The 51,673-nt window shown below is 55.3% G+C and overlaps 26 protein-coding genes across 26 annotated transcripts; 13 read left to right on the forward strand and 13 right to left on the reverse strand.

Moving 5' to 3' along the window:
- DL89DRAFT_101214 (uncharacterized protein) lies at positions 1-539 on the reverse strand. The gene has a single exon (XM_040882990.1). It carries the CDS (start codon positions 430-432, stop codon positions 34-36), a length of 399 nt encoding a protein of 132 aa, XP_040745188.1. The 5' UTR covers positions 433-539; the 3' UTR covers positions 1-33.
- Positions 540-1,095: 556 nt separating this feature from the next.
- DL89DRAFT_255504 (uncharacterized protein) lies at positions 1,096-2,544 on the reverse strand (the record flags this gene model as incomplete). The annotated part of the gene is made up of 2 exons (XM_040885356.1): positions 1,096-1,886; positions 1,929-2,544. The coding sequence occupies 2 exons, from the start codon at positions 2,542-2,544 to the stop codon at positions 1,096-1,098; spliced, it is 1,407 nt and encodes a 468-aa protein (XP_040745189.1).
- Positions 2,545-2,912: 368 nt separating this feature from the next.
- Positions 2,913-6,011, reverse strand: DL89DRAFT_265481 (uncharacterized protein). Its single transcript, XM_040886687.1, is given in 18 exon segments — positions 2,913-3,034; positions 3,078-3,133; positions 3,165-3,248; positions 3,286-3,288; positions 3,319-3,430; positions 3,458-3,499; positions 3,554-3,588; positions 3,622-3,793; positions 3,827-3,895; positions 3,917-3,928; positions 3,968-4,077; positions 4,100-4,319; positions 4,342-4,643; positions 4,718-5,013; positions 5,033-5,196; positions 5,222-5,433; positions 5,471-5,549; positions 5,675-6,011. 18 exon segments carry the CDS (start codon positions 5,683-5,685, stop codon positions 2,977-2,979), a joined length of 2,037 nt encoding a protein of 678 aa, XP_040745190.1. The 5' UTR covers positions 5,686-6,011; the 3' UTR covers positions 2,913-2,976.
- Positions 5,993-6,999, reverse strand: DL89DRAFT_274168 (L domain-like protein; the record flags this gene model as incomplete). The annotated part of the gene is made up of 4 exons (XM_040889149.1): positions 5,993-6,235; positions 6,258-6,292; positions 6,320-6,408; positions 6,461-6,999. 4 exons carry the CDS (start codon positions 6,997-6,999, stop codon positions 5,993-5,995), a joined length of 906 nt encoding a protein of 301 aa, XP_040745191.1.
- Positions 7,000-7,212: 213 nt separating this feature from the next.
- Positions 7,213-7,762, reverse strand: DL89DRAFT_274169 (snoRNA-binding rRNA-processing protein IMP3; the record flags this gene model as incomplete). The annotated part of the gene is made up of 2 exons (XM_040889150.1): positions 7,213-7,485; positions 7,517-7,762. The coding sequence occupies 2 exons, from the start codon at positions 7,760-7,762 to the stop codon at positions 7,213-7,215; spliced, it is 519 nt and encodes a 172-aa protein (XP_040745192.1).
- A 247-nt stretch (positions 7,763-8,009) lies between these two features.
- On the forward strand, positions 8,010-8,432 carry DL89DRAFT_265485 (uncharacterized protein; the record flags this gene model as incomplete). The annotated part of the gene is made up of 2 exons (XM_040886688.1): positions 8,010-8,143; positions 8,214-8,432. Exons 1-2 carry the CDS (start codon positions 8,030-8,032, stop codon positions 8,430-8,432), a joined length of 333 nt encoding a protein of 110 aa, XP_040745193.1. The 5' UTR covers positions 8,010-8,029.
- A 142-nt stretch (positions 8,433-8,574) lies between these two features.
- On the forward strand, positions 8,575-12,541 carry DL89DRAFT_291089 (Cullin-domain-containing protein; the record flags this gene model as incomplete). Its single annotated transcript, XM_040890160.1, has 7 exons — positions 8,575-8,952; positions 8,990-9,144; positions 9,179-10,324; positions 10,390-10,851; positions 11,181-11,394; positions 11,423-11,734; positions 12,164-12,541. The coding sequence occupies 7 exons, from the start codon at positions 8,575-8,577 to the stop codon at positions 12,539-12,541; spliced, it is 3,045 nt and encodes a 1,014-aa protein (XP_040745194.1).
- A 375-nt stretch (positions 12,542-12,916) lies between these two features.
- Positions 12,917-14,784, forward strand: DL89DRAFT_265487 (cytochrome P450). Its single transcript, XM_040886689.1, has 2 exons — positions 12,917-13,305; positions 13,331-14,784. Exons 1-2 carry the CDS (start codon positions 12,959-12,961, stop codon positions 14,544-14,546), a joined length of 1,563 nt encoding a protein of 520 aa, XP_040745195.1. The 5' UTR covers positions 12,917-12,958; the 3' UTR covers positions 14,547-14,784.
- A 615-nt stretch (positions 14,785-15,399) lies between these two features.
- On the forward strand, positions 15,400-16,337 carry DL89DRAFT_101284 (uncharacterized protein). Its single transcript, XM_040882991.1, has one exon. The coding sequence runs from the start codon at positions 15,593-15,595 to the stop codon at positions 16,091-16,093; it is 501 nt and encodes a 166-aa protein (XP_040745196.1). The 5' UTR covers positions 15,400-15,592; the 3' UTR covers positions 16,094-16,337.
- A 79-nt stretch (positions 16,338-16,416) lies between these two features.
- On the forward strand, positions 16,417-17,686 carry DL89DRAFT_277562 (kinase-like protein; the record flags this gene model as incomplete). The annotated part of the gene is made up of 4 exons (XM_040889451.1): positions 16,417-16,535; positions 16,561-17,041; positions 17,293-17,627; positions 17,650-17,686. The coding sequence occupies exons 1-4, from the start codon at positions 16,516-16,518 to the stop codon at positions 17,684-17,686; spliced, it is 873 nt and encodes a 290-aa protein (XP_040745197.1). The 5' UTR covers positions 16,417-16,515.
- Positions 17,687-19,435: 1,749 nt separating this feature from the next.
- DL89DRAFT_320985 (uncharacterized protein) lies at positions 19,436-19,757 on the reverse strand (the record flags this gene model as incomplete). The annotated part of the gene is made up of 3 exons (XM_040891248.1): positions 19,436-19,599; positions 19,640-19,672; positions 19,704-19,757. The coding sequence occupies 3 exons, from the start codon at positions 19,755-19,757 to the stop codon at positions 19,480-19,482; spliced, it is 207 nt and encodes a 68-aa protein (XP_040745198.1). The 3' UTR covers positions 19,436-19,479.
- Positions 19,758-19,814: 57 nt separating this feature from the next.
- Positions 19,815-20,862, reverse strand: DL89DRAFT_291093 (Six-hairpin glycosidase; the record flags this gene model as incomplete). The annotated part of the gene is made up of 4 exons (XM_040890161.1): positions 19,815-19,979; positions 20,026-20,098; positions 20,275-20,573; positions 20,623-20,862. 4 exons carry the CDS (start codon positions 20,860-20,862, stop codon positions 19,815-19,817), a joined length of 777 nt encoding a protein of 258 aa, XP_040745199.1.
- Positions 20,863-23,846: 2,984 nt separating this feature from the next.
- Positions 23,847-25,891, reverse strand: DL89DRAFT_101293 (uncharacterized protein). Its single transcript, XM_040882992.1, has one exon. It carries the CDS (start codon positions 25,755-25,757, stop codon positions 24,051-24,053), a length of 1,707 nt encoding a protein of 568 aa, XP_040745200.1. The 5' UTR covers positions 25,758-25,891; the 3' UTR covers positions 23,847-24,050.
- Positions 25,892-26,187: 296 nt separating this feature from the next.
- On the forward strand, positions 26,188-27,888 carry DL89DRAFT_265489 (uncharacterized protein). The gene is made up of 3 exons (XM_040886690.1): positions 26,188-27,271; positions 27,300-27,572; positions 27,601-27,888. Exons 1-3 carry the CDS (start codon positions 26,463-26,465, stop codon positions 27,692-27,694), a joined length of 1,176 nt encoding a protein of 391 aa, XP_040745201.1. The 5' UTR covers positions 26,188-26,462; the 3' UTR covers positions 27,695-27,888.
- Positions 27,889-27,926: 38 nt separating this feature from the next.
- On the reverse strand, positions 27,927-29,902 carry DL89DRAFT_277563 (amino acid transporter; the record flags this gene model as incomplete). Its single annotated transcript, XM_040889452.1, is given in 5 exon segments — positions 27,927-28,324; positions 28,371-28,614; positions 28,654-28,893; positions 28,929-29,210; positions 29,230-29,902. 5 exon segments carry the CDS (start codon positions 29,548-29,550, stop codon positions 27,927-27,929), a joined length of 1,485 nt encoding a protein of 494 aa, XP_040745202.1. The 5' UTR covers positions 29,551-29,902.
- A 1,362-nt stretch (positions 29,903-31,264) lies between these two features.
- DL89DRAFT_101374 (uncharacterized protein) lies at positions 31,265-31,913 on the forward strand. The gene has a single exon (XM_040882994.1). The coding sequence runs from the start codon at positions 31,351-31,353 to the stop codon at positions 31,804-31,806; it is 456 nt and encodes a 151-aa protein (XP_040745203.1). The 5' UTR covers positions 31,265-31,350; the 3' UTR covers positions 31,807-31,913.
- DL89DRAFT_101369 (uncharacterized protein) lies at positions 31,867-32,485 on the forward strand. The gene has a single exon (XM_040882993.1). It carries the CDS (start codon positions 32,020-32,022, stop codon positions 32,368-32,370), a length of 351 nt encoding a protein of 116 aa, XP_040745204.1. The 5' UTR covers positions 31,867-32,019; the 3' UTR covers positions 32,371-32,485.
- A 702-nt stretch (positions 32,486-33,187) lies between these two features.
- DL89DRAFT_255517 (uncharacterized protein) lies at positions 33,188-33,658 on the forward strand (the record flags this gene model as incomplete). Its single annotated transcript, XM_040885357.1, has 1 exon — positions 33,188-33,658. One exon carries the CDS (start codon positions 33,188-33,190, stop codon positions 33,656-33,658), a length of 471 nt encoding a protein of 156 aa, XP_040745205.1.
- Positions 33,659-35,242: 1,584 nt separating this feature from the next.
- On the forward strand, positions 35,243-35,831 carry DL89DRAFT_265492 (uncharacterized protein). Its single transcript, XM_040886691.1, has 2 exons — positions 35,243-35,396; positions 35,513-35,831. Exons 1-2 carry the CDS (start codon positions 35,288-35,290, stop codon positions 35,770-35,772), a joined length of 369 nt encoding a protein of 122 aa, XP_040745206.1. The 5' UTR covers positions 35,243-35,287; the 3' UTR covers positions 35,773-35,831.
- A 20-nt stretch (positions 35,832-35,851) lies between these two features.
- On the reverse strand, positions 35,852-36,662 carry DL89DRAFT_255518 (uncharacterized protein; the record flags this gene model as incomplete). The annotated part of the gene is made up of 3 exons (XM_040885358.1): positions 35,852-36,300; positions 36,342-36,431; positions 36,491-36,662. The coding sequence occupies 3 exons, from the start codon at positions 36,660-36,662 to the stop codon at positions 35,852-35,854; spliced, it is 711 nt and encodes a 236-aa protein (XP_040745207.1).
- A 2,078-nt stretch (positions 36,663-38,740) lies between these two features.
- DL89DRAFT_311034 (uncharacterized protein) lies at positions 38,741-39,920 on the reverse strand (the record flags this gene model as incomplete). The annotated part of the gene is made up of 1 exon (XM_040890974.1): positions 38,741-39,920. Exon 1 carries the CDS (start codon positions 39,554-39,556, stop codon positions 38,741-38,743), a length of 816 nt encoding a protein of 271 aa, XP_040745208.1. The 5' UTR covers positions 39,557-39,920.
- A 3,168-nt stretch (positions 39,921-43,088) lies between these two features.
- DL89DRAFT_265497 (guanine-7 methyltransferase) lies at positions 43,089-44,892 on the forward strand. Its single transcript, XM_040886692.1, has 3 exons — positions 43,089-43,568; positions 43,707-43,804; positions 44,293-44,892. The coding sequence occupies exons 1-3, from the start codon at positions 43,220-43,222 to the stop codon at positions 44,836-44,838; spliced, it is 993 nt and encodes a 330-aa protein (XP_040745209.1). The 5' UTR covers positions 43,089-43,219; the 3' UTR covers positions 44,839-44,892.
- An 890-nt stretch (positions 44,893-45,782) lies between these two features.
- Positions 45,783-46,298, reverse strand: DL89DRAFT_255521 (uncharacterized protein; the record flags this gene model as incomplete). Its single annotated transcript, XM_040885359.1, has 1 exon — positions 45,783-46,298. The coding sequence occupies one exon, from the start codon at positions 46,296-46,298 to the stop codon at positions 45,783-45,785; it is 516 nt and encodes a 171-aa protein (XP_040745210.1).
- A 1,177-nt stretch (positions 46,299-47,475) lies between these two features.
- Positions 47,476-47,939, reverse strand: DL89DRAFT_265499 (uncharacterized protein; the record flags this gene model as incomplete). Its single annotated transcript, XM_040886693.1, has 1 exon — positions 47,476-47,939. A coding segment is annotated over one exon (195 nt), but the record flags the coding sequence as incomplete, so codon positions are not given.
- Positions 47,940-48,512: 573 nt separating this feature from the next.
- DL89DRAFT_265500 (uncharacterized protein) lies at positions 48,513-50,319 on the forward strand. The gene is given in 7 exon segments (XM_040886695.1): positions 48,513-48,805; positions 48,835-49,296; positions 49,317-49,394; positions 49,457-49,765; positions 49,788-49,883; positions 49,903-49,920; positions 49,944-50,319. The coding sequence occupies 7 exon segments, from the start codon at positions 48,584-48,586 to the stop codon at positions 50,268-50,270; spliced, it is 1,512 nt and encodes a 503-aa protein (XP_040745212.1). The 5' UTR covers positions 48,513-48,583; the 3' UTR covers positions 50,271-50,319.
- Positions 50,320-50,767: 448 nt separating this feature from the next.
- Positions 50,768-51,298, forward strand: DL89DRAFT_101471 (uncharacterized protein). Its single transcript, XM_040882995.1, has one exon. The coding sequence runs from the start codon at positions 50,876-50,878 to the stop codon at positions 51,233-51,235; it is 360 nt and encodes a 119-aa protein (XP_040745213.1). The 5' UTR covers positions 50,768-50,875; the 3' UTR covers positions 51,236-51,298.
- The last annotated feature ends 375 nt before the right edge of the window (positions 51,299-51,673 follow it).

Consider the following 51,673-nt stretch of genomic DNA (forward strand, 5'->3'; position numbering starts at 1 on the left):
CCACGCTGCACCGAGTCAAACTCCTGTCTGAACTTACCACATCGTAGGCTCCCACGAATCCTCAGCTGCGGCCACAGGGCCACTGTCTGATGTGTTGTCGTCAACTACTTTCTTTGAATCCTGTGTGAGTCTCAGTGACCAGGCAGCCGGCTCATACTCGATGCCAGACTTGAGTGTCGCGGTGTGCTTCGTGTAGCGCGGGTCGCTGTGGCCGCTGGCAATGAGATCCGGGTTTGGCGACGGCATTGCCTCCTGGCGCGGCACAAACTTGCCAATGGCGGTCATAAATTCAGAATGCAGATGGTTTGCACGCTCGCAGAATGCCCACTGCGACAGCGATGAGAACCGGGTGACAATGGGGCTGCGCTCGCCGTGGCGGAAGAACACCTGCGCCTGGATCAGCTCCAGGTAAGAGGGGTAGTGCCTCCCCATGTACTCGGGGGTCAGCTCCGGGAGCGTGGCCGCCTCCGAAAACGAGGGCCTTGTGGGACAGCAGTATCCATGCTTGGGTTCTAGATTCTAAATAGGTGCGGAAAATGTGCTGGTCAGAAAAGCACGAGCGGGCCAGCACGCCCTTTTATCACGCAGGCACTGTCTGTGCGTCGCTCGCACTGTTGAAAATCTGTGATTCGGGAAGTGGGCCAGCTTAGCATGGTAGCAGGATATGCAACTTCACATTCAGCAGCAATGTCTTTGTGCACAGATACGCCTTTTTTTCTCTTCCGGCGCTCAGCTGGTTGAATAGCTTTCTTGTGGCACAAGAAGGACAGAAATATATTTTGCAGATATTTCTTGTTCCGCTAGACATAAAATTGACATCTTGAGAAGGCAAATGTGGTATGCTGACATTCGGGCAACCCCGTGCCCTTCGCCCCATGCGCAGATCCAAATCTTCACCTGTATAGACACTGTAGGCCGGAACAGCCCTATCCTCCCTTTTTCTTCTCAGAAATTTCCAGTCATACTCATTCCATAAAGCTCATAACTACTGGACTCTCTGAAGGTTAACACGGTATAAAGTTGCAATTCCCTATTTGATGAAGATAATATTTACACAGGCAGTCGATGCTGATATCATGCATCCTTGTTTATTGCTCAGTAGACCAGAGTTGTAATGTCTCTCCAAAATGCGTTTTTGAGAATATGGTCCATTTCTTTTGCGGCCGCTGTAAAGTTGATTAGGATGTCTGTGCTAGGCGGCGGAGACGCTAAAAAGATAGCATTTGCCCCTGGGTAGTTGGGAGCCACTGTAGAGAACGCCTGAACGCCGTTGCCAAAATCAGCACCATACAACTTTCTGTGCATCATATTCGTTGTCAATGTGTAGAGACCGTACTTCATTTTGGCTGCAATGAGCGCTCCAGTATTGAATGACTCTGACTCAAGAAAGTCAACATACGAGCCAATATATGGAGATGACAGATTAGATACGACGCTATGGATCTGAGCAGCTATGTCTGCAAGGATCTGAGGCGTGATAGTATCTTTGCCATGTTTCATCGGGTTCAGAATAACCCCTGACAGCTGCGCGTTGCCAATAAAGTTTATACCCTCCATACCAAGCCGGCCGCGGAGGTCACAGGCGATTACCAATGCATGCTCGCTGTTAGCTTCCACGTCACCCTTTGAGCCCCATGCAGACCACCTTCGAGTGGTTGCTGCCACACCAAATTTCGCCTGGCCGTGGACTTTGTACACAAGTGCAGTTAAAACATCGTTAGTAGTTAGGCGTGCACCAGCTGGCATGCACTCCAGTACCTGGTTGCGGAGTCTGCTGAGCTGCTCGCGCGAAATGCGGAACAAGTGGCCGCATGTTGGAGCCATGCTTCCCAAGTAACTCAAGAGCCTGCCTCGCGTGCTGGGGCTGAGCCAGACAAGCCAGTCTGCTATACGGGACTTGTTGGATCAAGCTGCTAGCATTGACGCACAAAGTGGCTCACGCTCGCTAGGCAGATACTGAAGAATCGCTGATCTGTCAAGACATATACTGAGGGGCTCAGCCTGACGGTGGGACACCAGTGCCCGCGTTTGATCAGCCCAGCGGTTGAAGAACAGAAGAAAGCTATATCCATCTACTATGCCGTGGTTAATGTTCAGGGAGATAATGACTCCACTGTTATCCTTGAGTCGGACAACGTGGGCACTAACCAACTTTATTGTGCCAGTGGCCGCGCCCGGACAAGCAAACGCTCCAAAAGGAATCAAGTTGTCGGGCCATGTCGCCGGGTTGTACTTTGCTGATTTGATATCACGGAAGTGAATGTCCGACTGGGATTCACGGTAGTCGGGAACATTCAAGCACGTCTTGTCTACGACAGCTTCTATCCACCCACCACTCACTTGGTTAAGGTGCCCGGTCAGCAACGGGAACTCCACAACCGTTTGGTAAAAGGCCTCTTCAAGTGTCTGGGATGGCATAAAGTCGTCGGTAAGCCCGGCATTGGCATAAAAACTGATAGTGCGAATGTTGTAAGACGACAGGACGGAGTCGATCCTCTGAAGCTTGTAGACTTTGGAGTCGATGGCACTGAGTATATTGCTCATGATAAGCTCCTCTGATAATGTTCCAATAAAAGAATGGGGTGGCTATCCACGAAAAAGCTAGAGATGCGTTAATAATAGGATTCGCTTGGCTAGAGAGAAGAGATATAGTCTAGTAGCAGACCCTGAACTGGGGGCATGGTGAACTGATAGTGGCACGGCTGGGATTGTTTGTGACCTGCTACTAGCGCCATAGACAGAAATACGCTAGTCATTTGAATTATTGTTTACTACTTATTTTCTGAAATTGGACATTCGGCATAAACATAACCTCATACATAAAGCATGCGCGGGCTGGCATCTATCATAATGCAGGATTTGAGGGCCCAACATTATGCTACAAGCGATATCCATGGTGATTCCCTCGGTGGCACGTCACGGCGAGTGGTTACAGATATAATGGCAATTGAAACTAGAAAATAATTCAAAGGAAGCCTAGCTGGCAGTCAAGTTGGAGATGGGATCAACAAAGTTGGAAGGAAACACGCCGCGCCTACATTGGCCCAGTATTCGAGTCAGTGAGTTCGCCCTCCCACCAGCCGTCCGGATTGACCTGGAGCACAGAGATGATGTCACCTTCACGAATCGTCAGCTCTCTAGAGTTTTCAGCGTCGTAGTCATACATTGCCTTTCACGTATGAGATGATCTCGCGCTGGTCCTTGGTGAAGTTTGGCTCTCCATGAGCTGGCTGCTGCTGTTGCTGTTGCTGTGGTGTTGGACTGTTGTTGCTGGTGCATTGGAACCTGCTGGTGGGCAACCGAGTACGTGCTCATGACGCTAGGTCGTCCGTTGGTGGAGCTGGTGTGGCTGATATTGCTGATGGGGCGAATGCGACATTTGCGTAGGCGGGCGTGACACCATGTTCGCTGGGATAAACTGTGGCGACTGCTGAACAGGCGTCGCCGCTCGATAGACGTACTGCGGATTCTGCATGACAGAAACCGGGCGCGACCCTGGCTGTGGTGACGTCATGTTCGCCATATGGCCATTAGTAGCCATTGGCTGAGGCACCAAACGAGTTTGGCGCGCCATTCTGCTGGTACGGGCTGCTTGGTGCAGAGTTCGGGTGCTGGAACGACATCGCATATGCTGCCTGCTGCGGCTGCTGCTGCTGCTGTTGCTGAGGAGTCGGTATCTGTGTATTGACAGTGAGCGCGCCAAATTGCCCGGTTTGAGCAGTCATCGTGCCATTGAATGTGCTTGCACGCGATCGCGGTGAGCCTATGCGTGGGGGCTGGTTGCTGGCCTGCACTGGGTAGTACTGCGGCTGCGTAGCCAACAGACGAATACGAGCCGCTAATGTCGCCCATCTGGCCCGGTGTGCTTGGCCGTTGCGTCGCCATCGGCGCTGGGCTCGCAGTTCCTGCCCGATACATGCCAGCACTGCTAGTCGAACGTGGGTCCATGGCTGGGGCTCCGTTGTACATGCCGTTAACTGTTCCGCTATAAAGAGTGTCTGCAGGGCGCGAAGCAGGGGCTTGGTTACGCCGCTGTTGCGGTGATGGCTGCTGCTGCTGCTGGCTGCTGCTGCTGAGCTGGCTGCTGTTGCTGCTGCACAGTGTTGTACACGTCCGCGTTGCTCGACCGACGATAATGGGCAGCAGCACCATTGAATGAAGATCCCTGCTGCATTGACGACCTTGGACGGTCATTCCACGCTGCTTCAGCAGCAGACGCACCTGCCAGTGCCTGCATTCCCTGTGCGTGCATGGACACTGGGCGGGATGAATTGCGCACTGGCAGAGGCGGGCCGTGCTGCTGACGTGGATCCATTCCGCTGTTGCGTACTGGGCCGTGACAGAGGCTGTTGCGAGACAGACCCAGCCATGGCGCCACCATGGCTCTCAGTGGGGACACTATCCTGGCTGTTGCTTGTTGGCGTGCGATGAATTGGCCTGGTGCTCTCGGGCGTGGGTACGGCAGAGCTTACTGTTCCGAGCACTGTTGACTGTGACCGAGAGTTGCCAGAACCCGCGTCCTGCGACATTCTGTCTGCGCTAGCCCTAGCCCCTTCGGGGTCCAGCTCTGGATCCGGTCCGCCAGTGCCAAATGTCCTGATAAACGCCGAGATGTCGCTGGCCACGTCAATGCGCTCGAGGTCCTGGACGAATCTTCTCCATCGCCTCGTCATCCGTTACAAACGAGCTGGAGACCAAGGTTGGTGAATGTCCATACAATATGCTTCAGATACGAAATACGCTGCTCCTCAAGGACCTGGAAGACATCGCAGGCACTGCGCCAGACATGGTACCACTGCTGGTCGGCATCATGCAGGCGCTGGCGCACATCGACATACTCCTTCTCAGTGGCCCGCTGCTGCGCCTGTGCGCGCTCCAGCTTGTTCCGGAGCTTTGGGTCACCCATGCCATGCAGACCGTTGACCTGCAGCTCCAGGTCGCCAACTTTGCGGGTGTCGCTGCGGCGCTTGTCCTGCAGCTTCCGAATCATGCCACGCAGCTGGGACCGCTCCTCTTCGGTCTTTTGAATCACCTGAGGTCTGTGCCCGCCGTTTCCGCTTCTGGTCGTCCATGAAGCCCAGGAACGGCTTCTCGAGCTCAGTGCGCAGCTGCTTGGCCAAGTCAAGGTGTGTTTTGGCCGTGTTCTCCATCTCAACGCGCACGCACCGAAACGCATCTTTAATCGTGCCCACCTTCCTCGCACCCCAGCGCGCCACGCGACAGCTTCAGCATCTTCTTGCCCAGCTCCTCTTCGATCTCGGCGCGCTTGCTAACCATCGTCAGCAGGTCAAGGCACGACTGCTTTGCATTCTTGAGCTTTGTAGTGAGCACCGATACACACCGGCCGTCTTCGGACCAAAAGTTGTCAGCAAACCGCTCGGTGCATACAAAATCTGCGTGCATGTCGGCAGTCTCGGCTGTGGACACTGCGCCCTGCCGATCGTAATGTGTCGAGGTTGCTGCTGCCGACCGGCGCTCCTGCTGCGGCTGCCGCCGCGTCGTTGTCCTGCGAAGACGCCGAGTCCCTGCCCAGCTTGCCAAACACAAAGCTACCCAGCATGATATCAGTCAGTGCCATTAAAAGAGCGAAAATGGTATTCGGAAAAGTGTCGTAAAGAGAAGAAGGAGCGGAAAAGGCTGGAGAATGGAGCGAGCAAGACCAGCAGAGACTAACCTGTACTTCATTCGAAAAAGGGGGTCGGTGGGTTGGTGTCACTGCGTGCGGGTATGCGGTTTGGTATTTGGCGAATAATAAACAGAACCGGCAAAGTAGCGAATTGCGCTGGCTAGAAAGAAGGAGAGAACAGGCTGCCAAAATAGAGCGGACTATGTGCATCCCGAGCCGTCCCCAGGTACATGTCGCTTGATATAGTGCTGCCCGTTCAATAAAAAAAGTCTTGAGAAGGCAACACTACAGCAGCAGCCGAAAATCATGCCAAATAGCCTTTTTCGAGTTCGCGATCCGCCGTCATTGGCTGACGCAACCAACCCATCAACAAAGCGGCTGCCGCCGGCACTCGGTGGCATCAATCTGCGTGATTTGGGGCAGCATGAGCATCAGCTTGCGGCGGTACGCGGTGGGCTGGCTGGTCTGCAGCGGGCTGAACTCAAAGTAGACCGTGCGCAGCGACTGTATCGGCGCGCACTCGTCCTCGATGTTCTGGAACGACTCGAGCCTGTTGCCTGACGCCCACAGATCCTCGAGCACTGGCAGGTGCTTGATCCCCGAAATCTCCTGTCAGCTGGTTGCTGGTGACGTCGAGGATGGTCAGCTTCGTGTTGTTCTCAAGCCCTCAATCCTGGCGATGCCATTGTGGACTCAGATACAGCTCCTCCAGACGCTCCAGATCCTCAAGCCCTTCGAGTTTGGTGATACGGTTGCTCTGGATGCTCAGGATCCTCAGCCGCCTCAGACAGGGACAGATTCTCGAGCCGCGTGATCTTGTTCTTGCCCAGGTACAGCTGCTCTAGGTTGACCAGCTCATCGAGACCCTCGATCCTGCGGATGCGGTTGGCGCCCAGCTCCAGGCTTGTCAGGTTGACCAGCGGGCTCAGGTTCTCAATCGTGCTGATCTTGTTGCTGACAAAGTAGACTTCGGTAAGATTGCGCAGGGTCTCGATGTTCTCGATCCTGCGGATTTTGTTGAATGAAAAGTCTGCGCTGGTCAGGTTCACCAGCTGGTCAACGCCCTCGATGGCGTTCAGGCGGTTATCGTACAGGTCCAGCTCCTTCAGCGTGGCCAGGTCGTTAATTGACGTGATGGCCTTGATAAAGTTCTGGCGCAGGCCCAGGTACTCGACACTGTGGAATCGCGCCAGGCCCAAATTGTCCAGGCTATCTAGCCGCGAGTGCATCAGCTCGATAGCTGTCTCGCTGTCGGCGTAGTCTGCCAGCATGTCCTCCTGCTGCTCAACCACTCCGCTCTCCTCCGCCTCGCTCTCGGCCGCTGACTCGTCGGTGTGCGCGTGAATGTCGGCGATCTCTAATGGCTCTGGCATTTCAAAAAAAGAATTAAATGTGTCTGAATTGGGTCAATAAGGAGAAAAACGAACTAGGCAGTCTGCTGTTTTGGCCGCAGTGCACGTCACTTGAAGCCCAGAAAATCATCAGGTGCTGATCAGGACTCGGCACATGGCCTTTAGCCCAGGCAGGTTGGAATGGCAATGTCCTCCGCACCAGCAGCAAAAAGAGATGGCGTCTATTAAAAATATCTACAACAGATCGTAGTCGTCCAGCTTGTCGTTGTACTTCAGGATCTTGCGCTTGATCTTCGACGTGTCAACCCAGGTGATAAAGTCCTCCATGTTGCGAGTGACCAGGAACGCGGGGTCGGTAACCGTGTCGGGGCCAACACGCACATGCCCCTGCTCAATCAGCCGCGCAGCCTCAGAGATGTGCTCAGCCATCTTCAGCCTGCACAGCACAACGGGCAGACGCCGGCGGCAGAAAGCAGACACCGTCAGCTTGTCCACCTGCGACATGGTCTTGCGCGAGTTGATCACGCCGATTGCAAACAGCTTCTCCAGCAGTGCCGGTCTCGCTCTCAGCGCGCTTCGGATCCTTGGGGTCCAGCAGCGCGATTCTGTGGGCCAGCTTCTTTGTCTGCATCACAATCTTTTGGTACTTGTAGTATTCCTCGCGCTTTGTCAGGTTGTACCGCCGCATCACCTCGATCTCGCGGACGTTGTTCTCGCCGCGCCATTCGAGAAAGTCGACCTTGCGCAGGAGCTTCTTCTCGTGGTATTTGAGCTGGCGCACCATGGTGGAGAGGGAATGTGTGAAAATGCGAGAAATATGAGAAGAGTGGAGAGAAAAAAGGTGCTTGGCCCAGGATCAAGCACAGAGCAGGCAAAATTGTTGATTTTCCACTGTAATATTAAATCACTGCACTTTTTTTCTCTCTCCTTGATCAGGCAAACCGAAAAAAATATACGACCGTCTGCTCCGTTCTTCGCCTCTGCTTGTCTCAAACCTCTCGACATCTCTCGACACCTCTTCCAACTCGCGTTCTATCTACACATATACACCATGGGAAAGTCCATCCGCTCAAAGAGCAAGATCCGCAACCGCAACATTCTGCGCGAGACCGTGTTTGGACCGGCCGAGGCCGAGCGCATCAAGCGGCTGGCGGAGAAGCAGAAGGTCACAGCCGGCACACTGGCAGAGCTGATGGAGACAGACAAGCCCGAGGCGGACAAAAAGCAGAATGCAGAAGCAGAAGCAGCAGGAGACACAACAGGCTGGCACCGAGGCAGACGACAGCATGGCTGTTGACGGCAGCGAGGCCGCGCAGACAGAGTCATCAATGCGCAAGAAGCGCGGCAAGTCGCAGAAGCGTGGCATCAAGAAGATTACAGTGCGCAACAAGAAGGGCCGGATCATGTCAAAGAACGTGGTCAAGTGGACCAAGCAGAGCCGGTTCAAGAAATAGGCAGAAAAATCAGTGCATGGATTGGCATGCATACACAACTAGCCACGCCGTCATCAATAAAAATTGACAACTTGCCTGGGAGCACTTTACTCTCCACCTGCTGCCGTTCTTTCGTCTACTATAGTATTTTTTTTGTATCGCTATGAACATCTCGTACAAAGGCTATGTTGACCAGCCCAAGTTCTGGGAGTACCTGGGTGCAGAGGTTGCATCATTCCTCGAGAAGGACACGAAAGGCTTGTCCTATTCTGAGTACATTGGGCTGTACACTGCAGTCGCGGACCGCCTGTCGTGTAATACAGTGAAAGTGTACGGAATGAGCCTTAGTGGCAGTCCGGTATCATACGCATCGAACTACGACTTGGCCGAGGAGATGTACCTGCAAGTGACAGGCTTTATGACCACGTATCTCGGCCGCCAGCGCAACGAGGCAATGCATAGACAAGGCCTCCAGCTACTAGAGTTCTATCATGACACATGGAAGCACTACCACGTGGCAGGCACGGATGATGGATTCCATGTTTGGACTACTTGGTCGCGATTGGATTACGCCCGAGAAGAGCTGTGGTCGCAACGTGTATGCCATCTGCGACCTGTTCCACCAAATGTGGTACACTCATCTGCTGCTGCCCATCCATGCCCACCTAATGGACAGCATGCACATGCTGGTTAACGCCAAGCGGGAAAATGCAGTTATCGACGACGCTGTCCTGTGCAAGCTGCCCTACTGTTTTCCATCAACTCAGACCGCCCACTGTCCGCCGCGGCATCCGTTGCACGACCGGTGTGTATGGCATGCACTATGAGACGCCGTACATTACCAAGTCAGTCGAATACCATAGCCTCCGTCTGCGCAGCATGTTCAACGCGGGCAAGATATGCGAGTACATCCATAGCGTGCACGAGTTGGTCGCTGCTGAGGATTCGCTGGCTAACAGCTATTTGCTAAATGGCTCGAAGGAGAATTTGAACAGCGTGCTCAACCAAGAGCTTATCTTCAGGGTGTCAAGTCTGCTTCTCCAGACAATGCCGGAGCTCTTGAAAACAATGAGCAAGCACAACCTGCACGCACTGTTCAAGCTCCTTTCCCGAATTCACCCTGATGACGGCCTGGTGCCAATGTGCAAGCACTTTGAGTCCTATGTCATTGAGCGCATGACCGCCTCCAGCCCAGCCCGGACCAACGTCGAGAACTCGATGCGTGCGGCCGCCGAAAACACACATGCGTTTGTTACATGGCTCATTGCCGAATACGACGAGCTGGCCGCCCTGGTGACCCAGGTCTTTGATGGCGATCAACATCTATTGACCTCACTGAACGCATCATTCAAGGATGCAGTCAACTCCAACACACTTTACAAGTCGCTTGACCGCAAGGCGCCCGTGCTTATCGCCGACTACATCAGCTCGTTTCTCAAAGTTGGCAGCGCGTCGTTCAAGCAGCTTGAGTCGTCGGTGGCAGATCCCGAAGGCGAGATTGCGCTGCGTGTACGCCGAGTCATGGACCTGCTAAAGTTTGTCAGGGAAAAGGACACGTTCTTCAAGTTTTATGACCTCGAGCTGTCAAAGCGCCTGGTGGCCGAGCAAAGCATCTCGTTCAGTCTTGAAGTGACCATCGGAGGCATCATCAAAGAGGCCATTGGCGTCGCGGGGACCCTGCGGCTGAATGAAATGCTGAGTGATATCCAGGTCAGCCAGAACCTCACCAAGGAGTTTGCCCGCAACGAGCACGGCCACGGGGTCAGCGTGAATGTAAAGGTTCTTAAGGCCGTGACGTGGTCGCGCCATCTGTCTGAAAGCAACCCGCCGCTCCCGCCGATATTAGACTCGATCAGGCAGGACTTTACTGAAGTCCACAACCAGCAGCACTCTGGCCGCACACTCAGCTGGCTGTGGCAGGATTCCAAAGCCTGAGATCCGACTGTTTCTCCCGCAGGCCAAGGGGATTGCAGCTCAGAACCGGCTACACCGTCATTGTCACTATGTACCAGCTAGCGATCCTTGGTATGTTCACCGCTGAATCCGGGCCAGGCACCGGATACGATTCTGTCAAGGGACCGACGCTAACCTGCGGCCAGGTTAAGGAAGGGACAAAGATGACGGAGGAGCAGACGCTGGCCGAGCTGGACTATCTGATAAAGTCGCGCCTCTTTGTTGCTACCAACAAGGTGCTGGGCCCGTCGACCAGAGTCCGCTTTAACGACCGGTTCCAATCCAAGCAGCTGCGGGTCAATCTCGCCGAAATGCGCTGGGACCAGAAGCAGAATGAGGCCAAGGAGGCTCTGCGTGAGGTGATGGCAGACCGTCAAAACTTCCTCCGAGCCCTGATCATACGGATTATGAAGCAGAGGCAGAGGCTCTCGCATAAGGCCCTGAAGAATAAGGCGTTTGAAGAGGGGAAGAAGCGCACAGTCATCGAGTCCGTGGACTTCCGTGAAGCAATTGATTTCCTCATAGACCACGAATTCCTTGAGCGGGACGAGACTGATCAGACTTTTTATATATACCTGGCGTAGATTGGGCCAAGGACCTTTCCATCAATGCCCACTGACCGCGTGGTGCAATATGCCAACTGCCACATCTAAACACCCTGGCTGCTCTTGAGTACTGTTCTTTTGTCGACTTTTCCGTTTCGTTGACCACCCAACTCGTATTTTTTTTAGCACAAATGATCGGTTCATGGAAGGCACAGAAAGGCGATGAGGCCCGCCTTAGCATTTTTGACCCCCGCATGTACAAAACATGGAGGGTCAACGGAATGTACTACCTGCGGTTGATAGTCATAAGCACTGTTGCGCTATGGCTGCCGCTCTGCCTATTCTACGGCGCCGTGTACCGACGCAGCGTCAATGTCAACCACATCCACATCGAGGTCATCGATCTGGACATGGGTCCGATTGGCAATGCTGTAACAAACGCGGCTATGGGGGCTCTCCGCAACAACAACAACCCCACATGGCGCGTCCGCCGCGATATTCCATTCGATCCAGTCGGCTAAGGAGTGGATTAAAAACCATGGCTGGGGCGGGGTAGTTGTCAACCCAGGCGCATCAGACCGGCTGGCGCAGGCGCTGAATGGCAGGCCTGAGTACAACCCAGACGACGCACTGACAGTGATAGTTTCCAGCGGACGAAACCCAATCGGCGAGCCCCTGTTTGCCCAGCCAGCTCTACTGGAGCTAGCCTTACACGTCCAATCTAGATTCGCGATCAGGTCGCTGACTGACTTTAAGCGCTCTGGTGCAACAGCTACCCCAAACCTGAACGCGCTACTCAACCCTGTGTCGTACACCAAAATTGATGTCAGTCCTTACACGCTTCCTCTTGCACCCATCCTCTACCTACTCCCCTTCTTGGTCGGCTTTTTGTGCACAATCGGGATGCTGATTACATGGAAGACGACCACGTTCACATTCTTCCTAAAGGCTAGATTCCTGCACGTATGGACAGCGCTCCTCTCTCTTATTCTGGCGATGGGCCTGCATCATCGGCCTCTATAGGCAGCTTGGCAATATTGGCATTCAAGGGCCCAGACTACGGTGCGGAACACCAGGGACTGACATACACGGCCGGCAGGTTCTTCTCCATTTGGTTCACAACCATGGCCGTTCATTACTGCACTTGCGCTGTGGAACCTCGCGTGGTTCATGCTGCTGCCTCCAGATCTCATTGGTTTGCTCTCGGTGTCCACCGTGATTCCCAACGTTGTTTCGTGCCTGGTTCCAGTTGAGCTGACGCCGCGGTTTTTCCGCTGGTTCTACGCAACACCATTCTTCAACGGCGCCATGCTGTTCAGGTACATAATCAGCGGTGCATACAAGCGCATTGGAGAAAACGTCGGCATCATGCTAGGCGAAATTGCGATCATGGCCTGTGCTCTCGGGATTACCGCCTGGCTCAGGCAGTACATGGCTGTGAACGGCATATGCGATGTGCCCGGATTCATCCATGGCAACCCCTTTTACAACAGCCCTGTCCCCTACTACAAGGCAGAAGTCTCGGCACCAATGCTCATGGCTGAGAGGGACGACTCTGAAAGAAGAACCCTGCATATCGCCGACTCGCACAACGACGCCACCAGTGTCAAGGACGGAAATCTGGGCGTGTAGATATACATCTCCATTCTGCTTATCAATCACACAAACATCATGCACCATGATCGCTGGTATATGAATACTTTATCCATGCGGTGGATGACATATGAATGTGATTCCCAAGCTTTTTTGTCTTTTTCAGGCCGCGGAAGATTATCTGGCAGCTTGTAGAAAAATATTCGGACATGATCGTCTACAATACAAATCACCTGTTTCCTTTTTCGTATGACGATCCTCATTCGCCCAAAATTGCCTGCCGATCTGCTCTGCCAACCAAGCTGGCAGCAGGACGTCTTTTCAGCTGGAGTCCCGCTTTCCTCTTTTTTCTTTTTTCAGGTCGTTGCAGGAGTTAAATGGGTCCAAGGCTATCCCTCTCTCTTCAGGCTCCAACCCCTTTGCCCCCTCACCACCTTTGCTTGCTTTATCCCACCTATGGCACTCAGCACATTTGCCACAAAACTCGATCTTGACGATATTGTTGCGCGAGCTGTCTCGCTGGTGGATGCCATCGGCTACAAGCGTCTGGCTGGCACAGTCGTTTCGGCATATGCATCCTGGAAGCTGCTGTATGCGCTTTTTCTGTCGCCGCTCCGCAACATCCCCGGCCCATTTATCGCTCGCCTGACAGGGCTGCGGGCCATGATCAGTCTCTTTGCCGGCAACTCATGCACAGACGCCGACAGCGACTTCAAGAAATATGGCGAAATCTACGTATATGGGCCCAACACAGTCAGCATTTCGAATCCTGCGGCTAGCCGCACCATCCTTGGCTCACATGCGTTTTTGAAAACCGACTACTACAAGGGCAGCGACCTCTTTGGACGAGCAGACGACGTTCTCGAGTCGCAATCCGCATATCAACCAGCTGCGTCGCCGCCAGATGGGACCCATGTTTACCTTTGGATATCTGCACCGCATGGAGCCGACTATCATCAAATACGGCGCTGCTGCGCTGAAAACCAAGTGGGAAAGGGCCGTTGATGAGGCGGCGCAGAAGGGTGAGCAGGCGGTTGTCAATGCCCACCGCGATTTGGCCTACGCCACCTTTGACGTTACTGGCGCCCTGGCCTTTGGCCGCGACTTTAATGCCCTCAGAAACAACGACCCGACAGTGGTGCGCTGGGTGAATGACTCGTTTGGCTACTTTGGCATTTGCATGGCAGTGCCCCTGCTCAAATACAGCCCCTTCCGCCTGCTTGTCTGGCCGCTGTGGAGCAGTCTCCAGGAGCTACTGACCTTCGCCCGTGAATCTATCGAGCACCGGCGGAATGAGATTCAGGAGGGGAAGCAGACGCCCAGCGACTTGCTCGCAGCGTTCCTTGACTCGGAAGATCCAGAGTCAAAGATCCGCATGACCAGCAACCAGATCCTCGCCGAAACGATTGTGACACTCCTTGCTGGTAGTGAGACATCCTCGAACACGCTGCTGTGGACAATCCACCTGCTGCTGCTCAACCCAGTATCGATGAAGCGCGTTGTCGACGAGGTCCGGACCAAATTTGCCAAGGACCACGTGGTCACATATAGTGAGGGCCGCACCAGCCTGCCGTACTTGGAGGCATGCCTGTACGAGAGCATGCGGCTCAGACCCGTATCTGGCGGCCAGTGGCCCCGCCTTGTCCCCAAGGGTGGCATAACCGTGTGTGGCCATTTCCTGCCCGAGGGAACGGTGGTCAATCTGAACTTCTCCGGCATCCATCACCATGCCGACTGCTGGCACGAGCCCTATATGTTTACCCCTGAGCGCTTCTTGGACAACGACGAAGCCAAGCGCAAGCTGCTGACATTTAGCACCGGCGTGCGCATCTGTCCTGGAAGAAACCTGGCGTGGATGGAGATGGTGCCGATCCTGGCGAATCTCTTGAAGGACTTTGATATCAGTCTGCCTGAGGATGTTCCGTTTGGCCCCGAAATCCTCGACGAGAGCGGCTATCCCAAGGTCATGGACTCCAAGCACTACATTGTTCCTTCGCCTACCAACTCTGATCGAGACGGCCGGATCGTCATCTCCAGAGCGTAAACCCACCTCATGGTTTTTACAATATAAAGCATGGAATTGCTTGGGTATGCCCTGTAATTAAAAAAAGGCTACCCCATCATAAACGGCCCTTACTTTCATTCTACGCGGGAACCCCTGCAGCCGGATATATTCTGGAGAGCCTATGGCATGAGCGAGTACGGGCCAGCCAGGGGCGAACAGCAGGGATGTAACAGTGAGGGTGTGGATAAGGGCGAGGAGGCTTGGGTTTACTGCTTAGGCTGGTGCCCGCAACTAAAAAATGTGGGGATTTGAGGGGAAGGGGTGAGGGCTTCAGTATTTGCTCTTTATTCAGATATAAGGCTTGCTCTTTTTCTCTCTTTTGTTTCCCCACTCTAAATTCTTAGCAAACAAATTTACTGCGAAATGTTCAGCTCCACATTCAGTAATTTGGGCAAAAAACGGAAGGTGCTAAATGTATACAGCATACATTCATCTCCCTCCCCACAGTTTACCTCCTGTCCAAAAGCACCAGGAATAGACCTTTGGGAAATTTACTGGCAGCATTTTAACCGATATGGCCATTTTCCACCAAGAAGCCATATGCAGCGCCATGTTGGACCATTGTCTCTTCTGCTTTTTTGTTTCGTATCGTTCATTCTGCATTCCTTGAGCACCGCTTTCGCCATTATTCATATCTAGATTTGGAAATACGGGTCCTTAATGGCTGAGGTCAGCACAAACGTAGAGGACACTTTGTTCACTGAGGGCGATTTGTCGTCGCAGTTAGAGTTTAGCATAAATCTGGGCATGCTCTCGGACAAAGCTCCGGCACAGCAGTGTGGGCGTCCGCGGCACTCGATTAGCGGGCACAAGGCAAGATCGCTGCACAAGCTGCTCCGGCCACAAAAACACCGGCTCCGAACCACATCGATGCGCCAAGGCAATTCTACCAGGGCGTCGCAGATCCTCAGCAACCACAGCCAGTCACAGGTCCAAGCAGCCGCGCAAACGAGCCGGCACCAATGTGACAGAGTTTAGTCTGCAGCTAGGTAACTTTCCGTCGCCATTGGCGTCGTTTTCCAAGAATGACATCTGGAAGACAGACTGCGAGCAGGAGTCCAAGCCTGAGTTCGATTTTGGTAGCCTGGCCGGGATCTCTGTGCGCCAGATTGACAGCTCGGTCCGAGGTCAGCGGTCAGCTGCGAGAAACGACTGTATCGGCAGGCGCCAGGCAGCCAGCACGCCATTCCAGCCATTTGCATGGTAGCTTTGGCAATAGCGACCGCCCGTCTTCGCTCGTTCCGCAGTATAACCGCAGTTCGCGCGAAGAAACAAAGAGCACCTGCGCTTTTACTCACACCCCGTCTGAGGCTGCACCAGTGTCATTGAGGGGCTATCAGGCCACCCATCCAGCAGCTGCCGTTGGCCACATGGCGGCTGCTGGCCATGAGTCGCGGGGGAGCGCTTTCGATGCTACGGTCGGCGCAATGCCATGCTCGATTGAAGTGCCGGCTGCAGCGTCGGGCTGCGATTCTGAGGCCCCTCCCCCGCAGCGGCAGAGCAGCCTCATGTTCACAGCCGCTTGACGTCAAGGCAGTGAGCAAGCTGATTGACGCGGCCAACGACGAGGAAAGGCTGGTAGAGGAGGGGGTTTTGGTGGAACTGCCCGTGAAGCCGCAAAAGAAACTGCTCAAGAGTCTGCGCAAGATCCGTACGCTGCGCAAGAGCGTGCCTTCGTTTCGGCCACAAGCGCTACAAGATTGCGTCCAAAACTACCAAGCCATCGCAGATATTACCCAAGACGCCCGATTGCGCAGAGGGAGCCTGATGTAAAGGCAAAGGGCAGCAAGCCGATAACTGCGTCCTCGCGCGTGTGCGACAAGTCGACGCCAGCCTCGGCACCATTGCCCACGGTTCCGGGTCTCGAGCGGCTGGCCCTGCAGCAAGCCGAGCAGACAGGCGCCGCGCCGCGTCCCGCGATCGGCCACATTAGCCCAGTACGGCAGCGATGCGGCAAACCCCGGCTACGTGCCATAGCAGTGTCGCTGAAGAGCACGCGCTCCCGGCAGTTCCTGCTCAACACGCCGCTGGGCGAATTCGAAGTGCTCAAGACACTGGGGCAGGGGAGCTACGGCAAAGTCAAGCTGATGCGGTCCGCACTGACCAACGAGCAATTCGCAGTCAAGATCATCAAGCGGTACCCGCCACACAAGCACCGGCGCGGGCACCAAGAGTACCGCAAGGCCAAGACGCTCGACCGGCGGGTGGTCCGCGAAGCCAACTTGGCAGCAATCCTGGGCCAGCTCCACCCGCACATTGTGCCGCTGCATGACTTCCGCGTCACCGATACCCATTTCTATCTGTTCTACGCGTTCGTCAATGGCGTCACGCTTGCCGAGCGCGTGGGCACACATGGGCTGAGCGAGAAGGAGGCGAGGGCGATTTTCAAGCCGGTTGTTGAGACAATCAATTTCTGCCACCAGTACTCGGTCATCCACCGCGACATCAAGCTCGAGAACGTGCTCATCGACTACGTCGACGATGCAGAGAAGGCGCGGCCGTTCATGGACCGGCAGCCATACATTGTGCAGCCAGCGCTCAGATGTTGCAACGGGAGGCAAGGGAGGCACTGGCGGGCTCTGGGCGCCGGTCCTGGAGGGCATGATTGGGCGCAAGACCAGCGGGCCGAATGGGGAAGAAGCCAACGAGCTTCCATCGCCGGCGGGCGTCCAAGGACATGGGCATTGACTACCGCACCGCGTCGGTGTTTGACGGATGCGTCAAGATCATCGACTTTGGGCTGGCGAACTTCTTCGACGGCATCTCGTTGATGGAGACATTCTGCGGCAGCCTTCCATATACTGCGCCGGAGATCCTGCGCGGCGACGCGTATGTGGGACCGGAAATCGACGTGTGGTCACTGGGCGTGCTTCTGTATGTCATGCTTACGGGCCAGTTCCCATTCGAGGACCCAGCGCAGCCCAAGAACTTTGACAAGATCATGGCTGGAGACTTTTCGCTGCGCACAAACATGAGCCATGACCTGCAGGAGCTGCTAGTCAGGATGCTGGAGCCCAACGCCAAGCGCCGCATCTCCATGCAGGGCATCTTGCAACACCCGTGGCTACTGGGCGGCGGCCAGGAGGATTCGGCAGCCCGGCCGATGCCCAGCACAATGACCATGGTGGAACTGGACAGGCACTGGGTCCCAAGGCCCGGCATCTGCTGCCCGCACCACCCGTTCCCGATCACCGACGCCATCCACGACCGCCGCACGCTCCTGCTGCCAGGCCCGCACATCAACGCGCTGATTGCTCGCGAAGTGGCCACATGCCTGGACCGCAGTCTGGACGACGTCATGCGGATCCTGGAAACGGCCATGGAGAATGGCGAGCCGCACGACCGCATGCGGCTCAGCGCCTTGCAGGAGCCGCTGGCTGGCCAGGTTTTGCGCTGGCCCAATGCCCTGCGGAGCGTAGGCCGCGGCAGCGTAATCGAGGTGGCCAACTCGCCGGTGGTGTCGGTGTATGCGCTGGTTGCGCAGCAGATCGACATGCGCCGGTACTACCTGGAGCTGCCCATTGTCGAGCGAGCGGACGGCCCAAAGCGCCAGTCCCTTTGCCACTGCGCAAGCCGGGGATTACCAATAGACGAACGCAACGACCGTGCGCTGCAGGAGGAGCTGGCGCCGCTGCAACCCAGGCGCCAGCACAACCTGTTCCACAGGCTGTCGTCGCAGCTCAGCACAACGCTTGGCCACTCGGCCAGCGCTTCCCAGCGGGTCTCGCTGCCGGCAAAGATTCATTCAACAGTGCCTTTGACTAGATCAAACAGCAAGCACAGCGACCGCCGCTGGTCGATGTTCCAGATGGCCGGCCAGCCAAAAGACATAAAGCACCAAATCTCCGACCCGGAGCCGCAGCAGCCGCTAGAACCGCTGAATCTCCGCAGCATCGGCGTCATGGAGGACATGACGTCGCGCATTGCCTTGCCAAATGACCTTACTGGAATTCCGCCCGAGACCGTGCTGGGGCTGGTCTCGCGGCTTCTGAATCTGCACATGATCGCACACACTTTTGTCGAGACACGCAGAATGCCCGTGCACAAGGCACTCAACATGAGCATGTTCTCGCTCAAGACCATTGCCGCCATGATGACTTCGGTCAAGACCCGCGCCCAGCATACTGCTCAGGACATGGACCTTGAGACGCAGGCCAGCGACAGCATTTATGTCGACGCGCCCAGCGTCATCAACGAGTCGATTGCCAATGCGTCGGAGCCCCTGTGCTCAGAGGATATCCCCGTGGTGCTCGATTTAGAGACCCAGGACAATCCGCACGAGCCGCGCCACCACAACATCAGATCCTTTTTCTCCTACATGGTGCCCAGGGGCCTGCGCTCCATGACCGATGACCGGCGGCAGGCCTCCCAGTATTGCAGCAAGCTGAGCAAAGAGCCCCCTAGCGACCGGTCGGGGCTTGGCAGAATCCTCGGGCCGCGCAGGAAGAACTCCATGGCTCCCAGTATGCCAATGCTCAAGCGTTGCAACTCCACCAGCGACTCGCCCGACGGCCGGCTGGTCGGCGACCTGTATCAGGAGCAGATGGGCGTGCCGGACATTACCACCACGGTGCCGGTGCAGTATGCGACGCCGGTGATTTTCGCCCAGTACTCGCCGTCGCTCAACAGGTGGCGCGAGACCGAGGTCGTCGAGTACTACAGCTGCTCGGTCCGCATCGAGCTGGTCCGCATCGGCGGCTGCGAGTCCCGCCACCGCTACGCGCTTTTGATTGACCGCATGACCGGACATAAGGGCAAGTTCTCCTTGTTCCGTATGTTCTTGCGGCGCATGATATCGGCGCTGCCAGGGCTTGGAGCCCGAGCAGTTCGCCCCACATACCCAGACACGACCCGCAGATCACAGTCGTCTAGAACAGAAATTATATTTTCCCTTGGCCATAAAGCTTATATTTCACAGCCCTGACATTATCTCCACCAGCTGTGCCCGCGCCCGCGCTGCAGCCGTATGTGCCGCGTAGCTCCATGTCAGATGGATGGCGCCGCGGCCGTACCCGTCGTAGCGGAACCACTGCTCGTACATGGTATGGTCGCGCGAGGTGTGTCTAGGCGACTCGGCCCATATATCTGTCGCCAATAGCCAGCAGCTGGCTCAGCATCGCCTGGAACTCGCTTGACCTGGTAGATACCTGGGCCCGAAACCGGCAGGTTCAGAATCTCCTGCCAGTTCATGCGTCGCCAGGAACCCTCTGCATGGCTGTGAACGCAATGCCAAGGCGGTAGTGGTACTCAGGCCATGGCCGAAGTGGCCAGCGACCACGGATTCCCCATGGACGTGCCGTCGCCATTATACACGTCCTCGGGGTACCGCCCGATGGCTACACCGATGGGCACACTAATGCCACTGATGTCGGTGCTGACCACGCTGTTGATCGGATACAAGCTCTCAAACGCCTCAACGAGCCTGCTCACCGTGGCCATCATCTGCACCGGAGGCCACCGAGTATTTGGAGTCGGTGTTGCCGAAATGCAGTGCGGCCAGAAGCACCTGCGTGTCCAGATTGGACTGCTTGCTTGCGAGGCCGCCAGGACCAGTCCAGGGTGGTCAATAGATGGCCGCGCCTGGCATCCCAGAACCGCCCCAGATCCCGCTCCAGCGCTCTCGCCTGCCCTCGGTACTTGATATAGCCATTTGGTGTCGCCCAGGACTGCGCTGCCAACTCAGCTGCCGTCCAGAAGCGCCCGCCACTGCGCCATGCGCGTGTAGAAATGCGCCCCACGGGTCTCCTCCCAGATATCGCAGGTCCTGGTATCCTGCCACATTTCGGCAATATACTCCAGATCCGTCTTAATAACGGACTTGGCCTGGCTGCTGTACAGATAATCAATGGGCTGGCTACGGTCGCGCAGGTACCCAGCGTACTTTGTCAGCATATATGCGCGGATCGCCGGCCCGTCCGTCTGCGCATTGCACCAGCTGCCGGTAAATGCGCTGCCGTCCATGTGGAACTTGGCTTCGCCCAGTCCGTACCTGAGGCCCGGCAGTGACTGCAGGTGTCCGGGTGAACCTCACGTAATCATCGATCCTCTGCTGCACCGTGTCGCCCATGGTCTGGTTTAGCAAAAGCCAGGAGAACATTTCGTTCATTACCAGCGCAGAGTCGCGCGTCCACGCGTAATAGTAGTCGGGGTGGTGGCGGGAGGGCGAGGCGCAGACGGCGCCAGGCAGCGCCGAGGGGTCGTCTGCAAAGGGCGCTATGTTTGAGAGAATCCGGCGCTTGGAGAACTGCGTCTGGCTGCTTATCCAGCTTTGCAGAGGCTCATTGGCTGATTGCATTGTATGCATTGGGTGCTGCCGTGTATCGCCTGGATAGGTCCGCTGTGCAAGATATGCAGGCTAGGAACAATACAAGAACGCGTTGGACAATCATTTCGCAGTAATATGGAGAATAAAATGTTCTAGTTGCCAAAAAAAAACTATCTGGATATATGACCAGCGCGAGAAAAAAATAGAGACAGAAAGTGAAGCTGGCCTTGCCTTTATACTGTTTGGAATGGATCCCCTCCAGGAGTGGAGTCCAGTTTTTATTCATGTACCATGAATCACGCAGCTCGAAAGAGGGGGTGGAAATTTCCCTTCCCAGACCACATGGGTGGTCATTGCACCTCCACCATGTGCAGCAATAAGGGCGAGGGACGGTTAGCGTGATTTCTGCCCAGCAGCCACACGTGAATGCCGGCGACGCACAGCCTTGTATCCTTCCAGCAACCGCTCAATCTCGGGCTTGCTAAGGTCGGAGCCACCGGGCTTCACCGACTGCATCCAGTAGTCAGCTGGCTGCACCGCGGCACCGCCCGCCGACGACCAATTGCCGGGAGCATTTCCACCAGCCCACGTCTGCACCGACGAACTGTCGGCGTTACTCCCCGGCGACGCAATGGCCGCCTGCGTAGCAGCCTCAGATGCGCGCAGAGCCGCCAGCTGCTGCAAGATCACTGACGAGTTCTCCAAGCTGGCGCTGCGGCCAGCTGACTCCATCGCATGTGACTTTTCCAATGCACTGCCCAAGTCACTGGGTGGCAGGGCGGCCCCGGCGTCATTGGCCGCCTGCTGGCTCGACACCGAGAGCAGCCGCATTAGCTCCGCCAGATCCTGCGCCGAGATCCCAGCCACATTCGACAGAAGGCTACGCGCCCTCCCGCCCGCCGCCTGCGATGCATCCCCCGCGGGCGCCGCAGATGCTGCATCCAAGGGCTGCTGCACTGCTGCGTGGTCTGCAGGCCGCGTCTGGCCCGCATAGTAGCTGTGGTAGTGGTAGTGGAAGTGCGGCTCCAATGTGCGCTGCTGCTCCGACTCGTCGCCCGGCCGCACGCCAAACCCACCCATGGGCCGAGCCGGCATCAGCTGGCCAGGGAAGGGCAGCATGGCAACTGAGCTCAAGCGGTTCCTCAGGATGGCAAACGCCGAGCTCTGCGGCAAAAGCATCAGCAGCCCGTACAGTGCGCGCAGCAGATGCGGATACTGCATGCCATCCAATAGCTGCAGCCGGAGATAGGAAAACACCGGCGACTCGATCAGCTGCACCAGCTTGTCGAGCTGCACCAGGAAGCTCACCGTCAGGTCCTGCGCCTGCTGCCCGAATATGCCGATCAGCTCGGTCGCCTGTCTCGTAGTGCTGCGACAGCAGACACAGCGTCAGGCAGGCCGCCGGGTTGTGGCTCCAGGTCCGGAACAGAGCCGTGAAGAGCCGGTGGCTGCGCTGGTTCACCTGCACGTCGTGCTGCACGCGCTGCACTGCCGCCGTCACCACATTCTTGGCCTGCTCCGCCTCAATCATCCGCCGCCGCTGCTGCGGGCCCGGCCGCCGCCGGTCGCCGCGCAGTGCCCCGGCGCTGCCGGTCCGCGATCCCCCGATGCTGCGCCCACGGCTGGTCGCGTTGCGCATCAGCTTCGCTGGCTTCTGCAATGGCGCGTCCAGGCTGCTCTGGCTGGTGCCGCGCCGGCGACTCGCAGCCAGGCTTGGCTGGCGGCTCGACAAGTCGGCTTGGCCGGCGGTTTCGCCCTGGTCCATTACGCCCGGGTGCGCACCTGCCGCTTTTCTCCAGCGACGCCAGCGCTGGCATGGTCAGCGGCATGCTTGGGTTGTACTGCCGCAGCAGAAGCCGCAGACCCTCGGTCTCGGGCTGCCGTAACCAGGATCCAGCTCAGATGCTGCACCATCACGCTGACAAACTCGAGGTCCGCCAGGCTCGCCTGCTCAAGGTGGCTCGCCCCGTCGCCCTCTACTTCCTCGCCCTCAGCCTCCTCGCCCTGCTCCAGCACACTCTCCTCTCCCGTCGCTGCTGGAATCGCTGCTGGAATCCACCGACTCGTTCTCGCCTGCCTGCATCTCCACAGACTCCCTATTTACCAAGCCGCGCGACGGGTCCCAAGAGGATGCAGACACGACGCCAAACCTCGGCATGGCCAGCAGCTTCGCCAGCAGACAAAACACCAGCTCGGGCTCCAGCACAACACACAGCTGCCTCACCATCAATGCTGCCCGCGTCTCCAGCAATACCCGACTAGTGGCAAACATCTGCAGAAGGCTGCCCAGGAATCTTGACAAGTACGGCATTGCCTGCGGGTCCACATTGATGCCATTGGCTGGCTGCCCCAAGCTCTGCCGCATCGCTGGTCTGCGAGTACTGCGAGATCTGCGCAAACAGCTCCAGGTCCAGCTTGATCACCTGCTCGCTCGAGTCGCTCAGCATCTTCAAAAGAACCGGGAAACTCATGTCGTCGGGCGTCAGGATCCGCCACGGCGCCTTGCGGTGTAGCAGCAGCAGCCAGCGCATCCCAGCCACCTTGGTCTGCTCATGCACGTTCTTGGCAAACAGCTCCATGATCGCTGTCGCCGCATACTCGTAGTTGAATGGCTCAACCACCACCTCCTCATACTCCTCGGGCATATCCACACCGTACCCTCATTGCCACCTCTGGGCGTCTGCGCTGCCCGCTTTGCGTTTTGCTCAGCCGCCACTGTGGCCGGAGACCCCGCAGTCTCACTGGCAGCCACTGCGTTGCTCTGGGCCGGCTGCACCGGCTCCAGCGGCGACAGCGGAGTGGACATTGACTCCCTGCGATCCCGTCCCGCCCCGCCGCCTACCGGCACTGCTGGCGGCGGTGACTGCGCCAGCCGCTTATCCACTCCTTGCGGGCCTGGCGTCGTGACCCGCGACGGCGCCATCGACACCACTGGCGAAACAGTTGATGCATGCAAAAGCGACTCTGCCCGCGACCTCGTTGCCGCATGGCCTGGAACCGACCCCACTGAAGTCATAGAAGCCGCCGGCGATTTGGGCCGCGTCACATTATTCACCGCCGCAACCGTCGACGTCACTGGCGGCAGCGGTCGGGCCAGCCGCGGCAGATGGTCCCCTGATTCCTTGACTATGCCCGCCGGCTCTGTTTTGGGCTCGCATTCCGGCTGCCGCCGCCGTGCCCGCCGCTCCCGTGCAGGCGCCGGTGCTTCGCTGACCAGATCATACAGCCGGCGGCTCGCGTCCTCCGCGGTATGCCGCAGAACCGACACTGGATGCGACACCGATGGCAGCAGCGCATTGATTAATGTTGGCACAAACCCGATCATGACCTCGGGGCAGATCCATGTGAACTCGTACACCCAGTGCAAGGCAATGCCCTGGATTTCCTGGTCGTTCGACTCCAGGTGCGGAATCAGGATATTCACGCAAGCCGCAAAGTCTATCGCCACGCTGACCCCCGGCACCAATGCGCTCTCCTCGCGCAATGCCCGGATTTTGCTCCGCCGCGCCTGCCATCCGCAGCTCCCCGCTCGCATCATTCAGCTGTCCGTGCACCAGCGCCGACGAAACAAGCGAGGCCGAGCCGGCATTCCGATGCCTGCCTATCAGCAAGCCCAGCCCTGATCCGCCCCCATTGCCTGCGCAGAAATTTCTCACCGAAGGGCTGGATCCGGCCGCATACGCCCTGGCCGGTAGCGCGCCGGTGACTGATGGCGCCCGCGACGATTGCTGCGAAATGCTGTGCTGCGAACTAAACGACCCAGACGCATGCGGCCTCCGGTACGACGACGCTACCCGGCCCTCCACATGCACGTCGCTCTGCATTGTGCTTGACCGGACCCGCGCCGTGTTCAGCTGCTGCTCGCCTGCATCCCCCCACGCCATTTCGTCCTCTGCATGCATTGCCCCGTCGAACCGCTGCAACTCCACGCACTCGCGGATCTCATGCAGCAACTCCCCCAGGACGCTCTGCGTTTTCGTCCGCACGTCGTCGTTCGGGTCGCTCAGGAACCGGATCAGTCCGTCCAGGAACTCCGGCAGGTACTCGATCAGGTCCAGCCCCGGGACCGAGTCCAGAACCCGAATCCACTCTATCAGATACAGCCGCGTCGAGGGCTTATACGTGTGCATCCGCTCTGCCAGCAGGGGGATGAAGTTCTCCAGCGAGAACGCCAGCCGCGGGGATCGCAGCGCCGCCTGGTCGGCATCCAGCGCCGGGCTGGTTATGCGGGCCTGGTCTACTGCTGCCGACTGGTCTGGAGCATGGGCAATCGCGATTGGCTCCACAGACAGCGCTGCTGCCGGCTCAGCAATCCCCGAGATGTTCAGCCCAGCATGGACATCTGCGTCCTCGCCGACATTCGCCTGCCCCGCCATCCCAGCAACCTCCTCGGCGTCATACCAGTCCAGACACGTGGCCGCCTGCTCTGCCACAATATCCTTGATCAGCCTATCCAGGTAGTCCGCGCCATTCTTCACAATCCTGACCGAATCTGCGGTGACCCTGGCCAGCCCATCAAAGATCTCATTGAACCACCGCAATATGTGGCCCCGGCTCACCTTGGCCACATTATACAGCGACTCGCACGCAAAATACCGCACCTTGCTCTCGCCGTCCGACATTGCCGAGATTATCGGCAGGATCATTTGCGGCAGAAACTGCGGAATATTCACATGCGTCAGGGCCGTCGACACCGACCCCAGTGCCACCAGCCCGCCGATTCGCGAGGACTCGCGCTCAGAGGTTGCGAAATCCGTCGTCAGCTCGGCGATTATCTGGTATATTATCTGGTCGTCATCGGCGTCCAACGCGGATCGCACCTGTTGCTCGATTTTCAGCGTTGCTGCCCGTTGCTTGTCGTACAGTTTGTCCGACAGCGCCTTGCCTACTGCCGGCGGGATTACTGATGTTGCCTTGACCGGCATTTGTCTGAATTGAGTAAAAAACGAAGTAGTAAAAGAAGCAACAGAAATGTGCTGAGTGTTTCTGCGCTCATGCTTTTTGTCCCATGCTTTGACGTATAGTAAGGTGCCGGCTCGCCAGATGAGCTGCGGCTCGGTATATATGCGCGAATGCTGACATAGGCCCTCCCTTGCCTGGTGCCAAGAACCAGCATTTGGAAGGGACCACAAGCACTGTGGCTTGTGCCATGTATGTAGAATACATATGCTTTTATGTTCGACTGTTTATTTTTTTGCTCCGCTGTGGGCAGACTGCAAGTGAAAACGATTGTAATTCTTTGGCATTGTTTCTCTCGCGTTCTTGCTATAAGAAGGGACCGGGATACCACGAAGGCGTTTTGTAAACATCTACAACAATATTGCCTTTTGGCTTTTTGTCGCAAACATCAAAACAACATCAGAAGAGGCGCCTGAAGTAGCCCTGGGCCATTTTCCTGTTCAAATATGCTCTGCCTTGCACCCGCGCATATCGCACGTCAAATGTATCTGAATCCTTAGTCTATTCTTAGTTTCCTTCTTTCCTCTCTCCTCTCCCCTCCGTAATTTTTCCATCTTCAATCTCTCTCCTCTATTCTTGTTTCCCTTCATCCCCGTTGCCAGCATTTTGTCATCCCTTCCTCCCCACATTACCCAGCCATCCCCTTTCCAGTAGCAATTTAAATAATAATTATGACCCCCGCATTGCAGGTATCTCTGATTCGCAACCAATTCGCTGTCGAGTGCGGCGGCGTTCTCATCGACCCATCCACCAATGAAGTCTGCCTGCTATTCTACCCAGACACCTCCGAATGGCGCCTGCCCATCGGCAAGCCCGACGCAATGTCGGCCGACCGCAGTCCCTCCCTGGACTACCATCCGGCCGAGCACAGCGTGGCCGGCTGCGAGCCCTACGCCCACGCGGCCCAGCGCCAGCTGACCGCCATAACCGGATACAAATGCAGCCACCTGCATCCAGCCGTCCTGGCCCACGCGCCCGCCAACCCCTGCGCCTACATGGGCAGCCATATGGTCGAGCCCCTGGCTCTAAGCATCGAGCAGCGCACAGCGGCATGCCCGGCAATCGAAGCAGACGACGAAATGCCCCTGGTGGAGCGCAGCCGCTCCACCGGCCCGCGCAATAACCAGATGAAAACGAGCTTCCGGCACGCCAGTTCCATGAGCGCCCTGCGCCACCAGTCCCTGGACACCGACGATTTTCGGCGCCCGGCCGCCCACGAGCAGTACGTGATGACGTATTATTACCTGGCGTGGCTGACACAGAGCCGACTCGAAAGCGACATTGCAAAAAACCTGGATGACCGCCGCGACAGCCATTCCAACCTACGCCAGCTGGCCAGGCTGCCTGTGGCCGAGGTGACCTGGTTCAAGATGGACACAGCCGCGCAAGTCCTCACCCATGCATCGGATAAGACCGCCTTGCGCGAGGCCATTGCGCGCCTGGCCAGCTGCGCTCCGCCACAGCCGCCCTTTGCTTACTCGTCCATTCATCATGGCGCAAGGCGACAGTGCCTTGAAGTCCAGCCTCAAGGGTGCCGGTACCGCCAGCAAGGCTGATATGACCGTGTCATCCAGCTCGTCGTCGGTGTCGGAGGAGACTGCCAAGGGGGAAATCTCTGGAGGGCCGCTGAGCCGCGTTTTGACGCCGACCCGCAACATGGATCTGGTCCGCAAAGCGGCCAATACTTTGGGCAAGCGCGGCGGTCTGCTGAAGCCAAAGCAGCGGTCGGTGAGCCAGACTACGGCGGCTGCGGAGCCCGAGAAGAAGTCCAGCGAAATTAGGTTCAGTAGCGTGCAGCGCCGACTCCAGCCCGGCGGCCGAGGAAGCGGTGGTCCTGAAGAAGGCGCCATTGCCACGCGTGCTGTCCATCTTTTACAAGTTTGTCGGTGGTTCTGCAGCATAAAGCAAGACAGGATACCTGCTAGAAGCACTCTTTTCTTTCACAACCTTAGCGCCTTTTAGCTCTGTGAGTTGGTCTGCTTAATTATTTCGGGAAAGCTGAAGCATTTGATTTTGACTGGCACTTTATCGTTTAGGTGGACTGAAATAGCCAGGGGGAAGAGAATTACACTTAGTTCAAAATACAAACACGATATGGAGGGAAAAGAAAAACAGCAGAGGTAACGGCTTTTGGTTTAGAAGCGAGGGACCTGCTCCTGGCTGAGGTGGTGCTCATCGAACACCTTGTCGTTGTGTCCAGACAGCGACTCCTCGTCAAAGGCCATAGTGCCGTCGCCAAAGTACGCAATGTCCTCGGGCGACCACTTGTCGGGGTTGCCAACACGCGACCAGCGGTAGCCGAACGCAATGTAGACGATGAGGCCGATGCCCAGCCAGATGAACAGACGGTAGATGGTAGGGCCACCCGACAGGACCAGCAGGACCAGGGCAATAGCGGCACCGGGAATGGGGATGACAAACGGACCGAACGGGACAATGAAGCCACGGCCCATGTGCGGGTGCGTGTAGCGCATGACAATGACACCGATGTTGACCAGAATGAACGCCAGCAGAGTACCGACCGAGGTCATGTCTCCGAGAATATCGACCGGCAGGAAGGCAGCAAGCACAGCGCACACAATGCCAGACACCGATGGTTGGCACGTAGGGAGTCTTGAACTTGGGGTGCAGGCGGCCAAAGATACGCGGGAACAGGCCGTCGCGCGCCATGGTGAAGAAGATACGCGGCTGACTCATCAGCATAATGAGGATAACCGAGGTCAGACCGGCGACAGCTCCGATGTCGATGAGGATACGGAGCCACTTGGTGTTCGGGTGGGCCTCCAGGGCAAACGAGATGGGTGCTGCCTGGCCCTTCAGGTCCTTGTACGAGACTAGTGCCGGTCAGAACAGCGCACACACCAGATGTACAGAGGCCGTGCAGACTGCCAGCGATGCGCAGATACCCCACGGCAGGTCCTTCTGCGGGTCCTTGGCCTCCTGGGCAGCAGTCGAAACAGCGTCGAAACCAATGTAGGCGAAGAAGACACGCTGCGCGCCCTTGAACAGACCCTTGGCACCGAATGAGTTACCATCGCGGGGCGGCAGGAACGGCTTGTAGTTGCTGCGGTCAATGTACTTGATGCCGCCAAAGATGAATAGCTAGCACGACAACTGAGCTTGATGACAACTACAACCTTGTTGACCCACGACGACTGCTTGATACCGATGACAAGGACGGTGCTGACAAACAGGATGATGCAGATAGCCGGAATATCGATGTACTTGCCCTCGACAACCTTGAATGTGAGCTCCTTGTTGTCCCACGTCAGGGGCGAGCCGGTGATAGCGGGCTTGGAGGTCACTCCGAAGGCGTCTCTGAACAGCATCTGCACATACGCGCTCCACCCGACGGCGACAGTGGCGGCTCCGACGAGGTACTCGAGGATAAGATCCCAGCCGACAATCCAGGCGAGGAACTCGCCTAGCGTCGCGTACGTGTATGTGTACGCCGAGCCAGAGAATGGGCACCATCGAGGCCAGCTCCGAGTAACTGAAGGCAGAGAGGCCAGATGCAAAACCCGCGATGATGAAGCTGACGATAATTGCGGGTCCCGCATCCTCGGCGGCAGCGATTCCGGTCAGCACGAAAATACCAGTACCGATAATGGCACCGATACCGATGGCGATGAGATCCAGGCGGGACAGCGTGCGGTTCATCTGTGTGCGCTGGCCCTCGCGCAGAATCTGCTCGATGGGCTTGCGCGCAGTCATGCGGTTCCAGATATGCCTCCAGCCGGTTGCTTGAACTTCGGCCATGGTTGAGGTTTCTGTCTTAAAGGTCAGTTAAGAGAAAAGTGGGGGATACTTCCAAAAGGGAACCTATATGAGAGACAGGCGTTTGGAAGTGTGGAATAGAAAAGAAGTACTGGATGTATGCTATATGCACCAGCAATAGACTACGTAAGTCAAAGTATTAATAGGAAGAGTATAGTGGAGAAGAGAAAAATTAGGGCGCAAGAGGTGGCGAACAAACTGAGAGAGTCTTTGGTCCTGGCGAGCAGGGCTTTTACGAGACTATTTATCTGCTTTCTCCTCTCCCGAGAAGAAACAAATGGCCTGGTAGCCAAGAGCTGCACAGCTGCATCTGACAGCTGGGCGGCACGCAGAGAAAGGGGGAGGTGGTGGGTCGCCGGGCTGCAGCGTGTTCGGGAACAACGGGCGCGGAAGGGCGCTTGACAGCAACAGCAAAATTTTTTATTTGTCCTCTGGGCTAGATGATTTCTCACATATACATGCATTAGCTTTTTGTCAAGTCCCAAGAGGAGCAAAAATAATCGCTGGGCAGCAAATAGCTGTGCAAGGACTTGCAGATCCTGCAGTCGGCGCTGGCCGAGCAAACAGGAATGGCGTGCCGAAAAGAAGAAGCAAAAATAGTTTTTTTTGCCCACACTTTCCCCCCGCTTGCGCTGCCCTAATTTGCCTGGAACTGCTTTTCATGTGCACACATGACAAGCCAGCGCCGCGCCGGCTGATGGAACTGGCCGCTGTAGCGCGACTCGATTGACGGTCCTTCCCCCAGAGCACGCTGTTGCAGGCGGGGCAATCGGCTCACGGCCATTGGCATATCGGAGGCAAGGGGGGGTGGAGTAGATCCATGTTAGAGCGGCACCAGACCAGGGCCGCCCGTGTTATCAGAAAGCGAGAAATCGCCCTGCTATTGCGAAATTTCCAGGTGCAGCTCGCCAGCTCCTGCGCAAAAGGCATCGCCGAGGTCCTACTCTTCTATTTGTCGATCAATTCATCCTCCACCTAATATCTCCTGTCTATAAATGGTATGTCAACAAAGCGCTCCTATGTCCCTTGTGCACAGCCTTGCCAACGCTTTTGGCATTCGTGCGTGGTCTCAAGATAACAGGTGCAGCCATTGTTTTTGTTCGCTCCCCGGCTCCTTCTGCGGTTGGGGGGAAGGGGGACCTGGCAAATCGCTGTGCATTTTGCAAACATTGTCAAACATAATGACGATTATATGAAGAGGTAGCGCGGGGAGGGGCCGCTCATCTTCGGCATGCCTGTGCATTTCTCGGCGGCATGGGTGGCTACATCTTCACTGGGCAGAGAAGAAATCACTGCTGCTTGCTCGCCCCCGTGTGCTGCTGGCGCAAAAAGCTCCTTGCATCAAGCAGCCTAATAGGCGTGTTCAGCGTGTGACACTCATGTGCTTGGCTGATTTTTTTTCGCCGACTCCGTACGCATCGGTTAGTAAAAACGGCGCCAAGAGTCTATCGTCACCAAGAGTCTTGTTCGCCATAAAGGCTTGCCCCGCCATGAAGTCTTGCTCGCGAATTGGCTGGACGAAAAATATGCCGTTTCCAGCTTGTGAAAGAAAAACAGGCTCTCGTGTAGGATCTGCTATATCGGGAATGAATGGAGAGGATCCAGGCTAATTATCCGCTTTAGTACCATCCCTGTCGGTTCCAGATAGGTGGTGGGGGAGGAGCTGCCTTGCCCTGTGATGTTGGGTCGGTGCTCGTTCTAACTAGCGGACAAGCTCCCCCTTTTTGGCTCAACCCTTGCGACTCCGCTTTCTCTCCTTTCCTCCACCAGCTACACGCCGATATGAACGAGATTGCGCACCTCCTTTTGCCTTTCCCAGAAGGCTGCATGCCACATGCTGGTGCTGATATTGAGCGAAACTTCTACTATTCCTGGGGCTGCAGCGATCTTGCTGTAGCCTTCTGGATCCAGCATTGGAAAGGCATTCAGCTGATTAGATGCTTGGCAGGCGTGACACCAGCAGTGGCCGCCATGGTTCATTCAGCCATAGCCACAGCCCCATGCATCCGCTCCCCACCACGAGGCACCCGCCTTTTCCGCACATCCTCCACTCGCCAATGGGCCAGCTCACTTGCTCCCAAATGGCGCCACGGCCAGCATAGCTTGCGGAATCTCACGCCCCCATCCTATGTCCAAGCGTATGTAATACTCCTATGTGTCCCGCCTTGCATGCAGCCAGGACGACTTCCTGCTGCCCAGCAGGCTCCCAGCATCATGTCGGCCGCCTACTTTTGTTGACACAAAGTATGCCCGTCCCCCAATCCTTCTCGAACCTCTTTCTGATTGCCAAGTGCGAATAAGAAAAACAACGAACCAGTCTGTTCCTTTCCGCAGAGCACTCCACCCGTATGCATGACGACAGTCCTTATCTCTGCCTCCGCTCACCTATGGCCTGCGGTGCCATGAGGAAGACCTGCCTGCTGACCTGATGCTTAGTGGACTTTCTCACGCATGCATGGAATGCGGCATGGACGTAGCCCTGGCAGCATCCCTTCGTCCTTCGTGTGCGCTTGTGGCGCATTACCAGACACCACAGGACTAAGACCCAGCACCGGCAGGCAAAAGGAAGGGTGCCAGTGTGTAGCTACTCGCCTCGGATCCACGGTGGTACGGCTGATTCCAGCTCTTGTGCTGAAAAGGGAGCGATCTTCTCAGTGTATAGTTGGCGACTGGGCCGGAGCGACCACGGCGCACCACATGTTCAGGCAACTGGGTTTGGAAGATAGCATGCAAGGCGATACGTTACACAGCATCGAGTGCCATAGGCGATCCACCTTTGGCACCCGACCCGGTACCCCATGACGCAGAACAAGTGAGCTGCCAAATATAGGCACCGAACCGTCCGCCATTCTCGGCGGCCTGGGTCACAGGGTGCGCCATTCTGGGGGCAGCTCGCACCAAAAGCAGATCGCCAGCATCAAGTGATGCTGCAAATCACACCCTTGCCACCGGCCATTTTCTGCGCTGCTGATTTCTTGTGGGCGTTTTCGTTCAACCGCATCCCCGTGGGCACAGCAGGTGATCCTGTCGCTAATGCGTGCACAAATCACGTACCGATCAACGGAGACACACTGCCAGCGCGCACAACGTTATCCAACGCTGCACCATCCCTACCCCCAACCTCTTCACTGCGGTGGCATATACAACGCAACAGCATTCTGGTTGTTTTTGCCACACCTTTGCTCGGCTAACTCTCGCTCCTACCATGCACACTACTGTGGCACCGATCATGAATAAGGCTGCTTACAGCCCACGCTGCTCCTCCGTTCCGCGAGTAGTACTGTCTTTTTCCAAAGATTTTACTGCAACACACTTCTGTAATAGACTAAGACTTCTGGGTTACTGCCCAGTTTACCCAGCGCCACTACACGTCACTTATGTGTGACACCCAGAACGTTGGTCAAAAGCCAGCTAATTCAGCCGAAGCTGCTGACTTGGCGTGCTGGGAGCAAAGTTCAGATGAAATATAGTCCAGCAGCCTTGCACGACTCCTGATATAAAAAGCGGAGCCCTCATCACTCGTTAGCCTGGAATCCTCACAAACCCAGCATTGCATTCCGCTCCATCCAACCCATCTATCCTACCTACCCACGCTTCAACGCCCGCCCTCGCTTCGACCATGCGCTTCATCTCCTTCGCCACCGTCTGTGCCATTGGCATGTCCCCGATTCTCGCAGCTCCTGCCTTGAGTAGCTTCCTTGCCATGCCGGGAGTTGGTGGTAATCCTGCTATCCCTGTAACGCCAGCCGACTCTGTCACCCCTGATGTGACTAGGTATTTCAGTACCACTCCCCCCAAGTACTGGACAAGTGGCAACCAATTGTCGTCTACCTCAACCACGACGGTGAGTGAACCAGGCACTACTACTAGCAAGGAAACATCCACCTCTGCCGGCGCCAGCGGAACGACGAGCAAGACCACCACCCATACCAACACTTATTCTTCAGCCAGCCAGCCAACTGACCCGGGTGCTAGTAACCTCTATACCGCGACGACTCCAACCAGTACTACTACTGAACACCAAAAGCCAACCAAGTGCCTCACCCAGGACCACCCCAGCCTCGTCTACCCCACAGACCACCAGCACTGAATCCGCCACTCCTGTTATTAATGATTCCTACTACCAGACCTCATCGACCAAAGCCGCCACCTCTATCCAGCCTGGGTGTGAGCAATCCCATTCATCTGGCAATGAATCATCCACCAGCGTTGAGTCGTCGGCCCCGCATTACATTGCTACCTCTCCGCCAGCCAGTTCTCCCCACGCACCCATCTATTCTGCAAGCGCTGCTCCTCCTGTCCCAACGTCACATGTGGATGACGTCACTGTCTAACCCTCTATTTTTGCGTGATGACTATGCCGTTGCTCCATCCTTTCGGCCATTTTACCTTGCATTTCAGCTTTTAATGCTCCAATTCTTCTGGGCTTGTTTCGCAAAATAAATCCATTCCGCTGCAAAAACGTGGCCTGGGCGAACAAACTACAACCATGCCGTGTGCTCCGCTCGTAATTTGGCCTAGCCCTCCAGATTTTATCGCACTGCTTATATTTAATTTATTAGCAGCTTATGTTTTAAGAGACATTTACTGGAGCTCACCAACACAAGCTGTTTGCTTTAGGTGTATTTTGCCCTGTGCAAGAACGCATTTGTTATCATATGCATCTTCCTCCTCGTCCATTGCGATGAAGCAGAGGCAACATTCTTGACAGTAGGCTAAATGAAATATACATTACCGATATGGGTTATGACAAAGCAAGGACACTGGGCATTTGCAGACTAGTATTTTTCGCACCGTTCTGCAATACATCAATATCGAACATGCGATTCTTGGAAAGAGGATGATGCCAGTTTATATATTCCTGCTCCTTAGACAACAGCCACGAAGAGCAACCAACTCAGTCCCGGACGGACCAGACCAACCTTGGGCCCAGCTGTGGGGTGTGAGAATGCATCTGGTACCGGTGAACCGGGTGAAGAAGCCTAGCCGGACTCCTGAATAAATCCACCATTGCCTTTCCAATGACCGCTAGTGGCTGGCAGAGGCCTAATTGCCGCTAACTCTATGTGCCCAGGGTAGCGAGTCTGTTCGGCTGTGTGCACTAGTCCTGCATTAGCCGGAGTGTGGGTGAGAATGTCGGCATCCTACCGAATTGGCGTTCTTCTGGGATGTCCCTTGTAAGGCGTTGGTCTGGTAGTGTAGTAATCGCATATGCCTGATCAATATGCGCGATTAGATCTACAATCGCCAACGTTTGTAGCACATTCCGGCCATTAGCCATACTGCATCGCTAGTTGAGTGCATGAAATCGCCGGCTCGATGATATCCTTGGAGCACGTTTCACAATGGAATACCTCTGATCGAACGTCCCTGATGTTATGCTACACTGCCGGCCCTTTATTAAACCCTTTGCTCAAGCACCTACTGTTTCAGTAAAATGCTAGTGTTACTCGCCTGTATATATCCGGTACCAATTTTAGCTGCGCACCAGTTGCGGGTCACCAGTTACAACGTTGTTCGCATAACCTGCGTGGCAGCATGCAACTGAAATAATGCCGTGCTTATTGTGTTGATATCTGGCAAACACAAAGCATGGCCCTGGTATAAAAGGCGGCGGGTAGGAGCCAATTCTCTAGTTTGTTCCATACGCTCAATTCCTCACTGCTGTTCTCCTCAAACAACTCTACCATTCAGCCCATAGATATCTCCAGCACAGTCCATGCATCTGATTCCGCTTGCTATCTTTGCTGCCACTGCGGCTATTGCAGTCAATGGTGCCCGTCTTCTCACTAGCCACTTGGTGACGCCAGGCATCCTCCACAAATGCCGTTGCAGCCGCTGCATCGGAATCTCGGCCCATTCCTAGCTATATTCGATTCAATGCTATTCCGTATTCCACAGCCAGTGGCCAAGCAACCTCTGTTTTGACCGCATTGCCTACCAGCAAACCCCCAAAGACATCAAAGCCCGCGCAAAGCAGAAAGCGAAAAGCCAACTGTAAGGTCATCAACTGCCAGTACCAATATGGCGACTGATGCGCCTACTTTTGCTACTGCCAAACCTGCGATTCCTGCTGTCGATGTAGTAGCCATTAGTCCTATGCCATCGTCCACCAACTCCAAACCTGTGTCGTCGCCCCCTTATGCAGCTCAGGTAATTGGCTCACCAGTGGCGCCAATATATGGTGCAAAGAAAGGGTACTAGCAGTGCTGCAAGTGTCGGTCACAGTGTCCTGTTCCATTATCGCAGGTCGAACCAGTTTGTCTTTCAGCAGCCTTTTTACTCAATTATTACGAATATGCGTCTGCAAAATGTTTTCAACACGCTTCATGGCGGATCTTGTGGACTCACGCAGCTGCGTCAGTGATTCTTGCTGCGCGTCTATGCGCTTCATTTGCTGACCAAGGATGTCTAGCACATACCGGCATGTCTGCTCAGGGTTGTCCATGCTGATGCCACCTGCCATTACTGGAGTCTGGGCCACAACCATAGGTGAGCCTGCTAGCATTGGTCCGGATGTGGGCACCGCAGTCTGGCTAACACTGGTGGAGCTGGCGCGATGCATGGGCGGCACTGGTGGTGCTTGAGGCTGTGCAGTATTCTGAGTGAGCTGGCCGCTATATGGTGCGCGGTGTGATGGTGGCGAATACCGGGTGTAGGGGTGATGATGTGTTGGTTGCTGGAGTTGGATAGTAGGAGAACGATGGAGGATCCGTGGCGCCCAGGGATGGTCTGTGAGCTATGACGCAGCATTGGCGGTGCTTGTGACGGACCTTGCTGGAGTCTGAGATGTGGCTCCTGCTGAAGGTTGCTGGCGGGAACGAGCTGCTTATTTTGTGCTGATGCTGATGCTGATGCTGATGCTGATGCTGGTGTTGATACTGGTGGACTCCGCGCGGAGGTGACTGGGTTCTGTGCACACCTTGCATGCTTGAATCTGACAGCCGGTGGTGTGATGTACCTCTGGTACCCACCGAACCTGCAGACTGCGACACAGACTCGTCGTATACCTGGCGCATAGCGTGGGCGCCTGTTGCAATCGACAGACCAAGACCTGCATTTGACGGAGTTGGTTGGGCGGCTGTGGCTGCCATCTCTGCAAACTGAGGGTCGCCATCGACGATGTTGGCAACTTCCTTGAAAAAGTCAAAGGTCCAGCGCGCCTGCGCCTTTTTCCTTGTTATGGACGACAACGTCCTTGTAGTCGCTGAGAACCTTGCCCCACCGGTCCTATATAGATTTAGCTGCGTTTAGTATACAGGCTGTGCATGCGTGTGCAGAACGAGGCGTGTGAGCGCGAGCCTATGCACGAGGTTAGTGCCAGCAAAATATCACCAAGCCAGACTAGGCTGGCCAAATTGGACAATTGTATGGATAGTGGATCCGCTCAATAGTGGTAGGATTATGCCTGTCCAACCCGTGCTCAATGCCAGCACTCCACCCGTCCCTCAAATCATGAATTGAAAGCGCCACACGAAAAGCCATGTGCTAGCTTTGCTGGTGTAGTCTGGGTATCTGTGGGAAAGGGACGAGATGACAAGGGTGTCGCCCGGTCAGCTAGCAGGACAACGATGCCAGTGCTGGACCCAGGGAGCCGCTGTGGACACCGATTGTAGTACGTGTGTATGCTGCTGTGGGCGAAATAGACAGGCAGCATTGCAAGCAACAGATGCCACCAGGCGAGCAAGGAAGGCTCCTCAGAGAGAGCTGGGGCGAATAAAAGATTGTAGATCATGTGAGGCATACTGGCGCTCTAGGTAAATCGCCGCTGCCAAGTCGGACTCCAGCTGGGCAGCAAGCTTGCCGATGAGATCCACCTCCATTCCCACTCGCTCCAGAGTGATCTGCCATCCCCTCCAGAGAGAATCTGCAGAATATTCAGACCAAGAAGAGCGACGCTGCAGTGCATGCAGATGGTAGCATCTTGAGGATGCAACAGGATGACCGCGGGCATAAGCCAAAAAAAAACAGAAGAGACGCGCGCTGATGATTTTCAACATACCACGAGATGCGTGCTGTCGCCATGGGGAAGGAATGAAGGCCCAAAGGCAGCGACAGACAGCACGAGGACGAAGCACGCTCAGCCTGTCAGGCCTCTCGCAGCGTGGTGATCAGCGCGCAGTATGACAGTAGTTCACAGGCGCTTTCAATTGGCGCTCGCTGGTTCCCAGAAAGTTGGTAGTAGGCGGGGACAGAGGCGGGTCCCAAATGAGAGTTGGATCGGCTCCGCGTATGGCTAGAATCATTTACAGTGCGCAACGGCGAATTATTTTAGAAAATGGCGATTGCTGCTGTAGAATGGGAATGTGGATCGATAGGAAGCTGAAATGACAGCGTAGTAATGACCTAAATGGGGATTGCAGTTCATGGACAGACTCGAGTGGATGAAGATCCAAGCAGCTACCGAGTGAAAACACACAAAGAGGGGCTGGGGCTGAGGCTGAGGCTGAGGCTGAAGCGAGGATGCATTCCGCCTATTGCTAGCCGGGGGCGTACTTCGGCCTTAGGCTAGCTGGCGGCGCCCTGCGGCGGGGCTTTGCAAACACACCCCTCCTTCCCAACAATTGCTGGGCTGTGCACGGTAATTGTGCCAGGACGGGGCAAGGATGGGGCGAGTGACACGGCAGGATATCCGACAAGACAAATGGCTTGGAATAATCGCTGATTCAAAAGGCCGTTGCCACGAACAACAACAGCAGCAACAGCAAGAGAAAAGAACTGGCAGCTATGTCGAGACAAGCCCTTCTAGCCAAATTTAGCCAAGCCTGAGGCTGGGAATTGAAGTGGCAGATAGTGGGAGGTGGTGTAGAATGCCATCCCGTGGATCAAAAAGCGCTAGCCGGCAACAATGCTTTGTGGATGGGAGCGGCATGGAATGGGAGGAGACGCCCAGATTCACTCGCATCAAGTGACGTGCGCCATATTCGGAAACTGCAAAAGCAGTGTCTCGATGTCACTGAATGCAAAGGAGAAAACGAAAACAGCTTGCTGCTGCAAACAGTCGGCAGCGGGCACGGCCATACGAGGCAGGGGAGGAGCGGTAGGGGGAGGATGTGGGAGACTGAAAGAGAGCCAGCAAACAATGCTTACCGCACACCTGGGTTGTGTTATACCCGTCTGAGAGTGCAAAAGGTAGGTGCGAGCGATGCGCTTTTGGCCATTCGGCAGTAGCTCAACGGAAGCTGATGGCCTGTTTCTCTTTCTTCTGCTGATCAATGATGTTGTTTGGGATACATACCTGCGAGGCTTTCTTTGACCTGCCTGGAAACTGGCTGGAGTGCTCCTTGTGGATTGTATGCCACACATTGCTGCGCTCCTGGTTTGTTTTACAGCGCTTAAGCGAATCGTAGTGGCGGCCAATCGCCCGCACAAGAGACAGAGTCTCCTCACGACTCCAGTTCCTCGCCACCTTGATTGTCTCGCCTGCGCTTGTCGTTCCATCATCCAACATGCTGCTATTGTGGACTGTGCTGGATGGCCGGGCATGGGGCGAGTTTCCCGAATGTGATGATGACATTGGCGATGCGCGTACCGTCGGAGCAAGGTCGGCCGGCTCGCGGAACGCTCCTGGCTGGTGCTGGTGCTGCTGGTTGTGGTACCGGATACTGGAGCTCAGTAGTGGCTGCTGCTGCTGTTGCTGTTTCTGTTGTTGCTGATAAGCAGAGGGCAGCGGCTGGCCTGGGCTGGTGAATGGTCGCGGGTGTGTTGATGACGAAGTGGTGGGGCCTGGGCTGGAAAGCGGATGGCTGAAGGACTGTTGCTGCTGATGCTGTTGCTGCTGTTGTTGCGTGATGCCAGCCTGTGGAGGCTGTGGCCCAGATGGCACATAGCTCCGGTCCATGTGGTTGGTGGCACCGCTTGATACAGCACTGTTGAATTCAGGTATGCTTCGAATGGGTGGAAGGGCAGCATTGGTGCGCTGCGGGTTGACCGAATCGTCCGCCATTGAGAGGTCGAGTGACCTTTTGCGGTAGGCCATGTCTGTCATATGGGAGTACCTGGGTAATATATACGAGATAAGAGGGATAGATTGTATGAAAGGGCGGGTCGGAGAATTCCAGGCAGCCGGAGAACCGCACCTTTATGAAAGATATCAAATGAATTCTATGCAACAGACGCACTAGAATGTACCAAATAGAAGTACAGGGTAAGGCGTGAAATGGGAGTGGAAGCAAACAAATAGAGGAGAGGAATAAAAAAAGGGTGCGTGTGATGTGTATGTATCTCGACTCTGGGGCAAAGGTGCAAGCAATCCCGACGTGGACTTTGCGCCCTTTTTATTGTGAGCCCGGTAACGGCAGCAGACGAGAGAGTAAAAAGGGGAAGAGGCCGATGACAGTGGAGAAAATGATGTGCAGGTCGTCGGGTGGAAGAGGGGGTGGTGAGAAAGAGGGGGGGGGTCGATTAGCGCTGGTGCAAATCAGGCAGCGCGGGCCAAGCGGGCCAGCTGGAAAAAGGACGCGATGGAGAAGAGCAGCTAAAAGGGGGTGTGGGGGTGGGTCAGACGAGCGGGTTCTGCAGGGGGGTTAAAAAACGACGTACAATATGCGGGCCAGCAAAGCGAACATTGAAAACATAAAGGCCATGGGTTTAGTGAAGCTGGAAATGCAAACTAGCGGCACGCCAAAGAGCTGGACTGCCGCCTCTTGTTTCTGGTCAGGCACGGCTCAGGAAGGAAATAGCAGCAGCTGGTACGTAAGGAAAGCAGGGGCAGATTGGCGGCTGGGAAGAAGCAGCACAAGTAGTGGCAGTATTGCCTCAACTGATGTGCTCCTCTTTCCATCTCGCCTGCCCAGAAAGGAGGCGATTCACGGCAGGTGGGCTCGTGTGTGAATGAGGTGAAGCAAGTGTCACGCTGGTTTTGTGGTGAGAAAAGGGGAACTCGCTTTGGCTTGGCTTGGCTTGGTGTAGAGAGGGGGTGCACCCTCCTGACCTCGAGAACTATCCTTGAAGTGGAACCCAATGGGAACACCTGTATGCAACTGCATACAGCCGACATTGACCGAAGATGGCTCAAAAGAGGCAAAAATCCGACGCGTGTGTGCTCTAGCAACGGGAGGCTGTATACACCCCCGTCTGGCAGATGGCTGTTGCACATGGAAATAGGGTTCTATTCTCGTCTGCCTTTGTGCCATTTTTGGGATCCAACAGCACGCTGTCCATATTTGGGCTATCTCACGTTGCACGGGCAAATGGGAGAGAGTCAGCACTCTCATTTTCCCTGCCTTCTTTTGTTTCTCAAAGCGCCATTGCCTGTAACAAAAATAACATGTGGGGACGGAACACAGATACATTTAGTTGCTGGCGAAAAACAAGCCACTTGTATTCCAGCATGCCTGTGCAGATTGCTCTGTTGTTGACATTTCCCCCTTACAAGATTGTCCACAGAGAGCAGGGGCAGAGTTAGAAATGACAACACTTGGGCTCCCGGGTAGATATTGCACAGACAATTAGAGTTTGAGTGAAGACCCTATTGACAGGTGACAAAACGGAAGGAAGAAAATAATACTAGCCAAAGCGGAATGTTTCCTGAGAACGCCACATCACTTGTTTCGACGCTAGGCGACAAAACATGCAGTGCAGAGCTGCTGGTCTCGTTCTGGAGGACAGGCAGTGTGCGATGGGAGAGAGAACATAGCTCGCACACTCGGCTGTGTGGAAAGAGGCAAAGGGTGCTTGAAACGAGAGATTTGCGGCCACCCAAACCAGCCAGAAATACTTGGCAGCGTAGTCTGTGCCACTGGGATCCCATCCGACAAAAATAAAAAACACTGGCTCCGTAAAGCATATCAGCGCAGATGCTGCTTCTTCGTGCCATGGAGTTCGCTGTGGAGGGCCCATGCTAGTGCCTACCTCCAACAAAAGGAGATCCCCGCCAGGAGTAGCTATATGCGCAGCGAATGACAGTTGAAAGGTACACTATGGATGTGTATGATCTACCGCTCTGGCCTTTTGCTGGGCAGCATGGGGGCTTCTGGTCGACAACCTCCGGGGTGAAGTGCCCAGGTGGTTTGAAAGAAAATAGCCAAAGCCCGCACTGCTCTACAATGGCGATGGCTTAATTATTTCTGTCATCATGCTCGACATATCGGCAGCCTGTGGTTTGTCAGCGATAAGGCATTCTCTCCGCTGAACATCGGTTGGAACCGCAAATCCAAGTGCAGGTTTATTGCGAGCTTAGCATGCCGAGATCGCCTGCCCGGTGTTCTAGCAGGCTCGCCATTGCCAGGCAGCAGGAGCGGATGGGAGCGACGAAGGGGAACCCATGACCTCCAGCGGCCAGAACGAAGGTGAGGGAAATCGTTTTTCAGCTCACAGTAGGCAAAAATCGACACCGGATTCCCATGGCTGCACATCGTCGCTTGCAAGGTGTATAGCAGGAAATATGCCGTTTGCTCCACAGTGGGAGATGTGCAGCAGGCAAGGCAGGGGATTGCTGCGTGTGCCAGAAGGGCTCTGCTGAAATGAAGCAGCTACTGGGAGGGGCTCCGATTTTTGCGCTGTCTGTCGAGAACAAGCCAGGTTATCAGACATGTGCAGTTTATTTTCTCCGAATATGCCAAACCTCCCATCTGCTCCAGCGAGTCACATGTGCATGCCCTCAGCGCATACACACATGAAAACAATGCCGGCGAGAATTCGCGAGGCGCCTTGTCTGTTGGCCATGGTCATAATGCTGTATGTCGCCGCGGCACTGGGTCGCGTGCCCATCTGCATTATGTCACCTCCTGCCATTCGCTGTTGTTCCTGTTTCAGACGCCGAGGGTAATATGCGAACAAGGCGAGGGTTAGGGATGTGGGCTGTCTGTGCGAGTTCCCCAAAATCTCTTGGCAGATTCCACTCCCGGCATGCATGGCATTGCACACCCAGGATGCAGAGAAGCAATACGCAAAAGGTGGGAGAGGGGTGGCCAAGGTCATGCATGCGCAAGACGACACCCCCAAAGTCAAAATTACTAGGGAGCGTGTAGTCAGCAGTGTGGGCAATGCCAGGCTCTGGCCAACCGCATCCCCGCACTGCATATCCAGCAGTGGAATGAGATAAGCAAAGGGGGGAGAGAAAAACCACTGGGGCAGACGCGCTGAGCTGCACAGAATGCATGTCACAATTTCCCCCTTTGGTAATCGGGGGAGGAGGAGCTGGTAAGCTGCAAAGGACCAGCTCATGTGTCCACTCGCTCCAGAGCGGTGGATTGTATCGGCATGTACGGGTGCAGCACGGCCAGGTATGGTCAGAGGTATGTAGATTGTTTTGTTGCCAATCTCAATACACCCTCGCCACTTTCCCGCTGCCACTTTTCAGATATTTTTCGCCAACAGGAAACGTTTTTCGTTTTGGAGAACCGGGTGTATCCATTGCATATCCGCTGAGATCCACTGAGAGTACTTCCGGGCCAGATGCCTTTGCCCTAGTATTTTGGCGCTATGTCTGGAAAGAGACATCCACACAGAAAATCTGGTTCCATAAATATCAGGCATCCGATCACTGCTCCTTTGGCTGAGAAATGTACACGGGCGCACACGATTTTTGGGGAATGGACAATAAGCACGGATCCTATCATTCCTTCTACACCCGCTTTCTCATACACTCACACACCCTTCGCATCATACATAGCCAATACACAGCCAGCACGGGGCAGCAATAGCTTGTATGAACCAGAGCAAGCGCAAATACGACGACAGCAGAGCCAGCGACAGCGAAATGGATGATGCAAAATACATACGGATTGACGGCGCTGGGGATGCACAGGCGCAGCGAGTCAAGGCGCTGAGCAATGCCGAGCAAGTGGCGGCGCATTACAATTCGCGGCGCGAGCTTGGTGTCCAAGGTCGACTGCATACGGCAATTACTGGACTTCGTATATTCAACAACTGGGTCAAGTCCATCATTATCCGCCAAAACACGTTCCGCGGGTGCAAGGTGCTTGACCTCGGGTGTGGAAAGGGTGGCGACCTTCGCAAGTGGAGCTTCAGCAACATTGGCGAGTACGTGGGCATGGGTAAGGATCGCTGCTTTGTCAAAGGTGGCCGAGCTGTGGGAAGGCTGAACTGTTTGCAGCCTCGCCAGCCGTTTATTCTCAAGTTTGTTGTTGCACATTATGTCTCACACATGCAGATATTTTTGCTTCCTTGTGTAGATATTGCTGGCGTATCTGTCAACCAGGCGCACAAGCGCTATCTGGAAATGAAGAAGCCGATATTCCCTGCGCGCTTCTATGTGCAGGACTGCTACGGGGTACGTATCGAGGTTGGTTGAGACAAGCCTCGCTTATCAGGGGTATATATGTTGGGCTGCTTTTGTCGCCTCAAGCGCACACCGGTCTTTTGTATTTGCGCCGATTGTTTTGCCAGCTCACTATTGGAGTAGGCGAAATATTTTAAAATTAGGCTTGTTGTTCCTTTATTAGGGACATTTCGCACATGGCCCTTGTTTTGCAGGCTTGCTTTCCTATTTCTTTGACAGCAGCAGCCTGCTTGTCTGCAGTGTTTGTGCCAGATAACATATGCATATGCTGATCCCAGTCCCTTCTCAGCGCTGGACGCTTGAGTACATGGCATTGTCACGCACTGGACTACAAATATCTGCAGCAGATTGTGACATTTGCATACGCTTCTGCGCCTCCCTCCCTCTCCTCCGTTGTACAAGGTGTATCTGGCTTTATGGCTAGGGGCAGCGAGATGAGCCAGCACACTCAACGTATTTTTTTGCCTTTTCCCTTTTAGGAGCCGCTTGAAAAGACGCTCCAGCCGCCCGACTACCAGGCTGACGTTATCAGCGCCCAGTTCTGCCTGCACTATGCATTCGAGTCCGAAAAGAAGGCGCGGCAGATGATGCACAATGTGTCCTCACATCTGGCGTCGGGTGGCAGGTTCATCTTCACCATTCCGAACGCCAACTGGCTCATCAAAAAGCTGCGCAGCAGCAGCGACAACACATTCGGCAACTCAGTTTACCGTGTTGAGTTCCAGCGGCGCGAGCCGATCACCCGGTTCGGCTTCCCGTACTCGTTCACTCTGGACGAGGCGGTTGAGGACTGCACAGAGTACATTGTGCACTTCCCCTCGCTGGTCAAGCTTGCCGAGGAGCACGGGATGCGGCTGGTGTCCAGAGTGCCGTTCCACGAGTTCTATGCCAGCATGGTCAATGACCCGAATAACGTCCGGCTGCTTGAGCGCATGGGGGTGGTCACCAGCGACCGGCCGGCACTGACTGACGATGAATGGGAGGCAGTCGGCATTTACATGGCTGTCACTCTGGAGAAAGCTTGAGTAGCGTGACTCTAGCGACGTTTATTCGGTTAATACAGTAATGTATGAGAGAAAAAAGTTGGCGGTACGGCTGTGAGCAGCATTTTGCTCGGAGCTCCCCCTTTTCTCTCCAGTGAGGAGGGGGCGAAGGAAGATAAAGGTTGGCTTGGGCGCAGAGCAATGGGTGGGCAGCGCTACGCTATGTACACAGATAAGGGAGCGCAGCCAAAACAAGTGGCCGGCTGGAGGGCGGCGCTGTTACTCACGAACAGGCCAGAAGCCGTTGTGGACGTCGATTGTATGGTCGCCGCACTCCTTGTACGTGTCAAAGACCTGATCGCAGTATGTGCAGATAAAGCCGACCTTCGCGGCCATGTTGACCAGACGAGCTAGGGCGTTGTTTCTCCGGTTTGCGTTGCACATTGCGAATGGCTGATGGTGAATTGGAGGGGTTTAGAAACTAATGAGCTAGTAAAAAGAGTAGGAGGGAAAGAAAGCGACACCTGCAATTAATTTAAACTGACTCTAGCCCACGCTCCGGTAAAAGTACCCAAGATGGGGCAGCCTGTGCACCCATTGGCTGCGGGGAACCAGCGCGGGGATGCAATCTGGAAGGCACGGGTAGCGTGACCCTCTGAGAAGTGCCAATGCAGCAGGGTCAGACGCGATCATGGACCATGCTCCTTGCAGCTCGGAGAAGAGCCCGAGCACCACCGACCCTAGTCAGCAGCTTCATGGACCCGGGTCAGTTGAGTGCCGCGGTTGGCAGCACTGTTTTCTATGACTGGACTAGAGATGCAGACCAAAGATCGCCGAGCACAGGATACTCAAAGGGCCCTCAGCCAAGACTGCCAATGGAATACTGCGCTCTGCCTACGCAGAAATTAACGGCACTTTTGAGCTGGAGGGGTGGCATTCAGACATTATGAAAAGAAAAGCATTATATTCAGAAAAAAAATCAAACCTTACATGCCAGGGAGTCTGCCAAGGCCGGCAAGTCCACCAGGGAAGCCGCCACCGGGAGCCTGACCCGGGGCCCCAGCGGGACGAGGAGCCTGGCCCGGAGCACCACCAGGACGGGGAGCCTGGCCTGGAGCACCGCCAGGACGAGGAGCCTGGCCTGGAACGCCACCAGGACGAGGAGCCTGTCCGGGAGCACCACCAGGACGAGGAGCCTGTCCGGGAGCACCAGCAGGGCGGGGAGCAGGACCAGCAGGACCAGCAGGGCGCTGAGGGCTAGCAGGCTTCTTTTGAGGTGCCGGCTGCTGCTGCTGCTGGGGCTTGGGCGGGGGGCTAGCACCAAGCAGCTCAGGCAGACCGCCAACGAATGGAATGGGCTTAAGCAGGCGCGTCAGATAGCTGCCTACGCTCTCACCGGCACCTGGAAGCGGAATTCCATACTCGGGAACCGGGGTCGACATCGCAACAGCGAAAAGGGCCACAAAAATGGCGAGGAAGGTAAAGACTGAACGGGCCTGCATTTTACTGGTTGGAAATGAGAGACGTGAATAGGTAGGTGATGCGGATGCCAATTAAACAACGTGTGGGTGAAGGACCAGATATAGGGTATTGTGGAGGGTGATGATATATGGATGGTGTAGGCGGGAAAGGGGACAAGGTCTGCGGAAAAGGCGGGTGTTGAGAGCAAGCGATGGGGGAAGGAGGAGAGGGAGGAGAGCAGGCGAATATAAGGTGGTCTAAGCGTAGCCTGGACTGAGGGGGACTGCGTACGTGTAGGTGGAGAGGAAACGGAAAAGGATTGAATACACGAGTCTAGAAAACTTTCGATGAATGGGTGGGCGATAGGTGGTTCCCGCTATTCTTTTAAGCCCAAAACACGACTATTGGCAGACACAAAGGGAATATCTTTGCTCTCACAAACAACATATACCGCATAATGCATATGACGAAAACGCCATCAATTGTTCGATCTCTATATGGCTGGCGCCACAAACAACTTTGTATGTGCTAGAGCGCCTGGCACTGTGAGCGGACCAGGGACCATGTTGGCCACTAATATCAGCGGCCCGGCCTGTTATAGTGCATCCTGTCTCTACTGCGACTGGGTTTATGGTCGCTACTTGCACCTTATGGCCATGCCTGGTCTAGCGCCACAATGGTCCAGTTCCCTTCGTTCTTTTCCTGGACCATTTCCACAGAATGGCCATCTATCAGGTATAGTAAACGACCACTTTCGATGTTGACAAAGCGGACCACTGTGGCTGGTCTTGTTTGCGATACGATATAATAGCTCACATGCCATTGTTCCAAACGCTCCTTCATAATATGAAGCAGTGTTGCCAAGGTTTTCCGCTCTCCATCAACAAGGCAAGCACAAAGCCATGGGAACAAGCCCAGCATGCTACTAGCTCTATCGTGCAGCAAGAGGCCGCTGTTTTAAAGAATACAAAAGCATACGCAATGGAGAGAATCCCTAAATTCGTCCCTCCCCATGTCTAGGCTGCGCGTGCATCGCTATGGGGAGCAGACCAGCACGCGATCGTGTTGTTCATGCGTACCAATAGCGAGATGTAGTCAGACCGATATTATGCGACAGCAGTCCACAAGGACTTTGCAGTACTGCGCATTTTTGCATGACAAACAGCAGTGCAGGAGCTGTCTGCCAGATATCGATTATACAAGTGGTTCGAAATGACATTATGCAGGTCCTGTAGATTTAATGAATTTGCTTAACCAGAAGTCAACCCAAAAATTAAACATCGCTCAATACACTACTTGCCACCGACGCCAAGCATGGTGGGCAGGCCGCCTACGAATGGCACGTTAGAGACCAAGCGCTGGAAATAGCCGAATAGTGTCTCTCCTGGGCCGGGCAGAGGCACAACTGGGCCATCGTCGGGTGAAGCAACCGGTGCGGCAGCCGCCAAGGCGATCAGAACGAGCAGAACAGAGGAACATGCTAAGGATCTTCATGGCTGAGGCGGATGTTATCAAGGACAGGGCGGAGTCGTTAATGAGGGGATGTGGAAAAGTTAGAGTCAGAGATTACGGTGGGCTGGCTATGAGGTTGGGTAAAGGGTGAGAGACAGCGGCGAGGAGGAGGGAGGGTTGCGGTTTAAGGTTGGCTTAAATGGAGGGCAGCTGAGGAAACAGAAAGAGGGGTGGTGTGCGAATGCTCGAGCTCTCGACCTCCGTCTTGCTACTCTTTTGAGGGAGTGTTTGTATCTCGCTGAATGCGCTGCTTTAACAATGCAGACGTGGCTGAAATGACACCAAAGCAGCAGTGCGGTTCGGGTTAGCAGGGGGTGGTGCGAGTCATATTGAGCCGAGCCGTATGTAGCCATCATGCCGTGATTTGCGAGTTGCATGTCGTGTCAGGTTGGACTGAACGGGCTTTGGTTTAGCGGCATGACTGCGCGTTAGGGAACTGCATCGGCGCTCTTTTGGAGAAAAGGAAAGCTTTTGCCATGAACTGGCACGATATGCGTCTGGCATCAAGGCCTTGGCATCTAAAAGCCATGTATCCTGGCCATCATAATTAGTAATCTGTAGGTGCGAGGTGCGGAGCAGGCGCCGATCAATGTGTGGGCTGCGCTACACAACAAATGGTGGTCGCATATGCACTATTCATTCACACGGATTTTCCACACATTTTTTTCCTGGCAAAGCTGTTTTTTTTTTTGCCAAGACGATGATTGAGCTGGGGAGCTTTTATTTTTGTTCCTTGCCTTCTCCTTGTTCCGCTCTCCCAGCCTTCTATTTTCGCACTTGTATTTTTTTACTTTTATTCCGAAGCCACTCGCAAATGCAGGTCCACGCAGCCGACATTCGGAAGGGCATAAAGGAGGAGGAGTTTCCTGTGCTCAACGAGGCAGCAGCCCTCGCAGGCACATCCTCGCAGGCGGCCGCTCCGCCGCCTTACTCACCGTTCGACCCAACCGATATTTCATTCCCAGACACCCAGCCCTCGGCCCCGCCTGTCCCACCGCAGCAACAGGCAGCAGCAGCAATCTCAACTGTCTCAGCTGTCTGGGCATCAGCAACAGCAGCCAGCAGAATCAGAATACCAGTCCCTCAGCTCCAACGAGTACTACCACCCAGCCAGCTTCCCAGGGCTACCAGGTGGTCCGCATTGCTAATGGGGAAGGGGAGAGCCTTCTTCCCCGCGTGCGCTCGGCACAAGATGCATCTGGCGATCTGCGTCCGCTGGCCACTGACGTCCACTTCCACCATCAGGGGCAGCGCAGGCACTCGCTCCAGCGCCGTCGCGTCCTCCACAGGGGGCGCGGGTGCCTGTCGCGCTGCTGCTGCCAGATATTCTCATGCTGCTGCTTCCTGGTGGGTCTGGCCTTCATCATTGTTCTCTTCTCAATCGCGGTGATGATTGCACGCCAAGTGTTCCCGCCAGGCGGGGACTGGAATTGCTCGAATCTGATGATCCAGAAGAACGAGACCTTTGCTTTTGGGCTCAGCCGGTCGCTATACATTGAGAGTGTCGAGGGCATGTCGATCTCAACCGTGAATTTGCTAAAGAGCAGCAAGCTCCGATACCATTGATCGTCAATGTGGTCGCTGAGGCTGGCAAGAGCAACACCAGGAACAAGATCGCCTTTGTCGTTGGATGATACTAGCGAGAACCAGGAGACTCATGGTTCGCGTCAACCGTCCCTCTTGGGAGTGGCCGCGCGACTGTGTGCGCATTACTCTAAACATTGCTGTGCCGCCGCACATTGGTCCTGCTGCCATGCCGCTGCTACACGTGGTGACATCGACAGGGTCAGCTCAGGCGCTGGATTTGGCGGCAATTCCAGTAAAGGATCTTGACATTCAGATCCATAACGGCCCAATCCAGCTGCGGTCGCTGTCTGTTCTAAGAGACATCCATGTCGTGTCATCCAACGGACGCATCAGCATCAATGATGTGCGGGCTCCAGGTACCAGCACAGTGGAGTCCTCAAACGGGGCACTGGTTGTTGACAGGACTCACGTCAGAGTACATCCATGCCAAGACCTCCAACGCTGTGGTGCGTGCCTCACACATCAGCGGCAGCAAGGAGCTGACTATCCGTACAGCGAACGGCAATATTGCTCTCGAGTCAATCGATGTTGATAGCTTCTCCGCAGCTGACGACCAACGCTGGGGTGCGGGGCCACGCCCGTATCAGGCAGTGGACGCCACGGTGCACACATCCAACGGTAACATCGAGGATATACCTTCCAAGGCGCCTGGCCCTGCTCCTAAGACTATTGAGGCATCCTCTTCAAACTCGCGTGTGGAGCTGACGCTGAGCCAGATCCGCGGCACCTTCGATGTCAAGACCTCCAATGCACGCGCTCAGGTCGAGGGCTCTGATGACGTGCTGAAGTTTGAGCGGAACTCGAGCTCGCGCAAGATGGGCGTGTATGGCAGGGCTAAGGGCGGGAACGTTACCGTAACTTCAAGCAACGGCCAGGCATCCTTGATTTTTGACGATACTCTGTGGGATCATTAAGTTTCAGCGTGCTTTTTATGTTTCAAATCACAAAGTTGGTATTCTACGAGTAACTGCGGTTATTGATACAATGGCAAGCGCTTTATTCACGGTATGGCTTCCAAAGTATTGCAGACTCAGGCTCTGCTACTGCCCCTGGTACGATATTGCATGTCTGTCCGATGAATGTGTGAAACATTTGGCGTGGAGAAGCAGGATCTAAACAGTTCCCAGGAACACAGGGGCTGGCTGTATCCCAAGGCGTGTGTGAATTAATCATGCATTGTCTATAATATTATCCACCCCACTGCCCCCACATAGTTTTGGATTCTTTCTCTCGCATGATTAGGGATACACAGACGAGGCGCTACTTGGTTATATACATATGGGGTGCTGCTCGACAGGACCATCTTTTGCAATTCATAATCTGGTTAGGTCTTATTGAATCTCGCATCTCTCGTAGCCGTATTCTTTTTCTCGTTTTTGCTCTGTCATTTTTAATATTTCTAATTCCTTCTATTTTGCGCTCGTATCTTTTTAACCCTGTTAAGCCATTTAGGATACCAAAGAAAAGAAGCCACTCTGTTTGATACTAAGTAATAAGCAGCCACATTAACCTGACAACCATGGCAAACGGTCTCCCTAAAAGAGACAAGCGTGCCCAGCTCCTGACCCCGCTGTTCATTGCGATTCTCTCCTTGACATTCAGCGCCAATGCCGATGTCTATGACTTTGATTCCAACGCAGCGCCAGGTTTCCAAAGCCAGAACGACCTGAATTGGATCCAGAACGTGAATGCGTCCGCTGGCTACGGCCCCCAGATGACCCCAGCCTCGCCGCAATCCCAGCCCACAGCAGCACCGCAAGCTCCTACGCCCACACCACAAGCCTCTACGCCCACACCACAGGCCTCTACGCCCGCATCGCCTCAGAAGAACAGCGGGCTCCGCCGCAATAATGCCTACGGCAATTTTGGCTTAGGATGATGATGACTATGATGGATCTCCGCCCCCAGTTGTCAACATCATTGGCATTCCTTCAGCCACCACAGCCACACCCTCTTTGACCACCCGTAGTTCCAATGCCAACTCAGCACCTTCATCAAGGGCCTTCAACGAGGACACAGAGGAAGAAGAGGACCTGCTTCCTGCCCGCTCACGCAAGCGCCGCAGACCCCGTGATACTCGTGCCAGACGCGGAAACCGCGATCGCCGCAGATCCCTTCCGCGCAATGGCATTCGTGATGACATGGAGGACCCGCTCGACGATGATCTTGGCCCCACCCAGGAGCCTGGATGGGATGATGGTGATGATTCATGGGATCATGGCGATGGTGGTGAGCGCGGCCACAAGTTCCAGCAGCCACAGTAGAGGCAACTGGTGGCTATAACGGTGGGCGGTGGCTATAACGGTGGAGGCGGTGG

Source organism: Linderina pennispora (assembly GCF_002104995.1).
Source record: "Linderina pennispora strain ATCC 12442 chromosome Unknown DL89scaffold_3, whole genome shotgun sequence".
Lineage (NCBI taxonomy): Eukaryota > Fungi > Kickxellomycota > Kickxellomycetes > Kickxellales > Kickxellaceae > Linderina > Linderina pennispora.

Bases quoted from the DNA above. Each gene is read 5' to 3' on its own strand.
- DL89DRAFT_101214 (XM_040882990.1), bottom strand. From the start codon at position 432: ATGGGGAGGCACTACCCCTCTTACCTGGAGCTGATCCAGGCGCAGGTG.
- DL89DRAFT_265481 (XM_040886687.1), bottom strand. The intron at 5,434-5,470 runs GTCGGCAGCAGC...TACGATCGGCAG, and splicing joins CAGCCGCAGCAGGAGCGCCG to GGCGCAGTGTCCACAGCCGA. The intron at 5,197-5,221 runs GTCGCGTGGCGC...CTGGGGTGCGAG, and splicing joins GGCAAGAAGATGCTGAAGCT to GAAGGTGGGCACGATTAAAG.
- DL89DRAFT_265487 (XM_040886689.1), top strand. From the start codon at position 12,959: ATGGCACTCAGCACATTTGCCACAAAACTCGATCTTGACGATATTGTT. The intron at 13,306-13,330 runs GTTTTTGAAAAC...GACTACTACAAG, and splicing joins ACCATCCTTGGCTCACATGC to GGCAGCGACCTCTTTGGACG.
- DL89DRAFT_101284 (XM_040882991.1), top strand. From the start codon at position 15,593: ATGACATCTGGAAGACAGACTGCGAGCAGGAGTCCAAGCCTGAGTTCG.
- DL89DRAFT_101293 (XM_040882992.1), bottom strand. From the start codon at position 25,757: ATGCCGGTCAAGGCAACATCAGTAATCCCGCCGGCAGTAGGCAAGGCG.
- DL89DRAFT_265489 (XM_040886690.1), top strand. From the start codon at position 26,463: ATGACCCCCGCATTGCAGGTATCTCTGATTCGCAACCAATTCGCTGTC. The intron at 27,272-27,299 runs GTCCATTCATCA...GCAAGGCGACAG, and splicing joins CAGCCGCCCTTTGCTTACTC to TGCCTTGAAGTCCAGCCTCA. The intron at 27,573-27,600 runs GTTCAGTAGCGT...CGCCGACTCCAG, and splicing joins AAGAAGTCCAGCGAAATTAG to CCCGGCGGCCGAGGAAGCGG.
- DL89DRAFT_101374 (XM_040882994.1), top strand. From the start codon at position 31,351: ATGAACGAGATTGCGCACCTCCTTTTGCCTTTCCCAGAAGGCTGCATG.
- DL89DRAFT_101369 (XM_040882993.1), top strand. From the start codon at position 32,020: ATGCATGGAATGCGGCATGGACGTAGCCCTGGCAGCATCCCTTCGTCC.
- DL89DRAFT_265492 (XM_040886691.1), top strand. From the start codon at position 35,288: ATGCATCTGATTCCGCTTGCTATCTTTGCTGCCACTGCGGCTATTGCA. The intron at 35,397-35,512 runs GTTGCAGCCGCT...ATTGCCTACCAG, and splicing joins AGGCATCCTCCACAAATGCC to CAAACCCCCAAAGACATCAA.
- DL89DRAFT_265497 (XM_040886692.1), top strand. From the start codon at position 43,220: ATGAACCAGAGCAAGCGCAAATACGACGACAGCAGAGCCAGCGACAGC. The intron at 43,569-43,706 runs GTAAGGATCGCT...TTCCTTGTGTAG, and splicing joins TGGCGAGTACGTGGGCATGG to ATATTGCTGGCGTATCTGTC. The intron at 43,805-44,292 runs GTACGTATCGAG...TTTCCCTTTTAG, and splicing joins ATGTGCAGGACTGCTACGGG to GAGCCGCTTGAAAAGACGCT.
- DL89DRAFT_265500 (XM_040886695.1), top strand. From the start codon at position 48,584: ATGCAGGTCCACGCAGCCGACATTCGGAAGGGCATAAAGGAGGAGGAG. The intron at 48,806-48,834 runs GTCTGGGCATCA...AGCAGCCAGCAG, and splicing joins CAATCTCAACTGTCTCAGCT to AATCAGAATACCAGTCCCTC. The intron at 49,395-49,456 runs GTTGGATGATAC...CCCTCTTGGGAG, and splicing joins GGAACAAGATCGCCTTTGTC to TGGCCGCGCGACTGTGTGCG.
- DL89DRAFT_101471 (XM_040882995.1), top strand. From the start codon at position 50,876: ATGGCAAACGGTCTCCCTAAAAGAGACAAGCGTGCCCAGCTCCTGACC.